The sequence below is a fragment of the Scomber japonicus genome, chromosome 7 (genome assembly GCF_027409825.1).
Source record: "Scomber japonicus isolate fScoJap1 chromosome 7, fScoJap1.pri, whole genome shotgun sequence".
In the NCBI taxonomy this organism is placed as follows: domain Eukaryota; kingdom Metazoa; phylum Chordata; class Actinopteri; order Scombriformes; family Scombridae; genus Scomber; species Scomber japonicus.
Window position 1 is genome coordinate 19,948,554 of NC_070584.1, and position 67,642 is coordinate 20,016,195.

Below are 67,642 nucleotides of genomic sequence, written 5' to 3' on the forward strand. Positions count from 1 at the left end.
GATGTAATTAAGAAGAATTTGCCGAGGAGGATGATACAGAGGAGTAAATACCACTAAATGCCAGAGTGCAGACATAATGTCTAACTAATCATTACTGAAATCTAATAAAATCTGGTATTGTATGTACACATATCTTCTTCTTTCTCTTCTGACAAATTCTTTTTGAGTTTTTCGTGTTTTGAATTTAAAGTGATTCAGTCAGACCACAAGATAGTCCAGAAGAGCAACCACTCCGCAATCAAGCCACAGAAAGCTCTTACAGGCTTGTTCCTAGCTGTTTAATTACCTAGCATCATCTTCCCCTCGGCTCTGTGGAGCTTGTCGACTCTGCTGACCTTTGACCCGGCATGCACTGTGGGTTTAGTCTGACGTATTCAAGGTGTTACCATCTGTGCACCCCCCAACAGACCCACAACTCCACCCCTTGTCTCCCTCTGGACAAGTCCTCTGTGTCCAGACCCACTGAGCTGGAAAAGTTGCTTACAGTGGACTGTTTGTTTGGCTTTGTAAATGTCTCAGCCCTGGAGAAAGGATGGATAGAGAAGTCGCAGGGCTCCTGGAGGTTTCCTCTCTCTCTCTTTTTGCGTCTTCAGGGCTCCAGAGGTCTGCGGTTCTCTGCACCTATGAGTTAACTTGTAACCCAGTGACCTCTGACTCTATGTGTATCTAAACAGAACAATAGCTGTTTCCAAACTTTAATTGTGTATTTGTGCATGAGCTTCTATGTGAACTGTTTAAAGCCGCAAGACCAGTGGCGGTTAGAAACTCAAATTCATTTTATTCATCAGTTGAAAATTAGTTGATTGAAGGTTGTTGATTTTTTTTTCATCATATTAACATAATCCATCTCAGCAAGAAGAAGTTTATGTTTCAGAGAAGAAAGTGACACACTTTATAATTTTATTTATTTATTTATTTTTACTTCTTTGGCTGTAGAATTTCCAAATTGCAAAATGTATTTGCACCACCAATAGGAGATAAAAAATAATTCCCTTGTTCTTTCAAATAACTATTTATTTTATATTATTTGAAATAACTGGGGTTATGTGTAGCCTATGATGAATTTTATATAGTATTTCCCTCAATCTAGAACAAATAATTATTCATTTGGAACTATTTTGATACAAGTTTAATCACGTAATTTGTGAAGCAAAAAACGTGCTTGCACCAAGTCCTGTTTTATTTGTCATAAATGGCAGAATATGAAATATCTTTGGAAACAAGCAACCTGAAAATATCACTTTGAAATTTTGGAAACTGTGATGTTGAGTACTTTTTCCACATGACCAACTGGATTAACTGAAAAAATATCTTCAGATTAATTGAAAAACTAAGTGGTTGTAAACTGCAGCCCTAATTTATACAAAAACTTTTTTCAATGCAAAAAAAAATAAATTATGTAATGAATACCTACAAATCTAAAACCACATATGTGCATGCTTTTGTCCTGTACTGTGTAATTCATGCAATAATGTTTAGATTTGAAACAGTTCATAAAGGTTTAGAGTGTGATTATAGGACCATGGGATCTATTTTAGCTGGTATAGCCAGTGATAAAATAAAACACAGAATGGAGATGATGAAAAACACCATGACAAATTAAATGCTAAAGCACATAAAACCGAGTATGGAAATGGTATAGAAGGGACAATTCAGATGAGAAGAAAACATCTGGTCTCATAAAAACATTAAGACAAACAAATTAAACAAATGAATAATGATGAAAATGTTGCACAAAACTCTTAAAATTAAGAACCAACAAAAATAATCCTGTTTTCAACTTGGCTGCATTTTTGAGGTAATCTAATGATCTTGAAAGCATTTCAATAACCCATAGGTCATAGAAATGTCTGAACCCACAAAAGACTGAAATCCTTTGACTGACATTTTGACTACAAACATTTTATTGGAATATCTTCTAACCAAGAAGTGACTAGAGGTTGCGTTATGGATACTTTTTTTGTTGTCGTAATGATTAGTTTCATGCTGTCTGTGCAATAAATGCCTAGCTTGTTAAAACAGTCCAACATTTTATTTAATGTGACTGAAGAGAAAGAAACAGGTGTAATCAGTGAGGGATCACAGATTTTATGGTGTCATAAGGTCAGGTCCATTTTAGGAAGGCAACTGGTGTTCCCACAGTTTTTTCAATGTGTGTGTGTGTGTGTGTGTGTGTGTGTGTGTGTGTGTGTGTGTGTGTGTGTGTGTGTGTGTGTGTGTGTGTGTGTGTGTGTGTGTGCCAGTAGAGGCTCACATACACACTGAGGTCTTTAAGCATTACAGTGCCTTTCAGAACCATGGGGTGAAACTGTATTTGTTTAGATGCATGGTGTTAAGTCCCTCTGATCTAATAAGATGTCAAAGGTTTAAGAATTTAGAGTAGTGCCACTGCCAGCAAATGTTCAAGTGTAAATCCACCACTCTCATTTATTTTTCAACCATATGCATGCCTAAACTTTACCCAAACAGCCACAGCACTCACTGTCATCCTGCTGGTGTGTGACTGACACTCTAGATAGGCCGTTAAATTGAGAAACATTGTTTCAAGGGACCTTCAGTGACGTCTGTGTGGTTTGAAGCCTTTCTGACAATCAGTGTACAAATCAACAGCTAAACCAGCTAAACCATGTCCCAAAGTCTTAACAGATGGTGCTGCGGTGTCCACACCGAGTAATGTGTCATCCTGTAGTAATGACACCACAAACAAGATGTGTTGGCCCAGACACTGAGCGCACATCCAATTTACCCATTCATCATTTCCTCTCGCAGAGGAATTTGCTTTGTTTCGACATGCTGATAGTGAACGAATATTTGGTTCCTCTCTGGCATTCATTGAGTCCTACAAAACATTGTGGTGTTGGTGAATTTCACAACACACAGTACATGATGCTGCTTGGGTGGCAGTGGCAGGAACTTGGCCAGGCTTTGCGCTGTGATTAAGGGGCGATAAGTATCATACTTAGGAAGACACTGCCACCTAGTGGGCAAAAGTCTGCACAAGCTCTTACTGCTGTAAAGTAACTAAGAAATGATCACCACAACTGTTGTACAATTCTGCCATCTAAAGGCTGTTCTTGAACTGCTTATGATGAAACAGGAGGAGCAGCTACTGTTTGACTGGAGAATATTTTATTCAAAGATCTACAAAGGTAGATGTTAATTGTAACTACATAGTTTTTATACACTAGTCTACTTTCTGGAAATCATGACTGTAAAAGAGTTTGTTTCAGAGTAGGTAGGTATTCCAGTTTCAGTGGATGTTGAGTTGACATTCAGTGAACGATGAAAAAAATATTACATCAGTTATCAAAAGGTGAACACACAGAATAGTGTGATATGGTTAGGGATAGTTCAGAGATACAGTAGCTCTGGAGAATTTTACAGTTTTTTCCACTTTGCTAGAGTGAGGGTCTTTTTTGTTTTGTTTGGTGTAGTCTGAAGTTATGTCAAATAGCCATATCAGGCGGGATCAAGCAACATAATCATGATCCTATATATAGGCATCATGGGGCATCATCTTTCAAGCTTTGTCTGTGAGGTAGCCCACAGTCTCAGACTTTGACACCCCCGTTCATAGGTTATTAAAGTGATTGCATAATTGATTGTTAAAAATGAATTTCCCAAATTACCAGCATTAGAAAAGTAACTGACCAAAACTGCAAACATTTCAAGTTAATCTGTACTTTTTACTGTGTAAACACACAACAAGAAAATAGATTTTTAGAGCCATTTTGAGAGAGATTGTTTTCTGTGGCAAACACACTAAACTCTACAATATGGTTTATGCACATCAGCAATGTAAAAGATGAAAATGTAAAATAATGACAAACAAACAAGTTAATTCTAGTAAAGTAGAGAACGATAGCGCTATATTAGGGGATGTGTGCATAGGTCAAGGGATGGTTAAGAGATGTTTGTCTCAGTAACTATGTCCTCTTTTACTATTCAATAATCAGCCATCTGTTTTTAAATCCGAGCCAACATGTCAACCACTTCATTAGTTTAAAAATATAGCAAATTTTATTGAAATCCAGATTAAATTAAAGCGTGTGGGCAATTTAGAGTTTCCAATTGATGCGCATGTCTTTGGAATGTGGGAGGAAACCGGAGCAGCCCGGGGAAAACCCACATCAACACGGGGAGAACATGCAAACTCACACAGAAAGGGTTGAGGCTGTAAGCCGAACTCCCAGCCTTTTTCCTGTGAGGCCTCATTGAGCCACCGTGCTACCCTAACTCTTAAAAATAACTGTTAAAAAGGATATGTTCTTTTCGACACAGCACTTATTTTCATTGTAAATTATTATAGGTGTTTTACGTCTGAAACCCTGTTAAATGTTAAATAAAGTTTAAATATATATATATATTTTTTTTAAATTGGGACTAATTGTTATATGCCTGGATCCCTGTGAATTGTGCTGCTGCCTGTCTTAACCAGGACACTCTGTTAAAAGAGATTTTTTTCCTGGTTAAGTGATAGTTTTAAAAAATAAAAATATCTTTTAAGGGCTAGTCATGTCCTAGTCATTCTATGATCCACCACTGGTGCAGGAGGTGTATGGCTTCCACAGAATCTTTGCCAAGGAGGAGAACATCCTGCTGATGGCATGACACTTCTTCTCTGGAGGCAGCATTGCTGATCCATCTTCCAGTTGGATGACTTCTGAGGCTGGAGTGACTTTGGCAGATCTTCTCCTGAAAAACGTCAGCACTTTCTTTCTAAAGCTGCTGGCTCTTTTTGTTGCCTCAATTGCTTGACTGGGAGAATCCTCTATGACATGAAATAATGGTGGGACTGAGTTTGATTTTGCAGACTCTGCAATGCACTCTACATTGTTGACCTCATCTGGACCGAAAAAATCAGGGAGGACTGAATTCTTAAGAGAGGAGCTGATTGGTGCTAAATCCTCTGCGCTGGGCTCCTCAACACTGATGACTCTGTCTGGACTAGAAAAATCAAAGTCGTCATCCAGGTCAATTTGCTTTGCTCTCCAAAAGCACCCATGCAGAATCTGAGCTGTATGGTAAACCATATCATTCAGAAGAGCTCGGCAGATGTCAAATTGTGGAGAGGGTGACTGTATATCTGCAGCCAGTGAGTGGTTCACCCTCCTTGTCACTTCTTTTGCAACCAACTCCAGCAGTTTATCTGAATACAGGGACCTCTTTTCCCAAACTTCCATCCACCCTGCAAGACACATTAGCAGAGAATCCCCAATGGTGTCTTGGATGGCTTCTTCTGTTACACGATAAGGTGTCTCTGTAGCATCGGTCCTGTTCCATAAAAAGAGAAACAGTCGCACTTTAGTCCACTGATCAAACAGTTCCCTCTTTTATGACATTTTTCATAACTCAGGGCTTGCTTTCTTTTAACAAATCACAAACTCTGGTAACTGATGATTTAGACCAGGATGTGTTGAAAAATGCTTTGAAAGGATCAGTAGCTGTATTTTTGTGGATTCTAATAATCCCAAAGTTAAATAATGCTACATACAATATGGATGTTGGAGAAGAAGGTGAATAATGAATGAATAATAGAGTTTTTGACTTACATTGTGTTGTTGTTCACGATGTAAAACATTGCAGCACGATACTGTTCCACAACATGGCTGGTGATCGCCTCCACTATGTCAAAGCACAAGCTGGACAGCAATATGATGGTATTGCTCTCAGTGCAGGCAGTTGCCATCAACAACCACTCCCTGGAGGAAAATAGGAGAAATGGTTAAGCAAAGCAAACATTTCACCAGCGTATACACAGTAAACAGTCATAATTTGTGCTACTTGATAATTCAAAGTAACTGAAATGTAAAGTCTGACTTACCCCCTTGTAATTTTATCAAGATATGCTTTGATCACTGGGTTGATGACCTCTGTTATGAAAATGCGTAGCTGGAACCCTCCAGCTTCATCCGGTAAAACCATAGACTGTATGGGTAAAACCTGGCAGGGAGAGAAACAAACAGATTTTAACAACCAGACATCTTTTACACAACAATCAGACAGTTCTCAGTATGTTCAACATTTGCCAAGCTGTCTGCATTCAGAATGAGCACATACATGCTGTGACTTGACACATGGCTCATGGAAGTAATAAATATGTTGTCAAATGTTGGCTAACAATTAACTGTCAGATAACTGATCTGAATTGAAGAACATATCTAAAGTGAGGCCATTTCACTCTCTGAGAAACACTTCAACAGAAGAATACAATAAATCAGCTACAATTAATTCAAATTTCTGCTGTACCAGTGCTGACTAAGACTTGTTTTAAGTGTTTACACTGGTCAGTTTATCCTCTTCTCTTAGTTTTAAATGATTTAAAATTGTTGTTTTTAAGGCTCTGCATGACCTTGCACCAGACAACCTCTCTCTCAGAAATGTTTTTGCTCTATGAACCAGGAGGGCCCCTCAGATCATCTGGTTCTTATGTTTTTGCGGTTCCATAAACCAGAACAAAACTATTAGGTGATGCTTCTTTCAGTCATTATGCTCCAAGCTGCTGGAAGAGCCAGAGGATCTGGGGGAGCTGAATATATTGATATTTTTCAGTGTTAACTAAAATTATTTTAAATAGAAAGTTTTTTCACATCTAAGTAGGCTGGGGTATTTCATCAAAATCAAATGTAAATGGATCACATTGGCTCACTGTCCAATCCCAACAGAGCCTGATTTTTTCTTACCTCCTTGTTGTCCATAACGGCTGGTAATTGGTTATCCATTACTAATTTCTTTGTGGTTTTCTCTACAGGTCTGTAGATGATCTGTGTAGAAATTATTACTGTGGTTTATTTGAGCTGATGTGACTCTTAAACTGAAAGGACCATCACGTCATAAAAGCACCACAATGACGAAAACATGACACATCGATAAAAAGTCACAATGACGTCAAACGTTCTATCCACACATGGCCTGCGGACGTAGCGTATAGCTACAGTGTAGGCCTACATCACGCACGAATCACGCGTCGGATGGAGGACCAACGAAAAGAGATACTACAAAAATATTCAATAACTTCACACTTGCATGTAGTGTCCTCAGAATCACACTTGTAATAAAGGCGATTTCACTTCCAAATACCTGTGTGTGTGTGTGTGTGTGTGTGTGTGTGTGTGTGTGTGTGTGTGGTGTGCTTGTTCTTTAGTTCTGTAATGTAATAGGCTGTAATAGGCTGCACACTTTTGTCTTCACAAAGTTTACAAAGTTTTGACTTATGTTATGTGTAACTAATTGTACTAGTTTTTGTATATGTATTCAATATTTTAACAATAATGGTAACATTGATCATGAAACTATAATTCTTCTGTATATTTCATTGAGGATTACATTTCAAACATATCAATGTGGTTATTATGCAATTTTTTTTTCTTATTTGTAACATTGACAAAATAAACGATGGTTGCACCCAAATGGCCAGCAGCCGCCCCCTGTAGGTCACACAAATCAAGCACTTACCTCCTTTGCTGTTTATTTGAATTGCCTAAAGACAATCCCAAGTGTGTACTTGGGTGATTTGTATATGATTACAAGTTCAAATATGTGAAGTACAGTGTAAATACACCAGCCATTTAGGTAAAGGCTGTTTATTGGTACTTGTTGACTAGGATAAGTCATCCTCCCTGGTGTTACTGTAACACTCCAGAGGGTGGCAGCAGGGTAAGGACACAAGACTTTCACTTGAAGAGAGAAAGAGGATAGAGTAGTTTGGACCGGACCGGCTTCAGCAGCAGCAGCAGGTGATAAAGGACGAGCTGAGACCCGGAGCTTCTCCCGCTGCTGTTAAACGGAGCTGGCTAGCTGGATGTGGTGGGAGTTATTCCTTTTTGCTTTATCTGTTTGCTGTTTCAAAGTGTCAGCACCGAAACGTTGTGGACAGCGACAGGGGAACGAGACCTAAAACATCTCTCTGGAAAAATGCAAACACTAAAGTAGCTGCAGCCATCAAGACAATAGCATGGAGCTAATTGTTTATAACACACTTAGCATTGCTGAGCTCTTTCTGCAGCTGGCCACATGTGGACCTCCTTTATGTAAATCTCCTCTATCTAAATAAGAAGTTAAATAAATTATGCTTAATCACAGTAGTGTATAGTGCTTAATGCGCCATCTATTGTCCTGTTTAGGTATTGCAACAACTAACAGATTGCAGTGAAATCAGGACTGAAGACACAATAACTAAATAAAATATATATGGTGGTGTCTCTTTTTAAGCATATTACTTTATTGGTAACTCTGATTTAACTACTGGTATCTTTAGGTGACGTGAGTGAAATAGGCATTTTATCATATCCAATTGTAACTTAGACATGATAACTGAGTACTGGGACCTCTTCTCCCAAACTCCCATCCATACTCCAAGACAGAGAATTAGAGAATCACCAATGCTGACTTGCATAGCGTCCTCTGTCATAAATTAATACTTCAGCATTGTCTCTGTAGCATTGGTCCTGTTCCATAAAAAGAAAAACAGTTACACTTTAGTCACTCTGGTAACTGATGATTTAGACCAGGATGTGGTGAAGAAATTCTACAAAATGCAGTATTGATCATAAACTGCATTTGTGTGGATCTTAATAATCCCAAAAAATGCTACATACAATATGGATGTTGGATAAGTGGTGAATGAATAATAGTTTGGAAGCTTTTGACTACTGATCCACAGCATGGCTTTTACTGGGGATCCCTCTTGTGGAAGAACTCTGTAACTACATGCTTCTGTAACAATTAAGCGAAATTTATTAATTCCTTGAAACATACTGTTATGGAGATTTCCTTAATCAATGGTGAGAGAGAAAATCATGAGTCCAGTAAACAAATTTAACTACAGCTATTAGACAGCTGTGTCACTTGAACCTTAACAAATGTCATTTCTGGGAATGTGCTTGAACTACTGATGCTGCCATTTTTCTTAGGAGGACATTTTCAATAATTTGCCTCTTGGCTGATCTTCAATATTTTGAAAGTAAGGAAGAACAACCCTAGTTTTATCTTGCTTTCATGACAGCATCTAACTTAGCCTTCATATTATGGAGTACATAGAGATAACTGAGGAGTTAGAGACAAAATGTTTTATTCTGTTTCCTTCCCACTACCTCACTGCACCCCCACTTCACAGTCATACACACAAATACATACACATATGCAAAGTTGATGTCATTTTTATCATATTTTCAAATGTGTCTAATGTTTAATTGTAAAGCAAGTGTAGACTACTTTAGTAGTGGCACAGGGATGCATTCTTCAGCCATCCTATTGAACTGTACCATCATTAATTGACTCCCACTACAAGCTAATTTATTTTCTCTTAAAATGTTTGAGATGATGCTTTTATATCTGAATTCTGGGAGATGAAACTAATGAATTTGAAAGGTTGTGAATTTCCAACATCTACAAAAAGTCAATACTCTTACTAAAACAAAGTTTTGCTTTGTATTCTGCACAGTCCATGAACAGAATATTATTTCATCCTTATTATGATCTTCTTGGTGGCATTAGTTAGTTGTGAATTCTTCCAAATATTTCATGGATGTAAGACTTTCACTATGACTAAAGTTAAAATGTGTCTTTTCCTCTCTGATTTTATTTTTCAGTAATTTTGACTTGTTTACCATATCTTGTCTTATCTTCGTTGATGTGTTGTTTGTTTGGTAGGTTTTCCTTCTTTTTGGGCGCCAACACCCGGCTGAAATGTAATACCTATTATTCCAGGTCTGGTCTATTGTGCATTGTATGAAAGTGGGGCATAGTACTGTTACTTACCAGTGAGTTAAACGTCAGCTTCTCCACTGCTGGATTTGCTTTTCTCACTGTGCTCACTATGACAAACAGGGAAGTTTATTTTAGAGTTCAGTGGTGTCAAACCTGCACAATTGTTGGGTTTGGTTGCTTGCTTTTCTTACTGCTTCTGCAGACTCCAATTGTTGGTAAGCATTTTATACTTTTAAAGGAAGAATTATCTGTGAAAACAAATGTTTGAACTAGTTTCCATAATGCTGTTTTTTCACACTTTAATGGTATTATAACATAAGTACAGTTATTGCTCTTGTAATGTAAAATTATACAAATATGATTTACATTTTTGTTCTCTGTGTTTGCTAAAAATGTTAAAGAGAGAACCCACCTAAAATGCTAAACAGACACTATAACATATATTTAATGAGAAAAAATGTGTTTTGAGCAAAGGAGCAGCATACTGGCAATTATCAATTGAACATCCTCCTCCGAAAGTCATTCAGGAAAGTGGAAACCGCACAGTCAGGGAAAGGGAAACAACACTATAGCAAACTAAAACATTTTGAATGTAATTAACATCACATCATGATATCAAGCAGTGTAAGTGTATTGTTGGGCTCATTTTGTTCTTTATTAAATCTGATTACTGTCAGCTAAATATACCTCCTCTGCTATTCCTCTTACCAGTGTGTTCCTTCTGAAGCTTAAAATTTCAAATCACCCATGTTTCAACAATGTCATCTCCAGTTTTCCATCAACAATGAGATTTCATACAATAACAGGATTAGACATACTGTTTTCTAGTGGTTTTCTGTAGGTTTGAAGTTCACCAAACAAAATGTCTCAGGTTCTCGAGAGGAATCTGGGTCACTGAGGGAAACTCCCCCCAGGCCATCGGAGGAGCAGCCACTCCTGCAGCATTCCTTCACTACAGGTCATCATTGTTTCTGTTTATTTGTCGCGGGGAGGGGGGGGGGGCTAGACCAGTTCATATAAGTACATTCACACAGCACATTCTGCATATACCTTTTCACAGTGTTGAAATCAAAATATCACAATTAAATATGTTATTTGCTTTGTGACCTGTCCACAGCGTCGCCAGTGCCACTACAGATTCCATCTGACAGCAAGATGACACAATTGAATGTCCGCAGAAAAAGAAGCTCAGCCTCTGCTGCCACTAAAGACACTGTTTTGCCATCAAATATTTTGACTACTTCCCATCTCTCTGCTCTCAGAGATCTGGTGTCAGAGAAGAAAATATCAGGTTTGCACAATATCAACCACACCACCTCACTCAACTCATTACATCATGATGCAATTAAAAAACATTATCTGTGAAGGGAAGTTGACCTGGACCAAGTGCTGTTTGCACATATGTCTTGTTGTTTGTGTCACTCAGGTTTCAGGTGGATACAATGCAAAATAATCAGCAGGCCTAATATAGTATTTAAAAAGGCCACTATAGGCTTTTGTTTTCCACATCCAACAAGTTAATTTACAGTCAGATCGATTTTAAGTTATCTAAACTCTCTGTGAGACGTGCTTAAGAAAACTAAAATTACATTTGGTGGGTAAAACAGTATAATGTATCAAATGTATTGTATTGTATACCTGCATTAACTGTAGAATAACAGGACAGTTTTTGAAAAAAATCCTTAGTGGAGTCAGATCACAACCTACTGGACACTATCTGAGGTTTCCAGATATAGTACATTATCCCTTCCTGATACTATCTAGCTGTTGGCTGATATGGGTTTTTGAAGTCTCATACACTCTGGTGCTGACACTGTATGCTCAAGCTGCTACACAGTATGATTTCACGCTGACATCCAGTATCATGGGAGAGCAACAACAAAAGCATTGTTACACTCCCTTACGTTGAAACACTGCAACAATAGCGCACTGCTGCCTAACTTGAGATAAGGACAGACCGTTCACCCTGGTAAAATCTTCAACCACAAGATGGCGGCAAAATAGAGCGTTTTTCAATTTATTTTATTTATATTTTATTTTAGAGTTTGTTTTTTATCCGTTTCTAACAGAGTGTTATTCATGTCTGGATGGAAACTAAATAGCATTCACTGTAAATAGTTTCAAGGAGGGAAGAGAGAAAGAAAGTTTCATGGAAGTGGAAAGCAGAGTAAAGTTTACCCAGCAATTTCTGGAGTTAGACTGAGACCATCATAGGACACTAAAATATTCTCTGAAACCAGTAAAATAACTTAAGAATTATTTTGTTTTAAAGGAAGTATTGTGTTACCAAAATGGGCTCATACTTGACTCTATAATGAGTCAAGAAAAAAAACATTAATTCACTGGTAAAATCAACTTTTAGATATATTGCTGAGTTAAAATATTGATTTATTTGCAACCAAATATCAGTAATACATTTGATAATTTACAGCTGTTTTAGGATGTTTAATAAATGACCAAAATCATTCCAGTTAAACCTAGCTTGCAACTTTGTCCTAGGTCTGTATAAAAGCTCTCAAGACAACTGTATGTGTCATTTTATTTACAGCAATGATGGAACTTGCACATTTCCATCAACTATTTCAGTTGATGTTACTGATAATAACGGCTAGCTTTTATATCATAATTGTGGTGCAATTCATGTGGACATTTTCCTTTTTTTCTGCAGTTTACTTAGGTTTGCGTGTCTCTCTCACTGGTCCAAAAGAGCTCCTTGACCCTCAGCTGCTCCTTTCTCTGAACAAAGAGGTCAGTAGATTAACTCCAGCACACCTGCACAACTTTGAAGGCACAGAGACAGGGGTATTGGGCATTTCAAATGGTTGAAACTATAAAAACACAATAGATAACTACTATGCTTCAGCTTTTTATGGCACTTGTTTGATCAAAGTTAAAAAATGGTGTTGGTAGTGATACAATCAAACTATAAGGTAATAATTGGTCAAATATATGCGTTTATTAATGTTTTATTTAGCATTTAGGTGATGTTAGACATTAAATAACCAAAGGTGTAGCTCCTCCTTCTGTTGACGTGCAATGACACAATGACATGATGAAAAAAGTTTGCAGAGCCAAACAACAAACACACCACCCAACTTATCAATGTTCAGTCAGTCTAAAGATCAAAGGCCAAAACCTCTGTATTGGTTTTGGTCAGAGTTTCCAGTTTATGATTCATTCACCAGTAAACAATGAGGCAATCCACATACAATCTCACACAGACTGGCATAGGTAAAGTTTATACAGTACAATTTAATTTGTATTTCAGTTCATAAACTCAGTTGTGTTTACACCTGACAGCACCTTTTAATTAAGGAACAGGCATGGGATTAACAGATTAACGTCACAGGAACTCAGTAGGCTGCTGATGTAGTGTAGAGTTTAAGGGGCGAAATACTTTTTTTTAAACTTAGAAAGAAGTCAAGCATTGCTTAAGCTATTTCAATCATTAAGTAGAAGGAGCAGGTGCAAGTGAGGCTCTTGTGTTGAAGTTGGTGCTTATGACTGTCAACTCTTTGTTTCCTTTTGTCTTTGAAAAGGCAGGGATATACAACATTGGAGGGAAGGCAGGACTTTTTTCCATGCGAATATTGGAAATCAAGAAAGTGACCTCTGCACCCTGAGATTTCATCATACCAGAGCAGAGCCTCTGATCATTTATGAGACTTCATGTAAACATATATGTACTCTTCTTGAAGCATATGATGTTGTTGTTACATAATTGTGATGAACTCTATTTTTATTTTCAAATGACTTTTTAAGCTTTCTATTAAAGATTAACTTCATTATCTTGTAACAAGCCTGTGTTGAGTAGGCTACAGTTTAAGCTCATAACAGTTGGTCCCGCCTATTAAACGGAACAGCCAATAGAAATATGAGCTGAGTTTTAATCCCCACCCTTCCTATTGGTGTTCCTGCTGGCTGTGTGGAGGTTTTTCTGCCTTTCGCCGGCCACGAAGGTAATAGTGAATGGCTTGACAGCCCATTATAGTGTGAGGGATCCGCGCAGCCGTAATTGCGCAACGATGGCAGACTCGGCGTCCCTGGAGGACACGCTGCCCGAGGAGGAGAGGGAGTTTCAGAAGGTTATTGCTTTGATCGGAGGTAAAGAGAGGATCTATTTGGTCAGTGATGCCTGTAAAAGTAAAGACGTGGCTGAGGATGACGCCGGAATACTGCAGGAGTTCCTACGTGACATGTTTCACATCAACAGCCTTCCCAACAGCAATGGACAACCCTGTTCGCCTCCTTCAAATAGCCACGACGACTCTCCAAGTGGAAACCACGCTTGCCCCAATACAGAGAGAGTTCAAATGAATGAAATACCACTAACGGTGAGGCCCGAGGATGTTGATTTGAAAGCCAGTCCTGTGGGAGAGGACACGGTGAAGGAGACACGGACGGCGCGCAACGGAAACCCTCAGAAAACAGCAACGAGGGGGGCAAACATTTACAGCCACAAACGAGCGATAGACTCTCATGTCATCATATTCATCTTCAGACAGTCATTCGTCAGCAAAATTTCCAATGAAGTGTACCTGAAAGAGATTTTGAAGGACGTAAAGGCGCGTACGAAACGTGCCAGAATTGCTCGACCAGCTCTAGTTGGATTAATACACACCAAATTAGAGAGCGCCGAGGCTCATCAGTGTGCGCAACTCTTGGAGCGTCTGATCCGCTCAGTCTTCCACAAACATTCACCAGAGACAATATGGGTTGGCTGTTTCATCCCGAAGACAGATGCCCAAACGCTCAGCATCAAGAAAAATACCTGCAAAGTTATATATTCATCTCAAACTGCAGGTGTAATAACATACAGAAATGGCTTTACACGTAATAGCACACAGCAAAGCGTATTTAATCCTTGCAATTATTAGTGTAGCCATTGTAGATGATTGTGAAACTTGTAAAACATGCAGATTTGTTTGTCAGCAGGGCAGATGCTTGTCAACATAAAGTGAACCCTGCTGTCTTTACCCAGGACAACATGCAGCTTTGAGAGTACATAAAATATTAGACAAAGAACATCAGAATATGTCATCAGTATGAGTATCAAATTATAATGGGTAATTATATTATATTGGAGATAAAAAAAAAACCCATTGCAGATCTCACTGCAAACTCCCTAATGAGTACTAACAAAGTAGAAATATTACACAAACACTATAATGATTTGTGTTGGTGCATCCCGCTAATGTAGGTCAATCCATGACATTCACAAGACCACTTTTCTCAACACATTTCATTCCCAGGCATGGCTGTAAAGGCCCAGGAACAAAAGGGGCATTCATGAAACAAGGAGACCCTTAGATAAGCTGCCAAATTGTTAAATGCTTGTTATTGCCTTTCAGATAATACCAGGAATAGAGGGGAGCCGCTTTTCTGGCCATTCCAATGTTTGTCCTGGCCTCAGAGAAGAGAAGATAGAGGTCAGGCCAACAGCTCTCCAGCCAGCAGGCAAAGAGGTAGCAGCACCATCCAAAAGTTCAGTCTGACCTAGCCGAATACAGGCATTTACATTCCCACAAGACCTTTTCTATTCTGCATTCATTTATACACTAGCTTTAGTCCTGTTCAGGGTCCTCTGAGGACTGGAGCCTATCCCAGGTTGCACTACATGGGCAAATGTACAGGCTGCCAGTTTATCACAAAAGCAACAAACAGATTCACACACTCACACTTTATTGGCTGCTCTTTGGATCACATTTACAGTATATATAGTATGTTTTTTTTGGGGAAAACAGTGGGTTAATTTTTTTTTTAGAACTTTAGAAATGATTTTGATCTGTCACTATCTGTCCACTGACAAGTTGTAATGTCATTTTGAAGAAAAAAATCCAGAAAGTTAAAACAACTATGTTATTGTATATGTGAAATTAATATTGGCACTATATTTTAAGGACTACAGCACTTAAGAGAGCAGAAACACAGCTGAATCCTGCTGCAGCCAAATTGAATCATTTTTATTAAACACAGTCAGTAACAGCATTTGAATTGTTTTTGCAGGTGACAGTGGAAGTGTAGAGGAAGGTATTCCTCTAAAAGTCAGTTCCTTTACTTCTGGACCTCATGTGGACAAAGAATCAGCTGGAAGAGACAGTTGATGTCATGGCACAGGACCTGTGGCTGCAGGCAAATCACTGTAGACAATACCGTTTTTACTGTGAAGAGAAGATTTGAGGAGCTCTACTCTACATGTGATGGGGTGTCCTCGTGGTGCTCAATATTCCCACTGCTGAGCCAATGTCATTCATGTCGTGAACTGAAGGAATATGTTGTTAAATACTGAAATCTCTGACCATTTTGCTGGTTTATACAATGTATTTTATTGTACAACAGGATTTATTATGTACATGTAAACTATTGACCAGTTAGTCATATGAGCTATATCACATCAAAACACTAAAATCACTCTTTATTTTATTTCGAAAGCTTTAGATAGAGACTTGTAATTTATTACAGGTTGAGAAAAGGCTTGGTTTGAGAGCTAATAGCACAAGTGCTTCTTTAACATGATGCATAGCCAAGCACAGGGCAGGATTATCAACTGAATGAAATGGGCCATGCTCAAGAACTCCAGAAGCCCCAAAAGCCCCATTTGTGCTAATTTAATTGAGGATTTGTATGATAACCACAATATCAACTGACATATAATGGGTCATTCTTTAATTGCTTAATAGGTGCCCAGCAGCTAATTTTTTGCTTCCAGACTATCCAGCAAGTTAATCCAGCCAATCGTGCAATGTGAATCTTTTATTTTTTCACTGTCACTTATTGATATTGTGTGCCTTAGATGTGCTGTCAACTGCTGCATTATGAGCATTAGGAATGGAACAGTGTCTTTTTCACTTTTTATGTATTTATGTGGGCCATTGAATTGTCCATTCAAATAAACATGTGATAACACATTAGACCTTGCGTGTGCAGCTCTGTTAAAAAAAATCCTGGACAATTACAGTTGTTGGAGTCTTCAGATCCTTTACATTAGTAGAAACGTAAGAAAACCAGAAATACTGTAGTCTAAAAATACTCCATTGCAAGTAAAAGCCCTGGATTAAAAATGTTAAGTAAAAGTAAGTAAGTAGGCCTATTATTAGCTAAACACATTCGGCTTCTTTGAACATTACTTCCAATTAAGAGTAGCCTATATAAAATGAGAAAATAAACATAGAAAGTACACATTTCTCTCTGATATGTGGTGGAGTAGTAGCACAAAGTGGAAATATTCAAATAAAGTTCGAGTACCACTGCACAATGCCTAGTATTTTCAGTTATGAAAAGATTCATTAGGTAAGGGGTAGCAAGTGGAGGCATACTATAATTAACGGTGTGTTGTCAAACTTTCATTGAGTCACATTGAGGCCCTGATTTCCATGAGTCTCATGCGGACAACAAACTGAAAAACCTGCCATGCGTGAAAAATAATTAAATGTTCACGACAGGCCAATCTTGTCAGAAATATTATTATTATATTTAGAGCACGGTCGGAACGCTTAGTATCTTTTAATTTTTGAGGATATGGTGGATAATACACTATTTCTGTAAATGTATATATTTTTCCATCAGGCGCCAAAAAGGCCAGCCTCGCCCCAGGTCATTCAGTGGGGGTCCTGCGGTTTTAACAAAAAGAAGTTAGCAGCCGCTACGTTTGGATTAATTGTGGTACAAACCTGTGACTTTCTTCATAAACGCCCCTGAAACTCGCGCGGAATCCCACCGTCGAAGCAGGATAATTGTGGGTTTGAGGAGGGAAAAGGAGCCAATCATGATAACATCTGCCGGTAAGTCGTAGAAAGTGTTTTTAAGGTTGCTAGCCGTGACTTAAACTAGCTGCCATTGATTTAGCTGAGTCACACGGCTAACTGCCCGCTAGCTGTTAGCCTGTGTATGTAACATGCTTTACAAACATATATCAGACGGTAATCTCAAATAAAACAACCTTTAAATGATATTTCTGGGAGGAAGTGTGCCTAATAGGCTGTCTTTTGTTATGTAAATATGAATTTAATTAGAGCAAGGCTGCTGAAATGTAGTTAACGCTAACAGTGTCATTGCTAACGTTATTCAGCTATTCTTGGATATTATGCTCGTTATTACAAGTAATGGTCATCTTGTTAAATTGTGAATAATTCATAGAAGAGACACCTAAAATGAAGAGACTTGAGGTTTTCTTGCCATATGCACAGCTACACAGAAGATGTGTCAATATGTAGGGCAGTGAAATTTGACTTTTACGAGCTCAAATCAATATTTTTTTTATGTAACATGAACACTTTTCATACACATTGGTAGTTCAAAAAAAAGTACACATAGACTTTTACACTAATAACAATATTAACAATAATAGTAAAATTACATAAGTTTAATCTACACACACACACTAAGAAATTGGCCAGTCATCAGCTTAAGAAAACAGGAAGGTTTCCTTGTAAACATGGATACAGTAGTGTCAGGTCTCCATTTCCGATTAGAGTATATTATAAAATATTTCCAGTTATTTATAAAAAATACAATTAATATTGTAGTATGTCTTTGCCATATATCCTTGAAAACCTCCTACTGTTAGCGTAACACTATTATCGCTGGACTGGTGCAGGTTTGATTATATTTGACTCTGGTCTGCCTCCTCTGACACCACATGTTTGTAATACCCTAATTTTACTTCATGTGTCCAACTTTCTTGATTTCTACATGGTAATGGGTTTTTATTAAATATGTTTGATGTCCCAGATCCAGTAATTAGATCATTTTATTTAAAAGTATCTTTCTACAATACAAACTTTGTAAATAATGCACATGGCATCTAATATTAGGTAATAAAGACATTATTCTGGACAAATACTTAATTTATTAACTTTAGATGAGATAAGACTTAAGTATTTCATACAACATGATTGATTTAATAAATTCATTAAGTTTTAAATTTCATTAAAGAATTATAGCTAAGGTGTTTTAGAGATTAAACTTTTAATGCTTATTGAACAAGACGCATTTCAAGCTGTCACACCTGTCTTATTATTGCAACACAATTGAGTATACAAAGTTGTTAACATGTCTCTTTGTTCTGCAGCTGGAATTATTTCACTCCTTGATGAGGAGGAACCACAGCTCAAGGTAAGACCTGACACAAGAATAAGAACAAAATGACACAAGTTATAGGATCTTAAATTTTGCATAAAGAGCAGGTTTGAGCTACTGTTTGTATGTAATATTGTAAGCAAGCTTTCTGCACATACAACTTTAGTCTCTTCAAGGGGTCGTTTGTAAACAGATTTCTTGAAGTATTGTATGTTAAATTGAGTGGCTTCTGGAGGTGTGTGTGACGGTCCCATGGACTCTCCAACTTTAATTTTCTATGCATGATGAGCCATTAAGGCTGAAACTAAGAGGCTGCCATCTCTGTCCGTGTCTCTGATTGGGTCATGGCAGCAAGCAAGCTTCAGATTTGCTAGTCATTGTTCCGGTCTGTTAAAACTCTATTCATGTAAGACTTATTATCATCATTATTATTATTATTATTTTTAATGTATTTATTTGCACTATACAACAAACAAATAGAATTAACAACATCTAGAATAAGCTGATTGTGCAGGTGAGATCAGAAATCCGAGTGGGGTTTATTGAATGGATCTCACCTCCTTACTTCAATAAAACATTAATAATAAAAAAAAATCCACAACATATAATAATAATAATAATATTAATAATAATAATAATAATAATAACAACAATAATAATAATCCACAAAATAACCAGTAACCCTATAATAATTTACAGCATAAAATCAATATACAGAAAAGATAAAAAATAAAATGTGTGTATATGTATGAGACAATGTAAACTTAAAGACCGTGTAAAGTGAATTCAAACATTTTCTTCTGAACACATTAAATAGGTCATAAATGTATTTCTAAAAAAGGTGTAAAAAGCATTTCAACCATTTAGATTTGAATTGTGGAGCTAGGCTTCACAAACTGTGTTTCAAGATTTCTGTGTTCAGGATTTAGTGGGCGGGTCTGAAAGCAGTGGTGATTGGCGTAAACACGCCCCTGCTGCTGTAGCGGTATAAACACATTCAGCACACACTACGACTACAACAGTTAGCTGAGCTAGCGGCAGAAAGCTCTCAGACCAGAGCCAGAGAGCGAACCAGAGCACTGTCTCAGACGTAGCATCCATGTTTCGGGTAGAGGTGGAGACTTTGATTGACAGGTGACACTTGGTAGGGGGCGAGGTTTCAGCGAACTCTGCGGGCTCGCCCACAGCGTTTGGGACCAGAGAAAGAGACTGAGTTTTACACAACTTTGAAGCCTAATTTCATATATTTGGCAATTTCTTTTTCAAATTTGGCAGGGTGGTTAACAACACACCTTTCTGTGGTATGTCAAACTCAGAACACATATTTATTCTTACTTAACACGGACTTTAAGCATAAGTACAGTATATCAAGTCAGGTTCATCAAGAATATCCTAAGCTTATGTTTAAAGTGATTTACAGAAGTATACTGGGATGAAATATGAATATAACTGTTCCATAGTTCTGTCCCTCTGTATCTTTAGAGAATCGACAGAGTTCAGTACGGAACTTGGGAGATTAGACTGTCTTGTATTTTGTGTACGAGTTTGTGTACGTCACTGTTTAACCGAAAAAATGCTTTACAGGGCAAAGAAAACTGATGAGGATGAAATATATTTTTGAAAATGAATACGCAAGTTAGACTTGTGTGATGACACCCAATTTGAATCTCAGTACTGACAGCATCCTGAACACAGCTTATGACAGATTTTACTCTTTCATCTAATGAAATGTTACTGTTAACACAAAATATATGTTTTAATGCAAGATATCTCTTTTACTTGCAGGAGTTTGCTCTGCAAAAGCTAGACTTCCTTGTGAATGACTTCTGGGCTGAAATTTCAGGATCTGTTGACAAAATGTAAGTACCACTGTTTGGGAAGTAAAATAATTTCATACTGAGCAGTAAACTGTTGCAGTGCTGAATGTTTATCTGACTCGCTTTTAAGTAAATCTGAGTCTCTTGGTGTTGGAGTTTGCTGCTCTGTGGCAGAAACTTCTGTGTTGTTCTTTAAAAATAAGCGCTTTGATTTGAACATTGATTTTACTTCCAAAAGTAATACGTATGCTTTTTATTGTATTTTTCATCCATATCTTTTATCCTCACAGTGAGGTCCTGTATGAAGATGAGACATTTCGGAGCAGAGAATTTGCTGCCCTGGTGGCCTCTAAGGTTTTCTACCATCTCGGAGCCTTTGAGGAGTCTCTGAACTATGCTCTTGGTGCTGGAGATCTCTTCAATGTCACAGACGACTCAGAATATGTGGAGACCATCATTGGTGAGTGGTAAAACACTTAATCAAATTTTTTTAACTCATTTACTTCTGTGGTTGTGATACTCTGTTGTTTAGATGCAGCTGTGTTCATGATACTCTTTAAGAATGTGAAGTAAATTACTTAAATGAAAAAATAAATGTCTTACTGTCAGTGTACAGACTGGCTTTTTAGTGGAGAAAGGCATGTGAAATAGATTTCTGCCTTGATGTGGCCCCAATATTAATCCTTTTTGTGTCTTCTTCTAGCCAAATGCATCGACCACTACACCAAATTACGGGTGGAGAATGCTGAGCTGCCGGAGGATGAGGAGAAGAAAAGCATCGACCCTCGTCTGGAGGGCATTGTCAACAAGATGTTCCTGCGTTGCCTTAATGATCACAAATACAAGCAGGCCATTGGCATCGCCCTGGAGACCAGGCGTCTTGACATGTTTGAGAAGACCATCTTAGAATCGGTAATTAGTTCTTATCATTCACAGCTGAGCTCAGATCAGTTTGGTTACATACTCAACAGAATAGCCCTAATTCTTATTAAAGAGTCTGTTATACTTAACATGGTTAATAATAATAATAAATGCTTTATTTTTGGATAGGGACAGTGCACATTAATGAACATCGAGATTTAAACATCTCTGTAAACATGCCGGATTACAGCAAAGCTACTAATTTGCAATAAATAAATAGAAAAAATACAAATAGAAGAGACAGCAAATAAATAGATAAAATACAAAATAGAAGAGACAACACACACAGCACAATACATTACACAATCAGAAGGACACCAAACCTAGACAGGATATAACAATGCAATAAAAACTAATGTTCAACTAGTCTCAAGAAGGGGAATTCCCCCCTTAAATGCTTCATAAAGGGGGGACTATAGGTCGCACCTTGTCCTATTCTTACCGCAGATTGTATTTTGGCACTTTCCTTCAATTTAAGGAACTATATTATATAGTAATTAGTTATTTAGTATACACTTTAGTAGTTTTATTCTCTGAACTACAGTCACCTGCAACTTCTTTTTTTTTTTTTTTTTTTTTTTTTTAAAGATTTTGTTGGCATAGACGCCTTTATTAATCAGTAGATCGACAGGAAACATGGGAGAGAGAGGGGGGTGACATGCAGCAAAGGACCTCCGACCGGGATTCGAACCGGGGTCGGCTGCGTATGTGGCATGCGCTCTAACCACTCGACCACCTGCGCGCCACCTGCAACTTCTTTAGGAACACATGCGCAATATAATTCAATCCAATACAACAGCTCTGCTATAAATTCTGCTTTTTTTGGAGTTTATATATTTTCAGTTTTTGTTGACATTGTTTATTACTGAGGTTATACTAAGTGGTGATGGTGTACCTGCTCATGTATGTGAATGGAGTGGACAAAATATTAGGAACACCTTTCAGTATAATTCACCCTAATACACCACAATCACTCAATAATGAACATAAAGCAGAATTTTCACCTTCTTGTCAAAAAATGTATAACTTTCATAAATGTAGAATTTATAGCAGAGCTGCTGTATAGGATTAAATTAGATGGAAGCCAGTGAGTGTATTTTATATAGTTAACTTACTCTCTGAACTATAGGCTATTTTATAGTAATTACAAGTTCTCTAGTATTATACAGTTAAGTAGTTATATTCAGCTTAAGTAGCATCTCGTTTTTGTTGAATTCCTCACTCTCTCTCTTCAGTTCTGCTCAATGAGAAACATCTGAGTGACTTAAAATTGACGTTTTGTAACATCAGCTGATAAAACGCGCAGCACCGCAGCATTTTACACATTGCGCTGCTAATATCATCTGTTTAGTTGGAGCCGTTCATTTACTCTGAGCCGGTTAGCCTGAAGCTTGTAACTATAGTAACGTCACAGTTACCTGTCTGAGGATTAACGTTGTTAATGTTGACATCACATGGCGCTGTTTTCATTAGTTTTTCAGGCTCTGCTGCTTTTCTTCTGAGCAGGTTCTGCCTCAGATGATGTAGGTGTATGTTTTAACCAGCGGTCTGTGTTTGTTTCCTTAAACTGAATATGACTGTTAGTGTGTCTGTGTTATGCTAGTGGGAGGTACAGAGGGTTACAGGTGTGTTCAGGGTCGAAGTCGCACAGTCAGACACAGCGGTTCCGGCCAGTCGTCCCGGCCAGTCGTCCTGCAGTAAGCACCGCTGCAGACGTTGGTTGAACATTAATATACATCGCTGTAAGTGTGTACGGGAATTTCTCGCATTATAAGTGTTGGATTTGTGGGAATCAATTAAATTGTGCACAATACCCGCAATCCCGCGCTGAAATTCAGGCCCTGGAATCTCACAGTCTCCTCTATCATAAGCCCTGATGCTCATACCTCCCAGAGTCCTTTTCCTTATGAATTCATTCAGTGGCGGTGGAGCAAGACCATGGAGACTTTTATACACAAAACAGGCACATCTAAAAGTTCTGTCCTTTTTCTAGAATCAAAGCTTTTGAAAATCACTTTATTCAAAAACAGTAATTGGCCAAGAATTTGTTTGGCTGACTGACAAATTAGTTTCCCAGTACATAACTGGTATGAGCATAATTGTCAGAGAGGAGTCAAGATTTTGAACACTACTCTTGATTGTTCAGTGTTATATGTCCTTTGTGTTGAAACACTGTGATAATGTCCTTTTCTTGTCCCTCTATGTTCATGCAGAATGATGTCAGCGGCCTCCTTGCCTACAGCCTGAAGGTGTGCATGTCCCTGATGCAGAACAAGAAGTTCCGTAACGAGGTGCTGCGGGTTCTGGTCAAGCTCTACATGAACTTGGAAAAGCCTGATTTCATCAATGTCTGTCAGGTAACCATCTGATCGTCCCCCTCACTAACCTGAAAGACATGTATTTCTTGAGATCGATTGTTTCCAGTCATTTGTTGCCACTAATTAGGTTTAGATTGTAAAAAAAATCTATAACATTAAGCTTAATTATAGCACAAAATGCAGTGTTTTAAAAAAATCTATATTTTTAAGGATAGACTAATCTTTCACTTTTTCATCATAAAAAGTTGTCTCTTGTCCACAACCCAAAGATTTTCAGTTTACTGTCAGTTTGCAGAAGATTAAAGAAACAGAAAAATATTCACATTTTAAAAAATGACTCAAACTGATTAATTGTCAAAATAGTTGGTGATTAATTTAATAGTTGGCAGCTAATTAGTTAATTGAGTAATCATTGAAACTCATTTGATATTTTGTACTAGGAATTCAAAAGTGTGTGTGTGGGTGAGATTGTGTAACTTACTAACTTACTTGCCCTGAACCATAACAGCTATTCAGGTACCTCATGCATTAATAACAGTAGACATAGCTTTATACTGAATATGTGTGCTGCTCTACTTTCACAGTACTTTCCAAAACTGTGTTACAATATAACATCCTGTTTTTTTTTGTTTTTTTTAACATAACTGTTTTTTTTTCTCTTCCCCACTCTAGTGCCTGATATTCCTGGATGACCCGCAGGCTGTCAGTGACATCTTGGAAAAGCTGGTGAAGGAGGACAACCTGCTGATGGCCTACCAGATCTGCTTTGACCTGTATGAGAGTGCCAGCCAGCAGTTCCTCTCTTCCGTCATCCAGAACCTGAGAACTGTTGGAACACCAATCCCCGCAGTTCCTGGCTCTACAAACACAGGCACTGTGCCCACACCAGACAAAGACAGGTGAGCAGGGGACGAGAGACACCTCAGAGTCTTTGTTCATGCCCACAAGAGTTTAAGGCTGTCCCAATGCAGCCAGTAATTATATTATGTTTCTGTACTAAGTCTGCTAAACTACATGGTGTTCAGAGGTGCTTGTGCATGATTGTTAACAAGCTAAACAAAGTTTTGGCAGGAACAAAAGCATACGTTTAGGATCATCTTGCTTAATATGTTTTGATACAGCTACTTTAACTTGTATCATGTAAATGAGAACAGTTAATCTCGGCTTACACCTTAGACAAAAAAGTGGCTTTTCTTTGTTTTCTCATGTAAATCCTCAAGCACTAGACTGAACGTGCACTGCATATTCTGCAGATATTCAGAATCTGAATATTTAAGATTTCCTAGAAATTGGGTTCTTTGCTGTTTGAAAGCCGTTGTTAATGCATCCTTAAATGAACCATGCTAAAAGAGGTAAACAATTTGAGTTTGGATTAATGTACGTGGCCAAATTTAGGCTGAGAGCTACTAATCAAAACTGAGTTTACTTAAGATTTAACAGTTAGTATATCACATTACTTATGAAGTTGTGTAACTGTGATTATGTGACTGAACATTGAAGAATGTTGTTTCTTGCTTTTTGTTACAGTGACGCAATGGAGACAGATGACAAGGCTGGCAGCTCCCCTGCTGGAAAGCCGGCAGACACTGTAAGCTCTTTGGATTGTTTTTGTGTTACCAGTTGCTTGTCACTTTTCTGTGTCTCAGAGCAACCTCTATTTGATTCTCAAACTATCATATTGCTTCTTTTTATTTTTATAGAAAGATGAGCCCAAAGACCAGAATGCCAAGATGATCAAAATCCTCAGTGGGGAGATGGCCATTGAGCTGCATCTGCAGTTCCTTATCCGAAATAACAACACAGACCTAATGATCCTCAAAAACACAAAGGTAATGCAGACTAATGGGCTTTATGGCTTAGACAAAATAAATGAATTACACTACTGTTTAACTACAGACAGATGAGTAACATATGTTGCATCAATGAATAGGAAAAGTAACGGAATTTGCTGAAACAGCTTCTGCTTTCTCCTGTATATTTTTTTTCTCCTTCACTTTAGGATGCAGTACGAAATTCAGTGTGCCACACAGCCACGGTCATAGCCAATTCCTTCATGCACACAGGAACCACCAGTGACCAGTTCCTCAGGTAATTGTGCGGTAACAGAAAACGTCACAACAGAAAACTATAAGCTATTGCATAGTTAACCCTGTTTTTGTTTGTCCTTGTAGAGAAAACTTGGAATGGCTTGCAAGAGCTACCAACTGGGCAAAATTCACAGCCACAGCAAGTCTGGGTGTGATCCACAAGGTAGACTTGTCACTATGATTGTATTATAATGTGAAAAAACATAAAGTGGATTTTATTTTAGGCTTCGTTTAATTTTAAATTAATTATGCTGTGTGGTTTTTTTAAGGGTCATGAGAAGGAGGCACTACAGTTAATGGCCACCTACCTGCCCAAAGACACCTCTCCTGGCTCAGCCTACCAGGAAGGAGGAGGCCTGTATGCTCTGGGACTTATCCACGCCAATCATGGCGGGGACATCATCGACTACCTACTCAGTCAGCTCAAGAATGCCAGCAATGATGTGAGTTTGCTTTAAAAGCTGGTTCATTGTCAAAGATATGTTATATGTGAATGTGACTCACAAAATTGCTGAGTTGCAAACTTTGCTGATATCAGTGATCAAGAAAGTAATTTGTTTTCAATAAACAATTCTGTGTTTAATCCTAAGTAATACATTAAAACAATTTATGCCTATAAAAAGTATAACATCTTCAAATGAAGATCCTCACCTTTTTAAATTTTTTAGAAACCAGCAGCTAGTTCATTTCACTGTGTCATGGTTTTCTTCTTCTGTTTCACAGATCGTCCGTCATGGTGGTGCTCTTGGTCTTGGTTTGGCTGCTTTGGGCACAGCTAGACAGGATGTTTATGACCTCCTCAAGTCCAACCTGTACCAGGATGATGCTGTCACTGGTGCGTAAGCCCTGGTCACATTCAAAAGTTTTGAAACAGTCCTAAACAGAAAGGGTTTGAGGAAATTTTCATGAAAATGACCTAAAAGCCACTGTTGGTATTTGCACTTCCTGCATGTCCTAATATGATGTAATAAATGTAGGTAATGTTTTTTGCTATATATAAATCATGCTGACTAAATCATGTGACCTCTCAGGTGAGGCTGCGGGTCTGGCCCTGGGTCTGGTCATGCTGGGCTCCAAGTCAGCTCAGGCTATCGAGGACATGGTAGGCTATGCTCAGGAGACTCAACACGAGAAGATCCTGCGTGGCCTGGCTGTGGGAATCGCTTTGGTCATGTATGGACGCATGGAGGAGGCTGATGCTCTCATTGAGAGCCTGTGCAGAGACAAGGTAAGGCTGTAATGTTGAAAGGGGCCAAATCATTTACAAAATGAGGTCAGGGTTGTCTTATTTTCTAAGAGCAAAAGCTTATTTTGTGGCTTTGGTGTAGTTCATGCATATTATTAACACAATGCAAGTTGGCAGATTTGAGCTTGTCTAATCCAGAGGATGTTAAGTATGGATGGAATTCCAGAGAAATCCTAGGTCGTTGCACTCAATAAACTTTGCAGTTGCAGTGTGTAGTTTCAGTGTTTGATGTATTGAGTCCTGCATGTACTCATACAACTCCTGGTTGTGTGTGTTTATTTCATGTCTGCCTCTGAACTCCTTGCCAGGAATCCATAAAGAGCTAAATGTGGGAAATGACTCAAACTATGTTGATTGTAGTTGTGCATCCAGACACAAAGTCTCAAACCTCTGCTTCCCTTCACTGTCGACCATAGGACCCCATCCTGCGGCGCTCTGGAATGTACACTGTGGGTATGGCTTACTGCGGCTCAGGGAACAACAAGGCCATCCGACGCCTGCTACATGTCGCTGTGAGTGTTTCCTGTTCAGCCCTCTTTACAACAACACATCATTCCACTGAAATGAAGACAGGTTTATCATGCTGGTAGTGAAGCAGATGCCAAGTCTTTGGGCTGCACAATTGCAGCTGGCATCATAATTCTAATTACCTTGTTTAATACTATGATGATGATTGTTGAAATAAATTAGTATGATTTGATTTTTTTCGTCTGAGTTTGAAGCTGTGGTAGAGATTTTAAATCCATTTAGTCCAGATATATTTCGTTAGTCAGTGCCAATGACCGCCTGACTTTGCAGCACTTCATTTTAACGTGGAAAAAGTGTGAGAAAACCTACAATTACAGGTTACATATTTATATACATGCCTTTGATTGTGCTTTTTGTGGCTACATTTACAAATGCAGCATACTTCAGAGGTGTGAACAACTTGTTGTCCTGTAGGTGGCACCTTATACCCACCAAGTTATTAGAGTCTGTGAATAGTCCTCATACTGTAAGCCTCACCACATGGGAGGTACATCATAAATGTTAATTGCAGGATTTGATGACTCTCAGTATCAGCTTTGGTTATATGACTGCTCTGCCTATCTTCAGGTGAGTGATGTGAATGATGACGTCAGAAGGGCTGCTGTTGAGTCCATTGGCTTCATCTTGTTCAGGTAAGCACCAGACTAAATTATTTGAACTATGAACACCACACCTCTACACCCACCAGTTGCTCCTCTGTTGAGATTATTAAGGTAATCATTGCCAAAAATCCTTTTGATTTATCTGCCTTTAAACAAACACATGCCATTTTGTGTGAAGACAAAATTTTAACACTGATGCATTTGAAAAGATGGGTCGTTTCATTAGAGAGAAAATCAAAGCTTAGGAATTGCAGTGTATTGAAAAAGTTAAAAAGATATCCAGCCCTTGAGAAAACTGTTATTAGACATATACTTCTGAAATAGGCTTCATTGTACCTTACCATGTCATCTTCTAGGCTGTCTATGTTTATTACAGAAATAACACAAAAATTTGGCAAAATATTTTTACCTTTCCCTGCTAGTCATGCAAAACGGAAGAGCTTATTGGTCTTTGTTAGAGAAGGACCAATAAAACACATCAGTAAATTAAAAAAACAATAGCATTGTTCTTATGCAAACTGTAGACACAGCTCTTATTTCTGGAACTAATCAATCCCCCTTGGTATTATAAAAATCTTCAGTATTTTCTTCATTTCCTTTTTGCTTCTGTTTTCCTGGTTGTGTCCTTGGATCAGTTTTATTTCTGGATTTGTACTGCTAACAAGATATACTTTTTGTCATTGATACTTTCATTTAGTTTTGAGTGGAGAATTTAGATGCACTGTCTCGAATTTGCAATGATTTCCAGGTCTTCATGGAAGGTATTCCTCTTGTCAGAGGAAGCTGGACGTTCTTGTCATTGTCACTCACACGTTTTCTTCCCTGGCTATTTATAGGGATTTGTTGCTCTTACACCGACATGAATTTACCAATCAAAGAACAGAGAAGTTTTAAACAAAGCGTCTAGCCAGTGCACAAATATCAGGGTGTACATTTTTAAGCCCAAAAAAGGCTATGCAATATTGTGTGATCAATTGAGCTCCAGATAAACCTTGTATAAATCTTTCCTGTGTTTAGAAAGACTTCTGAACCAGAACAATGCAATTGCTTTCTTCATTTTCAACTTCATCCATGCTCCCAATATGCACACTTCTCTCTTTTCTTATTATTAAATCAACTTAGTTACTGGTCATTACAAAGAAATGTGGTTGTTCTAAGCAAATAAATTGTTTATACACACACACACACACACACACACACACACACACACACACCCACCCCAAACTCGCATACCAAGCTTGCGGTGTCCTATCCACATCTCACATTTGGTGTGCAATCTAGATTATATTATATACACTGGTTTTAATTTAGGTCATTTTACATATTTGAAATGTAGTCCAACATTTCTTCCCATTGCTTTGTGTATTTTAATAACCTCTAATAGTGTTTATAGTTAAGAAGTCTTCAGTTGTGTTGAGTCACTTCTAAGTAACGGTATTTGCTGATCTTCCAATGCTGTGATGTACAATGTGTTTATTGAGCTGTCCCGTTGTGCTTTGTTCAACATTGGTTCATAAAAAAGGCATTTATATTGCAGATTCAATTTTTAGCAGCATAACAAAAAGAAAAGGGGCGGTCAACCTAGATTCAACTTTCTTTCAGTCTAGCAATACAAATATTTTATTGAACACATGTAGATTTCCATTTGATCTTAATTTTGTTTCTGAATATTCAAAAGATTTGGCTGTAATGCACATACAAAAACACTTCCAAAAGGTCCAGCAAATACAATATGTATCATTTCAGTGTACAGTGCATTTCATGTGTTTGTTGTGGAAGAGATTTGAAAGGTGTGGCTGTTGTAACAACACATAACCATTTAGTCTGAGATGGTTTATAGCACATTCAGATAACCGAAGTTGAAAGAATCAGCATAGGTACTCTGCATATTGATTACGGCATTCACAGAGTTTCCAGGTTGTTATAGTGTCTCATTCCTTAAATTTGGTTGACCTTCACAGAGGATAACCTCCTGTGTTTGACCTGGTACAGGTTATCGCAAAATTACTGTTTTACACAGCTTGAAAACTCAAACTTTCTTTTACTACACGATCAACTGTCTTGGTGTCTTTGACAATTCACATTGTTAATGTGGCCTGTTTCAGAGGCCAGTTGAGTAAAATATTGACTATATATATTCACATATGTAACAGAGGAGTTTGGTGGATTTTGTCGAGTAGCATTGTGTGTTACTGAAATGATCATAATTGATACTATAGCCCTGTTTTGCTTCTGCTAAAAAACCCAACTTGGAACATTATCAGCATCAGATAGCAACCAGTTAGATTTAGTTTTTGTGAAATGTACCTTGAAATTGGTCAGTTAGACACAAAGTAAATTCCAATCCCTCGTTTGAATTTTTGTGTTGGGACAAACATTTTGTTTTAAGGATATAAAACACTTCCATGTGCTCTCTTTTTAATTGGATAATTCTTACTAGTAGTTCTATACACAACTTACATGTTCTTCCTGTTTGCTGTGTTCATTTTCAGTCAGGAGCATTGTGTCTAACACAACACCATTGGATGACTGTGCAGGTGCCTGTTGGCCCCTCAGTGGACTTTGGTAGCTCACTGCTCCAATGCCATTCTTCATTCCCCGCTTCATGAACAGTTTAGAGTTTTCTGCCACAGAACAACTGAATGAAATTTTCGCAAGGGTCCGATCTGCATTTGATACCCTTGGTTGCCTCACTGGCTTGTGACCAGCAGTGTCCTTGTAATTGCAGGTCATGTAACGTGTGAATGCCTGTCTGAAAGTTTTGTTGAATAGGGTATAGACCAATGGGTTGATTCCCGATGACACATAACCCACCCAAACAAAGATCTCCATGAGGCGGGCTATTACATTAAAATCACAGCTGGTGCATAGCACAGAGGTGATATTAGTAATGAAGAAGGGGCACCACATGACTACAAACAAGAGAAAGACAATGCCTAGCACCTTTGAGGCACGCTGCTCATTGCTCAGAGTTTGTATTGACTTCTTGCCCATAGTGGACATTCTCCGAAATGGCATGTCATCTCTTGTACGAGAGTTTGCTGTTCCTACATTAGTTTTTTCTTGAATCCTGGGAAGTCCCTTGTCCAGCATATTCAGTTGCTCAGCTTGAAGTGAGGTCACATCCTGTTCCTTTTGAAAAACTGTGGTGATTGTTGGGCTAAAACGATGAGTCACCTTTGCCTTGAGCAAATAAACCTTTTTGCGCAACACCTGGACAGTAAGAAGGTAGATGACCATCATGATGGTCAAAGGGATGAAGAATGCCGCCATGGAGCCAAACATGATAAAGTCCCAGAAGGTGTCCGTTTTCAGCAGGCATGTGTGGTTGCTGTTGAAGGTGATGTTGTTGTGAGAAGGGTAGTTCTGAAGCCCCCTGATTGGAATCGGGATAGCTATGCCTGGAAAATGAAAGAAATGAAGAAACTTTGTTAGTATTGGCAAACATTAGCCACATATGTCCTTTTTTTTAGCACTGATTGACCTGAACTGATTAACTATAGTTGGAGTAGTAGTAATCGATAACAGAGCAGTGTGTCTTGAAGCAATTTTTTCAGGAATAATAAGGAGATGTCTGATTGTAGGATTTCCTTTTTTGTTTTTAAAGTTACGTAAACTAACCATCCATGACCTGCCATGATCCCTCTTAAACTGAGCAACAGTATACAGTCAGCAGTGTTAAGTGCCTCTGCCTCCATTCCAGCTGATCTCCTGGTTTTGCTCATGAAATGAAGTTCAAATGAAACCAAACCTGACAGCTAAACTAACTGTGCTTTTAGTGGTCTCAGTATTGGCAATGAGCACTAGGTAATAATGCCTCAGTGAATTAGGCCAAACTTTTACCCTATGTTAAAATTAATGGCCAGAAGCTACTTTTTAATCTCTTATTGGAACATTAAAATGTTTGGCAAATCTTAAGCAATGGACCTCAGCACTCGCATTAGAGCTGTGTGAGATAAATTAAAACAGACAAGTATGATTCTTTCATCATGAAGACAAATGAGAAGAATACCTACCCTTCTCTGAAGGCTTTATCTAATTTTTTAAAACCTGTCTTTATTAAAACCATAAAGTACTTTTCATCTAGCGACCATTTTATTATATGTGCAGTCTTGTAGCTTTCTCAACAGTTAGGAGTATTTCTTTTGACACCCTTTTCACAATGGACATTTTGACTGGTCAAAGCAGGAAAAGCCCTAATGTAAATGACCATCATTGATGATGGCTCGACTCAATTAATTGGCTCATTATGTGTTGGTGGTCTCTTTTATGTCATTAGCCAAAAAAATAGTGCAGCTGGGTTGGATATATATATATATATGCCATAGTGGCCTTTGAATAAACTCCAACTCATGAAATCTGACCAGATTGTCTCTTTAGCATATTTTAATATTATAAAGATATCTCTGAGAAGCACTTTGACCGATGCAAGTGTGATATTACTGTCCCATCCCCTCATCCACCCCATCTTGTACCTATATACAATGTAGTGGACAGTATAGCTGTTTATATATAGCTGGTTTTGTTGGATCTAGCTTGTATTTCTTAAGCTATGAACCAGATCTGCCATGGATCTTATGTCAAGAAATCTATCTAAAGACAATCCTTCCTGAGATTAACTTTATTGATGTTCAGTGAAATGTGTTTAGTTGAAAGGAAATCTGAATGAATGTGCTTACAAATGGATATAAGCCACACCAGTGCTATCTTGACCATCGCCTTGGCCCTGGATTTGTACTGGCTATGTTGAATTGGCTTCTTGATGGCGATGTAGCGGTCCAGTGAAATGGCGCATAGATGCATGATGGATGCAGTGGAAAACAGCACATCCAGGAAGAGCCAAATAGGGCAGAGGAAGTCCGGAAGAGGCCAGCCGGAGTCTAAAGTGAACATAAGAAGAAATTAATCCACTGGGACTAGAAACTGTTGTCCTGTAGTAGTTGGATTTTTAAATATCATTTGTAGATAAGTTATCTGTTGTGGTCCAACAAGATTACTACAAGTAGTAATACCTTTTTAATGCATTTTTAATATACCCCACTTCCTTTTTGCAAAGAACTTGGTATTACTAGTTATGGAAGATGTACCACAATGGAAAGGGATTAAAGTAGCACTCATGCAAAAAGATTGGTGTTTGTTTATCTATGCGAGGAATGACTTTACTGGAAAAAGAAGGGTTCACTGACTGTTTATGGAGCTAAAAGCTCTTTATGTAGATGTGCCGGAGACTATGCTCAACAGTAGTGTTTATTTTCAGTTCCAGGCATAAATTTGGCAAGTAATTGTTCTGGCTTTTGTCCCGTGACCGTCACCCGTTTAAAAAAAATCACTGTTGGAAATGTTCTTTACATAATTTCTTTTGTTCTGCCACCCTCCCCTTCTTCGCTCATACTGCTGTCTTGTCACACTTGGGAGAATATTTGAGTCATTGTTTTGATTAAATTTCATCTGGAAAGCTTATTCATTGACAAATACTGCACTTGTTCTCAAAGTAGACCCTCAGTACCTGTCCTGTGAAGTGTTGAATCCCAAGCCAAATTAAATAAACACTGGAGCTAACAAGGTCCAAGTAGCTATAGAAAGGTACATATGTTTATTCTGTTTAGCGAATTAGTCAACTTTGGTGCACCTTCTGCAATCGTCATTGTGCCTATTTCACATTCAAATATCACTTTCTCTGCATTGGAGCAAGTGACTTTGTATTAGTCTTATAGTCCTGTGTTAAATGGATAATGTTGCCAAAACTTCTTTCTGTCCATCTCCATTGTTCTTTTTAAAAACATTGTGTTGTAAATGCCAGCCTATAAATTGTCCACTGAGGGTAATCCAAAAGCATTTTCTGCTCACACAAGGATTTAGACAAAATTACCTTTACCAAACACAGGAGTTCCTCTTATTGCGTTGTGTTTGTTACATTTAGTGTTGTGTAAGAATTACAAGTCACCATTGCACCTTTTTTATTACTAAAGCATTTTTAAAATGATTTTTTTTAGTCACTTAGCACAGGCGAAATTCATTGATGTTGCCTTTTTTTAATATGGCAAGTAAAGACATGACACTTTGACTAATTTGTCATTGTTATGAGGTGATGCCTTGCAGGTGTGACACTTCAGAAGTGACATTAACTCATCTATCACCGTCCTTGATCTTTTTTTTTCACCCATGAATATGATTTCAAGTTTCTAATTAGTGACAGTGTCTGTTCACATAGGCTCACATTTTAAACTGTCTCCCACATTGCACTTTGAATTCATTTGCAGAGCAGATGTGGAAAAGGTCTGGCGGTGCATACAGCTGTAACTGTAGGTATCAGTGACAGTGGGATCGGATACCATTATTTTCATAAATAACAATCAGTAGATTTAGATCTATGCACTTATATTACATTTTGTTTTTCAAAGTTAGGAAAGCATTAAAGTCCAGGCTGATTTCTGCCTTACACACAAAGGAATGATCCCAGTCTCTTCCATACAGAAAGGCCTACAGCATATTAATAAAACACTGGTATGAGATCAGTACTTGGTATTGACCGATATCAAACGCCCAGGTATCGGTTTAAAACTGAAAACGCCCTTAACCACCTTTTCAAGGTGAAGATTGAAGCATTTTATCTTTAACTGTGTGTGTGTCCTCACATGTTTATTGAATGCTTTGTGACCTTGCAAGTTTGGTTGATATTTGAGCCCATGTTTATATTTGCTGCTTTTGAGCAGTGATTTATGCTAGTAATAATGTTGCCTGTCTAACCTGCACTGTATAACTGTGTGCACCTCCTGTCCTCCAGCTAAGGTTCAGTTGAAGGAACTAATCCTCCATCTGACAGTTTGACTGTCCACTCGGCTGATGGCCCTGTTATACTTCACACAGCCCTTCACACAAACACTTGATATTTATGTCCCCACGACCTCCCTTCCCAGCTTGGTGCTCTGAGGTAGCTGCCTGGGTTTAAAAATGACAAATGAAGTTTATTTCTAAAATGGAATTAGAAAGACAGCAAACACACTTATGAATGTAATGTGCTGTATTTTTTATTTAACATGTAAGAAAATAGTCACCTTAAAACGTTTCACTTGATTAACAATTTGTACCATCTCACTCTGACAGCAAAAATTAAATTGTTCTATTTCTATCATTTGTTGGACTTATACCATATGTACATTTATAGCCTACTACATTGGTTTGCACAGCAGGACTTTTTATTAGGATTTGAGATAAATTAGTTTGCAAGGTCCTACATTTCAGTGACAGCTTAAAAATCATACATTTTATTATTTTTATATATTTCTTGGAAGCTCTCTGCTTCTTTTGATGATAAACTGCTTACCTTTTAGTCTCTCAGCCTTGAAGCTTGAAACTTGTGGCCTATGTGGAAGTGTGAGTGAGCACTGCTTTGTAATAAGTGGTCAGTATGAAACAGAACGGTTGAGATAACCCTTATCTGTTGTTTAAATTAAGCATATTTACTACATAATGTCAAAGCCCTGTCAGCTGTGATCCTTTTTTCTTCAACACTTGGATCTGAACATGTAGATAGACAAATATTACAAAAACACATGTAATGGTAGATTAAATACACAGCCTTTACCTATAGCCTTTGCATTAAGATGTGGTCAACAAAAGCAGCAGGCCCTTCTAGTCTAAGACATCCACGTCTAATGCAAAACCTGTGATTCTTATGGGAGCTAGGACAGGTGGATAGCTCTATGACAAACTATTTTCCATCCCTGCGTGTGTGTGCATGTGAGAGAGACATGATTAAGATCTGGCTCATTATCGTCCAATTGAATTAATGGATAATAATAGCTTGGCCATAGCTTGGTAATAGGAGAATGTGGGTCTACATCAGTTAATATGCAGCTGTATTTAGACAGCACTATCACTGGAATTAAAATAAAAATGATGGTTTGCATTCTTGTCTTTGGGTAATGATCCCACAGACCATTACTTCAGTCCGAGTTGTGCAACTTCTGCCCTACTTTGCTAGAGAAAGTAGCATGTTTATTATCTGCTATCTGTTGTGATATTTCAGCTAGTAATTTGTTAAGGGATACTGGAGATTGTATGTTGTGTTGCTACCTGTATGCTGGTCTGTTTTTCTCTGTAGATTAGTCAGACTTATACAATGTCTTCCTATGAAACGGGAAACTTTATTTATAGAATATCGTAATACACACACTTGATCCTTAATAGGTCTTTTACTCAAGATTGTTTAAAAAATGGTCAGCCTATGTTAACAGTTCAAACCCAGCTAGATAGGAAGGTATTTTGAATCAGTTGGGTTCACATTTAATCAGAAATGTGGGATGGAATTGATCAGGGCATTGAGCAAGGACATGTTTCTGCTTGTAGAGTCAGATATTATATGTAAATGTATAATTATTTATTTGTTTTGCACAAGTTAGGGTTTTGATCACAAGGCCCCATGCTAAACTTACTGTAGAGAACAGTGACGAGGGCGATGGGCATCACCAGGAGTCCCACCAGTAGATCAGCCACAGCAAGCGACATCAGGAAATAGTTGGTAGCGTTCTGCAGCTTTCTCTCAAGTGACACAGCAAGAATAACCAAAATGTTCCCTCCAATAGTCGGGATGATAACCATGACAATAAGCAGGGCGGCCCATTTCAGCTGAACCCCAGACTCTTCTGATCGTGAGCTGTTAGCCTCAAGTGGAGCCGTGAATGGCTGGGACATGGTGCTGCACAGGTTCCAACGGGCCTTAGAGTCGGTCTGGGCTCTGATCTTTGTGGTGTTTGAGGCTCGGTCAGCATGGTCACTGGGTCCCAAGGGAAGGGCAAAGGGTAGGGTGAGACAGCTCGGGGTCAGTGCACAGGCTGCTACATCCCCTTGTGCGGTATATAAACCAAACAGAGTAGCGTACAAACAGTAGACGATCCTCTGCTTGGAGGGGTGAAAAGAAAAAGAATAAACGGGTCCAACGCTACAAACTCCAATGCTGGCAATAATCCCAACACGATTAGTATTTCCACAGTGACACGCGAGCAGGGGTCCTCACTTTCCCAGGCAGTTGATAGTCTTGACATCCATTGTATCCACTTAAAAGAACAACCAGGTCTGTTAGAGGAAAAGCGACAACATGTTACCCCTTTGCTCTATTTTTCTGAATGATGGCATAATAATGAGACGTTTATGGTAACAAATGAAGAGGGTTTTTCCTGTCTGACGACTATTATTGTCTCCACGTTAAGAAATTAACTAAGGTGGAAAATATGTGGAAGAATAGCTTACAAGCTTTTTCAGGTTCTTTTGTGTTGTTCTGTATTTTAGAAAAAGGTTTATGAAATTCATTCATAGGAATAATTTGCACAAAGGTTTAATTGGTCTTCCTATAACAATTACTAATACATAGATGATTCAGTTAAAAACACAATCATTGTTTTAAAAACTTAGTATATGTATGAAGCTTTAAAATGATATATTCTTCTAACCCATTAAATTAACTCAAAGCCCTCTTCAGTGAGGTTTTCAGTGAAATAAACACAATCATCTTAACTTATTGTTCAAGTCTACTAAATGTATGCATCTATGCACATTAAATGGATTATAATAAGTCAGTGTAAATTTGTCATAGTTTCTTACCTGCCTCTGAAGAAAACGTCAGTTACATTTTAAAGTTGCTCTTTGATGTTTCAAATCTTGAAGAATTTTTCCAAACGGCTGCATCTTAACTTTCATTAACACAAAAGCAATAGTCTGTGCAGGAGGAACAGTGCAGTTTAAAACACAATGTGCTTCTATCTTTGCACACCTCTTTATATTTTTTAACATCCCCTATCTCATCTTTATATTTCCACCCTCCTGAAGTAAGAACATAACAAAAAAAGCCCTCCCTCAGAGGCAAAACCTAAATCTTTCTAAGTCCATGATGTGGAATTTGTTTTGCCTCCACATGTTGGAGGAACCCCCAGTCTTGCTTCGCATCACCTACCGCGATCACAGGTTTAAAACTTTCAGATGTTGTGGCTCCTCTGCATTTCTCCCATTCTCACTCGCTGCCTCTCGTTCACAGCCACTAAACTGCTCGCACTCACCCCGTCTCACTGGCTCTCTCACTCTCCCCACCCTCCGTTTTGCCCGTGAGTCAGACTGCACAAAACAGATGAATGTCTTCGTGCTGGCAACATGCCAGTGGTTCTGGGAGGTAATTTCCTTCAACACAGCCGTCCCACTGTTTATATTTGTCACTTTCTGTTCTCTCCTCCATTTGAAGCTAGCAGTGGTGGGGGGAGGTAGTAGTGGTCTATGGGGAGAAGCGGTCTGTGTGGTAAGGTGCTCAAAAAATGGACTTGAATCGTAGAACTTTTCCACTTCATCTTCCTTGAGCTCACATTTTCAGGACGAGAGTCATTTGAAACGTAATTATTTTCTTGGAGTTTGAAATTTAGACCACATTTGTGGTGCTGTTTTTTTCCTCTGATCTTCTTGTCTCAACAAGTCAAAATGTGTTTTCTCTCAGTGTGGATATGTTGTTTTGCTTTTAGAAGCAGGTGCAAGACATTAACACACGTAGAAATAAACGTTCCCTAGAGTTTACAGTAACCAGATGATGATGAGTGATCTGTGTTTTCACGAGAAAATACAAAAGAAAAAAAAGTACAGTCAGTAAGTCTTCCTGCACAGCATATATTTTAGCTGAAACATTGTCAGTACAGTAAAACACAGTCTGTCGTCTTTGGTCACCTGTTTCATATTGGTTAGGTTTCATATCTTCAGTCCACTGGAGAGTTGCCTGTTAGAAGAAAGTCTGTGTATTTCTAATCCGTGACAGCTGCTGTTAACAAACAGACATGAAGATGACCCACACAGATTACAGGAAAAATCTGAAGTCATCCATCCAACCTCCACTGCTTCCTTCACATTTCTCCTCAAAAGACTGTTGATTTTTTTTATGATGCAAGGAACAGCTGACGGTCTGCTAGTAGCAGTATGCTGATTTCTGCTCACATCAAATTAAATAGATGCCATACAGGCACTTTTTTCAGACTTCATTCAATCTTGCTGGTTGCAACCTTGTTTGTCAGATCTGCATATTTTGCAAACTATTTGCTTCTTTTGTGCTTGTGAAAATATTATCAGTTCAATGTTGTATTCTGGAAACTCTCATAATTTGGAAAACTTTTTGTTTGTTTTGACAAATTTGTACCAAAGTATGTATATTTTTCAATTGTCCTAGCACCATATTTAGTAATATTGTATCCCATAGTGACCAGGATGCATCATGCATGCTATGTACATATCCTACCAGATTATCATATAATATAGCCCTTTTCTATTGGCACATTTCTTACTACTTGCAGCTTTTCTCATGAGGTTAAACAGTGGTTGAGGTTCATTTTTAAATCAAATTCAATGGAAGTGTTACCTGTAAAAGCCACACAGCGTCTTGGCCTTTTTAATACAACATAGTCCAGGTGCATTCAAGATGTATTTGTATGACTGGTTGTAACAGACAGGAAACAAGCTAAACAGATCTGCTCTCTTTCAGTGCCAGTGCATTAGTTACTGCCTCAATTACACTTCATGGTGCAAAATTCACCTATAATTTCTTTATCTCGGCTGTGTTCCTGCTGCCTCTTTCGCTAACCTTTCAATGTATGTGTTGCTGCTACCCAGGCTACCACCTGGCATCTGTAGGCTGGGGGAATTATTCAATTTCAGCTGTATCAGCCTCTGTCACTCACACCATGATAAATCTGAGGCATGCACATATGGTTGTACAGTACATTAACCTGTAGAGTAAACGCATTGTGCATTTTAAGCGTTAGAGCATGTGTTCAAGCTTTACATGTATGACTAACATGTTTCTCACACCTCTACATATGATAAAGGCATTAGTACAGGAGCATTACTGCTTAAGAGTTGACTCTGATTGGGGGTATTCTGGTTGTTGTTTTTTGATGTTATGCTGGAAACAGTAAAGAAGAGATATCAGCTTATTCTGAGTTTCATAAGTTCACCACACATTAAGAGAATATTAAAGTCTGCTTGAATACAGATGTCATTGCTCCATTGCTTTTCATCCAAAACAAATGGTGGATATCAGTTTCCATCCGAGTACTTCCACTTTTCCTGTGGTTGATTTGAATTAGTTCAGATATGTTTTCAAAAAGGTTGAAAAGACATTAAAAATCTTCTCAAGCTACTGTTGTGCTACAAGCTACTGCAGTCCCTAATCGATTACAACACTTCTCATAAATCAGGTGTCAGTGTCTAGCCATTACAAAAGCACTTGTGCTTATGATGGCCTGGTTCATATTTTTTCCACCCCTGCTGGATAGACAGTATCCTGTGTTCTTGCAGATACTGGAGAATTGACAACCTTGAGCATGTGGCTTAAATGAAGTCAGATTTATTTAATGTAAAATTACAAATTTGTCTCAGGAAGACTTAACAGTAGGTTGTAGGATATCGTCAGACCACTAGAATAGAATCGGTTCATCCTTGTAGGTGAAACTGAAAGGCGAGCTAGATCTCCCAGTGATGGTCATCTGTGATCTAGTCAAATCCTCCTATAGGGTTGAGCTGAGCTTCTAATACCAAACCAGCGGAGATTATGCACTGAGAACATGCCAGCTATCATACACACATTTTCATTTTCTGTTTTTATTGTTATTGTTTATTAACTCAATTATTGGGGAAATGCACAAACTAAAAGAGATGGTTTAAAAGATGAGCTCCTAATACAGGTAATTTAGCATCTTATTATTTCCACGTTCAATTCAATACATTCTTACGGTTATGAAAGAAACAAAGGCAGCCCATTCAGTGTGAGTAAACTGTTGTGTTCTGTTGTTGAGGTTGTTGCAAAACAAACCAGAGAGATCTGTGTAGCTGATTATGGTGCTCTCATGATGATTGGACCTACGAGACTCTAGATGGGGAATTCTTTCTTTTTTATAATAAAAAACAGACCAGCCCTGTCTGAAATTCAAAGGCACCGAATGATCCCAACAATCAGTTAATCTGTCAAGCCCAGGCAGCATTGGGGTTATCAACACCCACCTTACCTTTCACAAGAAAATTGTCAGATAATCTTCTTGGAATCAAGCAGATTACTTCAACCTCATACCTGTTTTTCTCTACTTTGGTTTTCACATGAAATATCTCTGTGGGACTCACTCACTACAACCCATTGCAGTTATGTTTCTAGCTGTTGTACAGTTATTGTGCTTTGACGTCACCTGCTGATGTGTAAACCTAATGCGACAGAGCTCAACATTAGTGTCACTGAGGCTGTGCTAGTATCTAGCATATACTGACTGAAGTGTGTCTCATTGTGACTGGGGAGCAAATAAATTGGCAGTTTAAAAGAGTCCCCCCTCCTCTCATAAAGACCCCATTAAGTTATCTTGAAGTGCCTCATTATAGTCTTGTTCTCATCCTGTCATCCGTTTGACACATAATTGACTACTACTACTATTCTACAATACTTGATGTACTCGGTTTCAGTTACCTTTTAAGATGCTGGATCGCATATACTCTTCTAGTTTTTTTTTTTTTTTTTTATAGCTATAATAATTTTTTTTTTTTTTTTTGTGGTGTTCCTTAATGTTCTCTCTGTTGGCAAAGAAACAGTTTATACCAAAGACTGTAAAATAATCACACAGAGCCATGGCAGTTTAAATGTGTATCTTTAGCCAAAGCTTGGCTTAAATGGTTTGCCTTAGTGATTTTCTATTCTTTATATTCCAAAACCGTACCAGTGGGGGAAAGAGACAGAGACAGAAATCAAATTTGTTTATTTCATGCCCACCGTTTATCTCTCCATCTTCACTCAACATTGTCTCTGAAAATGTTTACCTCAAAAACAATCTAAACGGTTTCATCAATATGTAGATGCTCTCTATGGCACTTTATGTTTACCGGCCAGGGTTACTGCACCTGTAGCATTAATGCAATGTAGCAATGATAACGGATTTCAGTCCTGAAACAAATCAGCCTGAACAGGCCTTCCCATCATCGTCGGCTCAAGATAGATGTGATGATTTGGTTCATGTTGCCCTTTTGTTCAAGACTTGGAAGCGTTTGACCTTATTAAGACATACATCACCTTTCTGGCCCGATAATTAATTTTGGCCTTAAAATTACATATTTTGTCATTTGTATAAGGCTTGTGTACCAGAGCAAAACAGAAGTTGAGATTTATCAAAAATTCTTCCACCCAAAACCAGTTGGTGACATTTATCCTCTAAACCATAATTTTTCACGAGAGAAGAACACGTTGTCATCATGAACCAATGTTTTAGTGCTTGGTTACTCTTATTCTGTGTAATGATCATAATAAGATCATGTTCATGCTCGTGTGTCCTCAGCTCTGCAGTGTTTCACGGTTATCTTTAGAGCCCCTTCTTGGCTCAACCTAATTTTCCCTCTGTCTGTCTTTTGTTTAGGACCCCTGAGCAGTGTCCAAGTGTCGTGTCTCTTTTGTCAGAGAGCTACAATCCTCATGTGCGTTGTGGGGCTGCCATGGCTCTGGGCATCTGCTGTGCTGGGACAGGCAACAAGGTGAGTTTTCCTCTTAGCCTAGAGAGAGAGAGAGACTCTCTGAGTGTTTAGCTTCTGTTAATAGAATTTAACACAGTGTCTCACAGTCACACACAGTCTGGGAAGAATTGTAAGCTTTGCCCACTGAATGGATGGTATGATTTTAATGTCAAGTTTTATTATCAGCAGTTTCACATTGACATCAAATATTAAAACAGTGAAGAAGCTGTAATAAGAGCCTGTCTCAAATAGTGGTGAACCACACCTTACATCGTTACCACAAAAGTTTTGGCTTGTAAAGATGTAAATGAGTTCTTATTTTAATGAGGCACAGCGCTTATTCTTTTTTAAATCAGTGCTCATAACTAGAATTTATATTCCTTGTAAGACTGTGCACAAGAAAAGATTATATGGCACTTTTTTTCAACCACAAAAAGCAGCGCTGGCACTGCTGTCCTCATTTATCCTGTGTGCTTTTTTTTTCTTACTGCACGTGTGCGTCACTGATGCCAAGATTACTTGCACAAAGGGTTTTCCTTAAAATATTCATGGGATGGGTAATCTGTAAAGCCTATCTGAGGCGGGCAAAATCACTTACGGTATGCAAGGTGTTTGATGCCATCTAAGCAAGCAATACTCTGCTAAACAGTGACTTTGCAAGCTGTAATAATCCCACGATGATGCTACATGACTCCACTTCTTTTGATCATCACCTGCTTCAAGGCGAGGTTCTTTCCCTGTTTGGTTGAAGTTTCCTCTTCATCCATGATTAAAGTATTAGGTTTCTCCCTTACTTTTTTTTACATTTGCTTTCTCATAATCTCAAAATTGTGGAAAGAAGTTTGGAGATTTGCTTTTATAAAGTGGTCCAAACTGGCACACAGTCACCAGGCTGTACCCTGTCATCTCGTTTGGGATCATCAAAGTCTGAAGAGGAGTGAAGAAGACAGAAGTTGGGGGTACTGCTAGTTCCTGAGTCATCTAACTATGTGAGCTGATCAGTCTCAGGTGGCATAGCCCAAATTGAGTTATGGCTCATGCTCATTACACCCTGAGCCTTGAAGCACCAAGGTGAATGTTTTGCACCCAGTCAGGCCAAGCCATAGTACTGATTTGATCGTGTCTTCTGCTTGGTTTTCTAGAATAAAACTTTGCGCAGATTAGGCCCTTAGTGAGAGTAATAATGTTGTCGCAAGAGAAGTGGGTCACCTATTTAAAGGTAGCACAGGCCTTTGCCATCATTTTACACCTCAGGCTTTATATAGTTTTACTGTACTGGTCTTCCTGGTATATTGTACACATAAAAGAAAAAAAAACTGCATAGGAAAGCTGTTTGGACCCCTTTTCTGTTGTTTGTGTATGCTGATTTTATGCCGTAATAAATTACTATTGAACAAAAGTTTACAGTATCCGAACGCTGTCATATGATGGAGTGTCATTAATATGAATGAAAAGGGAGAAAGTATTGTGGTAAAATGTGTTCTGCCTCGTTTAATTTATTTACACAAGCTTGTAGCCAGTTTTTAGCAACATTGAATGTAAAGTTGAACTCAACTCGTGGAGCAAGCCTGTACACGGATTAAGAGATTCTTAAGCAACCACATTATGTGTGGACCTGCTCTGCTGATTGGGTCTGACAGTAAATACCCTCAATTAAATCCCCCGACGACCTATCAGGAACAGGATGTGGTCGACTGGTGTTGGCTTTACACTCCGACTTATCATCACAGTACATGGCTGTCTCAGCCAGCTGAGCCGAGAGCACTGATGAAACATGGTTTATTTTACCTCCACTGTCATCATCCTAGTTTGTTTCTCTTTGCTCGGTGGAGCTGACGCCTCCCTCTGAGCCTGGTGGTGTGAGTTACAGCCATTACTGCTCGGTGAGAACAGAGGAGACAGCAGAAATAGAGAAGAGAGAAGAATAGGAGGTGGCCCTCCCTCACTCCTTCACTCACAGTGATCATAGGAGGAAACTGAAGAAGGTGGACCTTGGCATAACTGTTATTCAGTTGTCCTGGGAAACCAGATAAGGATGACACTAATGTCATTAATTTGTGTGGTCTGGTTGCCTCTCTTAATAACCCTTCAGAGCATGTGTTCTGTTGGAAATGGCAAAATATAGAATGTATAGGGAGTGGAAAGCATCAAATGATCAGTTTCATCTTAACTTCAAGCTGACACAAGAGAGAAATTACAGATTTTACCACTACGATAGAATTAAGAAGTCATACTGAAAAAAACCCTCTAAAATGTGATCCTTTAACCGCTTGTCCTCTTTCATGTGTTTGTGAGACTGAAACAAATAAACCCTTATTTAATATTGCCCTTTCACCATTAAAGTATCAGGATATAATAACAGGACACTTTTCACTCCAGTTTATAACATAAGAATGTAACATCAACATTGGCGATTTAAATAATATTTTTCAGCTTAGCAACCACTTATGAAACTTATTGTTGAGCTGCGGAGGGCTCAGCCATGAAAGATGATTCTGCACTACAAACTAAACGAGAGAAGACAGCCACTGAGTGCTGCCATTTCCTACACTCTTAGATCTCAATCAGGAAACCATTCAGTCTTCTAAAAAAGTTTTTCCAGTGTGTCTGTTAGCTCTCAAGTGGGCTTTTAGACAGTAGGTTTCTAGGGCAGCATATTTAACAAAGATCTAGAGTAAATAATGTCTAACTCAAATTTGAAGTCATTTACAACCCATTGTGTCTAATCAAAAACTGTCCTGCTTTCCTTATAAATCTAAAAGAATGTGCCATGTGGGTCGCTCTCCTTGTAGTTGGAATATTTTAAGTCTGATCTTTGCTAAACAGCAAAGATGTTCACTAAACACTGCAGAGTGCTATTAGCAGCCCTCTAGGATCAGTGTCTTTGTCCTCTTGACCATCAACGAGCTGGTTGAACACATTGAAAAAGAATGTAATCACATTTTTAGCCCTTTCTGAGAGCAACGTTTCCCACTCAAAATTATTTTAATAGGATCAACCATTCAGTGATACTTTGGCAGTACATATGTCAGTAGATGGTTATTCACAATGCACACATGCAGCTTCTAATTTACTGTAAATACTCTGTATTTAAGCAACATTACCAACTTCGTTTCTTTGCCCCACCATCTGCAGGAGGCCATCAACCTGCTGGAGCCCATGACCAATGACCCAGTAAATTATGTGAGACAGGGCGCCCTCATTGCTTCTGCCCTCATCATGATCCAGCAGACTGAAGTCACCTGTCCCAAGGTATGTGCAAAATATTTATTCTTTCTTTCTTTCTTTTTTTTTTTTTTTTTTGTTTTGTTAAGGATGCATTTTCAGGATTTGAATGTTGAATGTCGTTTATCATTAAGGAGATTGGATATATAGCCAGCTAATGGCCTTAAAGACCGGTTTGGTGTGAAAAAGACCTTTTGAAAACCGCAAAAGCATTTCTATTTGAGTGTAAACCAGTTTGTGAAAAGATACAGAGTTAGAAAGCCTGCTTTTTGTCTCGGTGGCCTGTGAAATATAATCTCAGTGACTCTTAAAATGATGCCTAATGCCACTGAGACCACAGCCTTTGCTGGGTAAAAAGTGAGAAGGGTTAAAAAGGGGAAGACTTGACTGAAAACAGAAACGTCAGGTTTGTGAAGACGTAAGGAAAGAAATCTGTCATGGAAGACTGAAGAGTGACTAGTCCAGGCATAACTGCACGCACTCACCCTTGGTGCACCTCATACTTTTTCATAGACGGTTAAGAAATGCCAGACACATTTTCAAAGACTCCTCATCTGCACAGCAATAGTCCTTTTTAAAGCTTAAGGCGGTATGCAGGATTGTGCAAGAGGCAGTCGAGAGTCAGGAGGTATTACATCCATGACTGTTTATTTCAAAGTCCCAGTCTTTGTCATTTCCAGATTTGCTTCACAGTTATAGTCTTAGGCCTCTAGTCTGAGGGTGGTAAATTGGCCAAATTAGCCAATAACTACCTAACATGGTGTTTACTCAGTTTCATGCTGGCTTTTCAGATATACTGTTGGTGATGGGACTCCCACAGGTACTACACCATAACAGAGGTGTGGCAGCACTGATGTTGCTGTATTATGAAGTTTGCTGACAGGGTTTGACAAATGCATTACAGCTGTGACAGCCTCATTTAAGTGTCAAACATGTACTGTACCCTCCTCTTTGACTGAGGTGGCAAAATAAAATGCACACACACCCTCTCTGCAGTATTTCAAAGTTTGAGGTGATTCTTAGTCATTCATTACATTCAAAGTCTCACTGAAGTTCATTATCAAAGGAACGATACCACAAAGTTGAGGCTGAAATACACGATTACAAGTTTTATAATGGTGTATTGTGGATATTTTAATGTTTACGTTCACATTTTGACAATTTCATTGGATTCTAAATTTCACATTAGATCAATGGCATGAGAGAGATACAAGAGAAATGATTCCAGTCTTTACATGTCTCTAACCAAAACATGCATAAAATCTCGTGGTTTTGCAGTAGTGTTGCACAATAACGGCTTGTTTAATGAACACATTTCAACCTTTGTTTTCTGTTTTAGGTGAACCAGTTCAGACAGCTTTATGCAAAGGTGATCAACGACAAGCATGATGATGTTATGGCCAAATTTGGGGCCATCCTAGCCCAGGGAATCCTCGACGCAGGTGAGTGTTCAAAGAGAGGGGTCAAAGGATCATTTACAATTTGGAAGAAACTGGTATTTGGAGAGATCAGACTTGTATATAGTCATGTCTGCCTCTGTGCTTTCATCCTTCAGGGGATTTGAAAAGACCTAAATTCTTAATTACTGTAAAACAAGTGAACTGCTCTAATTGTTTGGTGGGTGTGTGTGTCTGTTTCTGTGTCTTAATTTGAGTTCCTTTACGCTCAAGCAAACACAGAGTAGCCCTCTACAGCTGACCACCCGTGCACTGTGTCTCTGGAACAGATCATGCCACGGTGCATTAGCGCCTGTCGATCTTAGTTGGACTCAGCTCTGCTCTCAGCCATATGGCCTGTCGGTGTCCCCCCTGGTGATTACTGTTTGTCTGATAGTCTCTGTGTTTGTGTGTCTGTGCGGGTGTTTGTAGACACAAGCATACAGCGTGTGTTTGTGTGTGTGAGGTCCTAGAGAGCTGCACAACATCACATGGGGAGCTACACACACTCACGTACACGCTGAGCACACCCATATTCACATGTATACACAAACGCTCGATGCAGGCAGGAGCAGAAACCCGTTTTCTAGCACTAACATAAAATCCTGTGTGCTAAGCCAGAAAGAAACCAGCTATGTTTACACACTGCTGTCTAAATACACTATCAGGTGTTGCAACTTACACAAAGTGAAGCCAATTTTAAGAATTTGCACTATTACTTGAAGGGCTGAGTGTTGTAACTCTCAACGGTTTTTCATCAAACACATAATTGCCTCTTGATTAATCGCACCCCTCCTGCGGCAAACTGTGTTTTGAACAGATAAGCCATCTTAATGACATGAAGGACCTTAAATCATATATCAAATCAGACACATAAACCGCAATAAACTCTGCCAACATGCCGAGATGACCCTGCGTGAGACCAACCAGACAAACCCTGACCGCCAGTTTCATTTTTCAGACTGTAGACAGACACTCCTTCCTCTCCCTGCCCCTCCTGCTCCCCTCCAAACTCCAGCCCTCAGAGCTTACCCATGCTTCAGGACAGCACCAGTGTGGGGCTTATAATTCAAACACATTCAGGCAGGAAACACACCAATCCTGTTTGAATGTCAGACATGCTCAAGCTCGTGTGGTCAGAATGTTTTAGTATTCTGGTTCTTGTAGTGGGTTAGGTTTTTGAGGTGCAGGGGTAATTGTATTTAATTTGACAGGCGGAGGCGATTAGAGCTCAGTTTCATGATCACTGGTCCTCATTACCCAGGAAATGTAAGTCTCCTTCCCTCTCCATCTCACCTCTCCATGTTTAGCTCCCATTTACAGGCTCACTAATTGACACAATCCATTAATTAGCTTTAATCAGTGGTTTCTGTCTGTCTATATAATGAAACACACCATGCTCTCATTGTTTCACAGGAATCTTTTGTTGCATCTATTTCATAGGGACACAACAAGCAGGCTGGTTGTTGATGTAGTCACATAACACCTTTAAGGAATCACTGCTTTTCCCGCGCCTCCCTCACGAGCTCCTTGGTATGAAAATTGGCCCACCGAACTACGAGTCGGCGAAAACAGCGGGTGAGGGGAGAAGCCGCCAGTCAAGTGCTCTCAACCTCTTCCCAAGTTTTTGAGAGACTCTTAAGCTCCTAGATGTGGTGCTGCGAGCAGACCGCATGACTCATTCTGGCCAACACTCAATCTGTGGGACTGGAAAGGTTTCAACACTGGTTCAGATGTCAAGATACAGTCTCCCTAATATATTATTTCAGTGACCTCAGAAAAGAGTGTGAGTAAAGCGAGATAACAGAGGACTAGTATCTGGTATTGTCTAGCCTGATTTTATTTTTAGCCATAGAGGCAACTCCCTAGTAACCGACAATTCCAACCCCTTTTCTTTTTAACCCTAAAAAAAAAGACAGATTAATCTCAGTAACCTCTTATCATCTCTTCCTCCCTGACTCCCGCTGCCTTCTCTACTGTTTGTCTTGGAAAAAGGGCAAACGTTACACTTTTGTACTGTTTCAATTTACTCCTTAGTCAGCTCCAACAATGCACATAAAATGACCCACATTGCTTATCTGGTCGGACACAGTGCGGCTCAAACCTCAATCCCCAGTGATTACCTGTCCAGTTGTACAGAAATTCCCTCACACACACAGAGAGACTTACTCTTCATTACAAGAAAATTGCTTCACTTTTTCAAATTAGCGTTGCAATATCATTATGCCATTTTACTTGTGTGGTCGAATTATTTACCAGATCCTAATCTAACAACATCTGTAGCCTGATACAATGGGCTTTATTGAAGAACCGCTCATATGAACAGATTAGTTGTTAAAAGGCACGTATGAGTGAGTTAAGAATGTGTAGCATTCAGCAATTTTCTCGTACTTTAAAATTTTATTAGGGCCTCAAAATAGGTCTGGTTGGTGGTCCGGTCTTGCGGTTAGAGTCATAATGTCTTAATCTGAATGAATTTTCACTACTAAACAATAACTAAAACAAACTACTAAACTTGATATTTTGCTCACCATATCATCAGCAGCATCATGACAGCTTGTGATGCTTGTTAGATGTGATGATGATTATCAGCGCATTTTGACACAACAAACTTAGCCTCAAGGGTTTTCTGCAGATGTCTGTCCAGTATCATCTTCTGCTTACCTCACTGTGTAACGTCACCAGCTGTAGGCTAATATATACTCTCATCTAATATCACTGGCTGTCACATCCTTTGACTGCCTCCCATCACCTTTGCTTTAGGAAGATGTTTTCTATTTAGTGCTGCTCTGACGACTGCTCGCCTGCTTTTCTAAAAATCTTTCTTCACTTAATGTTACACAAAATATGGTGAGTCAAATCAGCAGAGATGTCTGTTGTTAGACTGCGCTGAAAATTACCCCTCTGCTGCAGTAACATCATCTTTATGGATGAGTACATAAAGTCATTAAAACACCTGTTAATACCTTTTTTTTAAATTAACTTTTGGTGCAATAAAACTTTAAACAAAGATTTATTTTATAATCTATACCTACCTCAACACTACTGGAAAAGACATCTGTTATTTTTGGGACAGCTGACACACCTCTTGTGATGAAGATCAATTATTTAATCTCCTGTTCAGCTCATATTTTGTGATCAGAGGGTTTTTTTCTATTAAATTGTAGGATGTTGTAGACAATGCATTCCTTGATTTAATTGGCTTGCCAGCTTGTCCGTGTCATTAAAATCCTGCCCCAAAGATCAACAGATCCCACTGGTTGAAGCCAAAAGACAACCCTGTCAGGGTGGTGGCCATCCTGGTCCGTGCCCCCATTAACCTCCAGCTCCCTCATCCTCCATTTCTTGCCAAGTTGAAATGGGTTTGGTTCACAATCAGCAATGATGGTGTCACATAAGATAAAAGCTTCGTTAACAATTGAACGTCCTCTTATTGTTCATAAAAATTGCACTTTAAGCATTTTGTGTTATCTCAGGTCAGCCTGAGAACTATGAGGTTCATCATGGATGTCGACTACTACAGAGGCTTATCATGAAACACACAGCAGTGGTTTCACAGTTCTCATGTGACCATATACAAAACCTAAACTAATATATTTTTCTACCTTTACTGAAATTGGCTTCTACTGAGCAGTATGTATTTTTCACCTTTTTATACATCAGGGAAATGTAAAGATTGCTGAAGGTCTGCTGAGGTTTGCAGAGTGTGGTCCTGCTCAGCATTTCCTTTGTTTGCTGAGTGTGCGCACACACCTTTTCAAGCCTGTCTTGATTCATGTTAGCACAAAATCTCGCTTTGAAGTCAAAACTCATCTCACCAGTAGTTAGTACATAATGCAGCAGCATGTCAAAGACATAACAGACCCCTACAGCCTCTCTAAACATTTACAGCAAATGTGATTGTATAGCAATTAAATGAAAAGGTGCATGTGGACAGTCCATTGTGTCATGTACATTGAGACAATCTGTGCGATTTGAAAATGTCTCAGGAAAAATCACCATTTGTATGATACTAATTGTGTCAAACAGACCACAAAGTAAAGTGAAAGTAAGCTACACGTCCAGTATGAAGTTACATACTTTTTCTTGATTTAGCAGCTACAGTAGTTTATAATCTATTTGCCTATGGACAGTCAAGTCTGGGAAAAATGTGAAAATATGAAACTTAACAACATTTTAGAATAACATGGTGTGTCATCTGGAGATTAAACGACATTGTTTTAACCCACTCTGACTCTTCTGCCCTCTGTTGTTTAGGTGGACGTAACGTGACCATCTCTCTGCAGTCCAGGACGGGTCATACTCACATGCCGTCAGTGGTGGGCCTGCTAGTCTTCACCCAGTTCTGGTTCTGGTTCCCCCTCTCACACTTCCTGTCACTGGCCTTCACACCCACTGCTATAATCTGCCTCAACAAGGACCTCAAGGTACTAAAGTGACAGATTTATTTGTGACTGGTGTATCAGAACATTATTAGGTTTTAATTATTCATAAAGAAGATCACCTGTCAGATCTTCAACATGCAAAAAGTGGCTCAAAATGTTCTAACTTGTGGTGAATAGATTTTCATGCATGACAGGGATTGATAGCAGTGATTAAAACCGAATATTTCTATTTATATTACACATTTTGTTGTGTAAACATAACACCAGACTTTTCTTGAAGAATGGCAGCTAAATTTGTCTGGTGAGTTTGCATTTGGCTCTGCATTTGGTGTAGAAAATATTTAGTTTCTCACCTTGGAAACAAGTGTCACCAGCAGCCGATCCATAATGTGACCCTCCTGATCTTGAGCCTGTTCTGGCCCCCTGCCATTCGCATACTGGTGCCAACATATCAGTGTGACATATCGGAGGGTCTTAAAAAAACATTACATAAGCATTATCTCTTCAGTGCTACCTGAATCAGCAGGGCACAAGGGACACTTAGACACTTATGTGTATTGTGTATCCAAAGCTTTATAAGGTACTGGAGAATATATTGGGTGTAAAGCCCCAAATAATACACAAGGGATAGAGTGCAGAAGGCGGGTGGAGAACATCAGTTTGATAGACTTGGTGCTGCACCATGCCAATGCTTCCCAGCACCTGTTTAACTACACAGCACAAACTCATACAGACTCTGTTTATCACCACAGGACAGTTCTTCTGCAGCACAAGAGAAAGCACTGTTACTAAAGCAGGCATGAAGCCACTCCACTGCCTCACTGCTCGTCCTGCCTCCATATTGCCTCCATGCTGCAGGGAAACAGCTGAATTATGAGCAGTGTTGGGCATGTTACTTTTAAAAAGTAACTAATTATAGTTACTCTTTGGTTATGCCCCTAACTGCAGCCACTTTTTGGCAGAGAGAGAGAGAGAGAGTGAGGCGCCTGTTCGGGCGAAAACTGCTTCAGTGAGGTCTGAAGAAGTAACACTGCAATTTTATTTTTATTTTATTTTGGGGGGGGGGGGGGGGGGAGTAATTAATTTGATTACTCGTTGCTGAAAAAAGTTTTTTTATAACGCCGCTATTCCCATCACTGATTATGAGATGATATAAATGATGACGTCCTCTCCGGTCACATCATTGTGCTGCTCTATTGGACTGTAGAAACAGTTCAGTTATTAAGTTAAGCACACTAAACAGAAGGCACCTGGTGCTGCTGTGGCTGGAGATTTTCTTTTATGTTTGTCTGGGTAAAGTTGACAGGGAGGACACTTTTTCATTTATACATACAATTAAGGGAGCAGGTATTATAAGAAGGCATCTCCCTCTTGTTATTTTAACAGTTAAATGTGCATTTAACTTTAAAACCAATTGATCAAACAAAGCAAAAAGAAAGTTCTTTCATGTTCAACCAAAATGAAACTGTGTAAATCAGCAAATCAGTGTTGGAATTCTGGCATTTAAGAAGCTGCCAAATTTTGGAGCCGGTTTCGATGTGACATTTTCTCCTGCAAAAACAGAAGAAATGTTGTGTATCCAGCGTCTGATTTGTGATCGTCCTGAATTTACACCCAACTTCAATCCCACCATTCAGTCTATATCTCTTTTTGAAATAGTTTATGTTCCACTTAGCATCCAAACTGACCCCTGATCCACCAGTGTCTGTTTGTTGCCGTCTGTTTCTCACAGACACTCTCACAGTCTTTCTGAAGAAGAAAAAAAGTGTTTACAACTATATTGGCTGGTTTATATTTTCACGTCATTATTTTAACTAAGAAAAATACACAACTTGAAGATGCCTGTGGGACTAAATTTAGCCAGAAGAGATGGTGAGAGTTAAGCTCTCAGTTGATTTCAGAATTAAATAAATGATAAGATCTATGTTGATTTTTTTTTTTTTTTTAGTATATTTTTGGGGCTTTTTGCCTTTTATTGTACAGGTTAATAGAGAGAGAGACAGGAAATGGGAGGCAGAGAGGGGGGCAATGACACGCAGGATAGGACCGCTTGGTCCAGGATTTGAACCGGGGTCGGGTTAGGGTTTATATATCTAAAAAATCTTAGATATATAAAACATATCTGTTTCCATCAAATGTTGAATTGATTTTAATTTAAAGATTAGGAACTATCTTCTTAGTTTAACTCATTAGCATGCTAACACTGGCTAATTAACTTCCAATGGAAAGTATAGCTGAAGCTGCTCTCATCCCGACCATTATCTGAAAGGCAGATCATGAAGTTGAAGTTTCTAAACATCTGTAGAAGTTAAGTGACCTTTTTTTTTAATCATCTTCTTCAGATGCCCAAGGTGCAGTACCGCTCCAACTGTAAGCCCTCCACCTTCGCCTACCCACCAGCTCTGGAGGTTCCCAAGGAGAAAGAGAAGGAGAAGGTGAGAGTGCAGGCGCCACACAACACATCAGCTTGTTTTGCTTTCCCTTTTCTGAAATAATTAGGTTAGGGAAGCTGACCTCGCTTCATATTGATTTGTGAAGAATTTTTAACCCTCCTTGTCAAACTCATCATTTTCTTGCCCGTTCTGTTTATTGTTTTAGCATCTCTGGCCTATTTTTCTCAGATGCTTCGCCTCACAGGCTTCGATGCTTTTGTAATTGAAGAACAAGCAGCGGTTATTTTGTGGTTGACTAGTTTTTTGTACATTTCAAGCCATGTTTGTAGAAGGTCTGAGTGTCTACAGTATTGTCTTACACTTGTGGAAATGTCTCTGCGCTCTCTCTCTCTCTCTCTGCATGTTAGGTATCCACCGCTGTTCTTTCCATCACAGCCAAAGCCAAGAAGAAGGAGAAGGAAAAGAAAGAAAAGGAGGAGGAGAAGATGGAAGTGGTGAGTGGAAATGCCCAGAAACACTTTCTTATTCTCTACCAATAATCATGTTTTATTTGACATGGTTCAAAAGTCAAAATATATATATACGTCACAAAGAAATCAATTTAATTGAGTTATTTGTTTGAGGGGTAAGTAGTTGCCACAGAATAATTCTTGACATGCAGATAAAATCACAACTACGTGGCCACTCAAAGGTAGATTAATGCAACCGGTTATATGGTTCCTATTCTGCTCTTTTATATAAGCAATAACGGTAGGTGTGTGTCAAAGTCTTCCACAGTGTTTTCACCTTCCTACCCCCAGTGTCCAGAGCCAGTGTAACGTTCATTGGGATTTTCTCTGGGCGTTAGCAGCACGATGTTTGATCCACTCTGCTACGCTACATCTCAGCTCGGGTGCTGAGAGACGAGTCTGGAAACGTCCAGCCTGCTCACATCTCAGGCCTTTTGATTTATTTGGCTTATTGTGAAAGCGGTTTTGGGGGGGGCAGGGGGGGTCCGATCTCACTGGGGTCAGGCAGTTCATAATTGACTGGTTGTCATTTTCTGGACAGTTTTATAGACTTTGGTTTTTGGCAGGGTTTTTTTTTTTTTTTTAACAATTAGATCATCTATTATGCCTTTAAAGCTAGCTTGTGGTATCTTTTATGTCTTAATGAAATATACCAACATTACAATATGTTTAGGTAGAATGGCTGAGATGGAAATGATGATTGACAGGCTCTGACAAATAGATGCTTAAATATATATATAAAAAAATGTGTATTCATCATGAAATTGACAGTAAACAGGACTCTGTTACTGTTTCAGTGTTTCATCTGCACAAGATGATGTGCTGTAGTTTGGTCACAAAATACAAAGCTTGTTTTTTACTGCCAGCTCCCTCGTTACCCTTTGTTCTTCTGTGTCTTATTTTATGGGTTTCCAGTGTCTGCCTGATAGTCCAATAAATCAACTCCCAACAAGGTCGCCAGAGCAGGATCGCACTGAATCATGACAGAAAGAAGGAAAAGCAGAATTTATTAATCATAACTTCTACATACTGTCAAATAATGTTAGATGGACACAAGAAAATAATATAATAGATGGATGATTGTGGCGGATTAAAACTTTTTTTTTGTTGAAAAAAATGTGAACAGAATTTATTACAAGTTTATTTTTTACTTGAAATAAAAAATATTATAAAAAGAGAGGAGGGTGCATTAGAAGGATGAGACAACAGCAGAATAAATGGGAAAAACTTAAAAGAAAAGTAATAACGGAAAATGCTATTTCTCTGTGTGGTGTGTCAGGAGGTCCAGGAGGGTGAGAAGGAGAAGAAAGACGAGGAGAAGGAGAAAGAGAAGAAGAAGGAGGCAGAGCCTAACTTCCAGCTCCTGGAGAACCCGGCCAGAGTGATGCCAGCTCAGCTCAAAGTCCTCACCATGCCCGAGACGTGCCGCTACCAGCCCTTCAAACCGGTAACTAACACAATGCCAAACAATATACTATATACAGAATATGTTGTCACATTTTTATAATTATTTATAGCATCACTACATTTACACACAGTAATGTCAGCTCGACTTCAATGATATTTAAGAGTGTAAAAGTATCTCAGTAATGACCTCAGTAAAAGTATCTCAGTGAGGAGTTTTCCTTTTAAAAAATCAGGATCCAGCCTCTTGGTTGATTTTGGCCTCTGTTGAATATCTACAACTGCAGAAACTGAGCAGTCTTCAGGCCTATAAACCAGATGACCGCGGTCCTGCTGTAAATGTTGACAGTTTTCCGCAGTAAACTTCAGGGCGACGTGAAGTCACCCAATGAGCGCTCAGCCCAGTCCTGTAAAGAGGAAGTTCTGTTTGATTTTGTGTCCAGTGAGCTAAGCTCAGAGTATCACATTGTACAATTTATTGTATCAAATGCCAAAATGGGGTCTTTGCTTGTCCAACATTTTTTTTACCACTATCCTTTTTAAGGGTTTGTTTTTCTTTTCAAAGGCAGGTTCAGGAAGTGAAGAGGTTTTACCGACGTATCTTGAAATCTGGTCAATGTCAGGCGGCTTTTTGAAATTTTATTATGTGTTTAGCTTGAATTCAAATGAAGTTTCCTGTCTTTGTCGTCATTGAACATCTGATTATTTAAAAAAAATTTATTTAACTTATTTTAAACTCTATATACATTTTTGAAAGACACAGTGAAGCACAGTGTTAACAGCAGCATTCAGAGGTCATAATATCAACCAGCTTGTTATATAAGTTCTATACCTGTGAATACATGTGGGAGTAGTAAACCCACAAAAAGAAGGAAAAGAAAGACTGAAGTTAAAAATGTAAATAAATTAACTTTTTTTATGAGAATTTAAATGTTTTTGTCCACATGGTTCACTTTCTTTTTTCAACACTTGATCTATAGTAAGTTTACTACTGAGTAAAATATTTTTATGGAGGCTCCATTTAGTGTGACACATTTGGTGTTTGTGGAGCAATTTGTCCAGAATTCAGAATAAATATCTGTGGATGCAAACGAGGTCGAATCACCCAGCAGGTAAAGGGGGCAAATGCTTCAGGGAGGGTCTTCAGGCTCCAAGTTCACCATGTGGGGTTTTCAGTAGTTTGGTTAATTGTGAATTTCTTTGGTAATATTTGTGTACATCACTAAAAGCACAGCCTACATCTTACAGGGCCCCAAAGTCAAATTCGTTTTGAAAGCCTTTATTATTTTAGTGCATCTTGTGCTTACATGGTGCATATTTGTAAATAAATGTGACCTTAATCAAAGTACTAACTAACATATAATATATACAGGAAGTGTGAGAATTTGTGGATTTGATTGAGGGCCAAAGCTCATTTTTGCTTTCTGGTCCCCTGGAGAGTTTATCTGACCCTGGAGGTGGACAATGTTTGTTGGTTCCAGCATGAGATCTTTTTTTTTTTCCTGTGCTACATCTGCTGCTTTCTGCTGTGTCATTGTAGTTTAGTCAGGGCTTAGGAATATGTAAAAGATTTGTTCAGCTATTACATAACAAGTCTGTCAACAGTGAAAAATGACATTTAAACAGATGAAAGTTCAGCTTGTCCCATTAACCTTGACATTCATAAATAAGTTAAACACAAATATCAGTATAATGGTCCTCCTCCATCCTCATTCCCTCACACCATCTGTGGTTTTCTTCCCTCTGTATCGTTAGCTCCACACGGGTGGGATCATCATCATGAAAGACACCAGCGAAGAGGAGGAGGAGCTGGTGGAGCCTGTGTCTGCTCATGGCCCCAAAATTGAGGAAGAGGAGCAGGAGCCAGAGCCCCCCGAGCCCTTCGAGTACATCGACGAGTAGAGATGCTCTCACTGCAACAGTATGTTCACACAAATCATTCCTGAGCCGTGTTACTCATTCATAACTTGAGCAATCTGATGTGTCTGCTGACGTTCACCACATTGGTCCAGTTTCCCGAAACCTGCAGCCAAACTGTTTGTCCCACTTCATATTTTTAAACTCCTTAAGTGTCTTAAACACAACATTTTAAATCAGTTATTTTTCCCTCTGAAGTTAGATACCAGCAGATTGAAGGTCATCCATTTATGATTTCCTTCCAGCAGGTCTTTAAAGCAGACAGCGAGGCTGCAGCAGGATTCATTTCACAGCTAGAAAATCAAACTACTGTGCAGACGTACGGTAGCAAGGCTGCTCACAGTGTCAGAGAACACTCAAGTTTACACATAACGCTGTGTACCTTTCTCACTTTAAAACACACATAGCTGTCAGGCCGTCTTCATTGGAAGTAATGTTATGTGATAACGCACAATGCAGGTCTGTACTGTTGTTCCCAAGCCTAACCTAGCTTCACCCGTCACTAACCGTGGAATGTAAACATCTCTGCCATCTCTACACGCCAGCTGAGGGTAAACCTCCTCACTGTACTCGCCAATGAAGCTGGATGCTTAATGACTCCTGGCTGGTGGTTGTTTGTGTTGGATTGGCTGCAGCCCGCCTCCCATGTAGGAGCTCGCTGTTGCATGCATTGAGACCGATGAGTTGTCAATGACCAAATTAGGGCCTCTGTGCGCACTATGTCATCTCTTTATGAGGTTCGGGAGCTCCGTGGCAGATTAAACACCACAGAGGCTGACACCGAGGGTGAGGTGTTCACGCCAGAGGCAGCGTTAATGACGTTAATGAAAGATCACAGGACTGACGTCTTTAACAGAACCATGTCAAGTCACTGCGTCCTTTTTTAAATCTATTTTTACTCACATACGTGTCCTGGTTGTTAAACATAGTCCTGGTCCACCCACACAGGTGTTTTCACAGGACTTTCTTTGTGTTTACAGACTGTTGACTGACGCGTTAGTTTCACTGCACCTGTCAGGGCGATACGACTTGCGTCTCTATCATTCTGCAAATTGTAGTTTGGTATCAAGAAACTTTCAGCACAGTATCACCAAACTTCCACCCTTATCAGATATGTAGTCAGACAGAGTAACTGAGAACACCTGCATGTGTCTGTCTGAAAACAACACTCCAGTGATTACGTCTACATGGAAACATTTTTTTGGTTACTGTAAATGTTCCTCCTCCTCATTTGGCCTTTTTTTAAAGTGAATTTGATTTAAGAGATGAGGCATAAGATCCACAGCGTTGTTTAAAAATGACTTCAGCAATCTGCGTTAGACAAATGAAGTTATCTTCTCCAGTTGGTCTTCTTTCTTTCTGTCTTTCTTTTTGTCTGTCTTTCTTTCTCTCTACAGAAGTTTATTTGAGATGAAATACTATTGTTGCAGGCTGTGTGTGTGAAAGTAAAGCAGTTATTATTCATCAACAATCATCAAGCTTAATACAAAACAAGTAATTATTCTGTGCAGTGGCAGCTTTTCCTTTACTCTAATATATTTACTGTTTGTTCCCTACATGTGACATGTTGTTATAATACCGCGTTCATCTAAATACACATGGATGCCTCAAGTCAGCCAAAATCAATCATTTGAGCTAATTAGACCCATTCACAAAATTCTGCTAATGACTCAAATTCACAACAAAGAATGTCAGTTTTTAAAGCTTTTGTTCGATAATCAGACTTTTCTGTTACATATTTCATGGTAAACAGAATTCATTCCCTCTAATTGGTTTGTTTTTCTCTCCTCAGGCTTCAGAAGACAAGAGATCCCAGCATGTTGGTCCAGTGTTCACCCCCCCTGTGACTCCATCTACCCATTCACCTCCCTGCTCTGCTTCCTCTTTTACACGTTGCTTTCCTGTTCTGGCTCCTCATTTATTTTACATTCTCAAATTGTATAATTTTCTGTCCGTACAATAAAAATGATATATATTAAAGGCTGGAGAGCGTGTTGTTATTTTTAATGGATATTTCAGCAGATGTGCATTGAGGAATCTCTCTTATCTCATACGTTTATATTAGTTTACATTTTCAGTACTTAGCAGCAGCTGCTACAGTCTGTCCCTGTACACTGAGCTCAGTCTACTGCATAAATACTAAACCATGCTGGGTGGCAGGGGGGAGAGTGTCTGCTCAAATATAACTGATGTCTTACAGGTCAAAAGTCAAGAAAACCATTAGTTTATCAAATCTGCTCATGAGTGTTTCTCAGAAGTGTACGATCCACTGAGACGGGACAAAAACACAAACTTGAACCCAGTTTTTTTCACTTTAGTTTTAATTCAGTGACAGTTATCCACTTTCTATCTGCCAAAATAAACATTACTAGATGCAGTTCTCATTTGAAGAACAAAATGTTAATTGTGTGTTTTTGTCTTTTCTGAGCACAGTTCACTTAAGGTTAACTCTCATAACTTTTAATTAAGCTGAACTGGCTGTGTACTTCTTTTTTTATCAGTTTTTGTTTGTTTTTCATTTGAAGAACTGCAGGCTACAAAGAGTAATTTGGGGTTCCGAAGAAATTTGGTCACTGACACAGAAGACATCGACTTCTGACAGCTGTGAAGTCTTCGCACTTAAAAAAACATCTTCATGCAGGAAGCAGACGTGCCAAACCGGAGTTGACTTGCATGTAAAATAAATACACAAGTAAACCGTGACATCCAACTGATGATTATCACAAGGAAAATATACACAACAATCATACCACGTCACCCTAAATATTGACTCATAGGTTTTGATGTTATAATTGAAAAAAAAAAAATGTTTACAGAAAATAAGTTGAAATTTTTTAGTATCTCCTTCTAGCTAGGTTTGAAGTTTAAAGGCTTTACTATGTAAGAAGCAGTCCAACAATAATCTGTTTGGATATTATTAGCTCAGTTTCATGGTTTCTTTAATAAAATGCTCCTAATATTAGTTTATATAAAGCTCTTAACCTCCTATTAAAATGTAGAAATCCTAATATATAATTCAATACAATCTAAAACCATGAGTCATTTAAATAGTATATCATCATATGGAGGGAATAGATGTGTTTTATTGTCACTGCCACCATCTGGATCTTTTTAGTTTACCAAACCATCCATCAGGAAATATATTTCATATTTAAATAATATATGAGCAACTGTAAAAGTCAAAGGTATGCACCAGAGAAGTCCCCTGAAAATTGTTATTTTTTGGCATTAACCCCGAAAATTGTTTAAAGTATGCACCAAACAAAGTTGTATAACCCTATTTTTTTTTATCAGATATCCAATAGGAAGAAGCATAAGACAGACATTTAATGATCTGCAAACTAATTTTAACCATCAGATGTAAAGCTCAAATCATAAATCTGCTCAGTTTGACAGATTACCTGAAACACAAACTGTCCAGGAGTTTAAATTTAAATTGTGGATGTCTTCATTAGACTGACTTTCCCAGCTGGAATCATCACAGAATGATGATTCTCATATTTTTTTCTTTTCTAAAGTGAGTATTTCATGCTTATCTTTAGTGGTGTGGTCTTGTCATGCAGGCAACTCTTCTGTAATCCACTTTTTATCAGAGCATCAATTTTATATTTGATCTAAAAAAAAAAATCCCTTTGATTTCAATCCTAACATCCACCTTGTAAATAGACTCAAGACTGCAGAAGAATTAATTTTATGATCTTGCGGTTTTTGGGCTTTAACCTTGAGATCAAGTTTATTATCGAGAGGCCAGTTTTCCTGACCTAAGTATGATTATATTTGGTAAATGAAGCGTCATTTGGAAAAGCGGTTTGGGAAACGTTCAGGAGACGATAACAAAGACGGTGATTTTCTGCATGAAAAGTGATGGAATGCTATACGTATGTGCGTAAGACTAGTGGAGAAAAAAAAACCCGTCTGGTGTGAAGTTTGGAGTTGTCAGAGATTTGCAGCTCGTCCACTCCCATCAGTGAGCCAGCACGTGTACATTTTGGCCAGACACTTAGTCTAATCCAGTTAAATCCCATAGAGGGGTCTGGGGATCCTTAGCAGTCCCTGAGGGGGTTCCAGCAGACCCCCAGCAAAAAGGGAAATAATTCATTTTCACTATAACTCCATCCATAAGTAACACAATGACAGTATTTGAGGTCCTTGACATGGAAAAGTTTGAGTCACATTCCCAGATACACGGTCATGGAGGACTATGTGACAACTTTATCACCACCACAAACTTTATTAAAAGGTGGGTGCAGGACACACACACAGAGGAACATACTGTGCTGAGTGAAGTCGGACTACCTGAGCGAGTGCATCCGTCTTCATTATCACTCAGCATGTGATCCAGCGAGGTGGAAGAAGAAGTCTCTGCTGTCTGACTGATGTGGAGCTTCAGTGTGATTGGATGCATCCTAAATATAGTGGCTGTTGAGTCCACAGCTGAGGGATGAACTCTCTATTACGGGATCACATTCCTGAAGATGCAGTAACACCATGTAGACTACTCCCCACAGTAGGGAATGTTTAGTCCCACTGAACCCCCCCCCCCCCCTCTTCATCCTCCTCCCATCCCTCCCCCACATCCTCCTCCTCTCTGCTCCACATCTCCCTGTTTCCATCCTCTTTTCCAGGGCAGATGAGATGAGGTCTGATCCACCCTCCACTTCCCGCTTGTCCTGGTGAAGCCCGGGTGGGATTGGGAGATTTAGATCTTTCAGTCTGTGTTTGGAAAATCTGCCTCTGCTCGTAGCCACGTCGCATACTTCATACTCACACATTTTTCTGTGACGGAGTGGGCTTCCTACTCATACTTCTGTTTCTCTGCTAGGAAAATGTACGTGTGATACAGATCAGCTATTTATGAAACCACCTTCAGATTTTTTATCATTTTCAAACTTTTTTTTTTTTTTTTTTTTTTTTTTACATCAAAGCATAGTTATAAAGCTTTATTTCTATATTTAAAATGCCAAAAATTGTTTACATGAACAGCCATGAGCTCAGTGGTGGTCCTTTACATGCTCAAGGACAGTTTTTATGGATGAAAAGTTTTAAGCTATTTGAAATATTTATGTCACTATTTCAGTCCAGACATTTGCAATGAAAATTTTGCAGAGACGTTCATGGTCTCCAGAGGATGAATCCTATTGACTGTGCTGATCCCCAAACCTTTTTTCTCCAGCACCACCATGAGGCTGACATATGTGGATATGAGTTAAAGGATTAAACAACAGGACTAAAGGACTAAAGAAACCAGGAAATATTCACACTGAAGACAATGGAACCAGATCATTTTTTTGATTTTTTTCTTAAAAAATGACCCAAATGACAGTAATCATTTATCTGCTGACAGTCCCTATTTTCACCATAACCACAGATATATAGACAACAGTTGATGGATTATTTACAAAACAGAGAAAACTTTATAATATTTATGTCAATTTAGGATCTGAAGTTATAAAAACAGTATTTTGCTGCCTGTTAAGCTGATTTATAGTTGTTTATCCAAACACACACATTGGTACGCAATGAAATTTCCTCTTTTCAAAATACTGCAGTATAAGCCACATCACTCAGTAAGTAATTAAGTTTGGCCATCAGTGCACAGATACTTAGATTTAGCATTTAGCTGATCATCTCATCCAGATAGATTTACAATTAGTACTTAGTGTTTTGGTCAGTGTTTTGTAGTTTGAATCTTTGACCTCCCACACAGAAAACCATAACTCTAACCTCCAGACTTGGATTTGTGCTTTTTAGGAAGTGTGTAAAAAGGTTGTGGCTCCAAATTCAGTACAACAGTGAAGCACCATACAAGGCAAAGGGAGCCATAGACTGTGTCAAGGAGCTGGAGGCAGGAAGCTGACCAGCAGGGACTAATGTCTGTCAGTAAACTGACACAACAGCCGTCAGAAGAGGAGGAGGAAGAGGAGAAGGGCGATGCTTTATAAGAGCAGACTGAACATTTAGTCACCGTCTGTGGATTCGGTGATGGTGACTGTGTCGATGAAAGCATGGAGGGTGAAAGCAAACAAGCAGACCCGCCAGAGAGCTTATTGGTCTGGTCGGCGAGTGTGTGGCCTGTGGACGATCGAGGTCCCAGATAGTTTTTGGCTGGACTTGAGGGCCAGCGAGTGATGTGCCAGTGGTCCATGATAGAGTTCTGGACTGGGATGATTGTTATGTCGACTTGGGACAGAGGTTCACACCAAACAATCTCAAGATGTTTTTGAATTTTGGACCGAGCAGCCTGCAGATCATAAATTTGCTTTTATCTCTGACAGTGAAAAGATAGAGACCCCCTACAGTACAAGGAAGCAGCATGGAGGAGAAGCTGATATAAACATCCTGTGATTATAGTGGCTGAATTTTATACACCCATTGTTTTTTGTGCTGTGCTTACTTTTTAGTCAGTGTTCATATGCCACATATTCAATTTTCTGAACACTCACACTGCGTCCTCTTGTCCAAAAAGCTGCAGATCATCACTGAGCTGCAGTATTAAACACTGTCCCTCCAAGTTGCTTCTCCTACACAGAGCACTGAAGTAGTGCTGAAACTATTAGACTGTTGTTAGTCAATACAAAAAAAAAGAAACCACAATTTTGATAATCAAATAATCATTTTAACTCATCGATTTAGCAAATGCTAATTGGAGCTCAACTAAAGTTCAACTGAAGCAGAAGTTTAAAATGTATAATCATATCAGCCAATATTATTTTTTAATACAAGCATTGTCAATGAGCTTCTTACCTTAAGTGACAGCCTGTTTCTGTTTTCTCTCACAGTTATGGTTATAATCAGGGTTTAGCAATATTTGAATCAAATATAATTTGTGGTTATTTCCAACACTATCAATCCACTCTGACAAAACCACACACACACAGTCCTGATGAAGATTTTTTAAAGTGTTAAATTACACAGTTTACAGTTTCTCTGTAAAAAAAGAAAGAAAAGAAAGAAAACTAAACCTCAAACATATCTTTGGCTTTCCCTATAGTGTAATTTAAGTCCAAAACAAAACTTTGTAAATTTCCAGTGACACAAAACAGAAAACTGAGGATATTTGGCATTTTTGGCAGATCGAAAATCAATTAATGACTCATTTAATTTTTAAATGTAACCTTTTACGGGGTTTTGGCCTGTTGGTTGGACAAAAAGCAAAGTTAAATCATCAACTTGGGCTCTGGGCAACTGTGATGCATGGCTAATTCACTGTTTTCTGACATTCTGAATTCACTAAATTTACTCATAAAAAACTGTAGAATTCAAAATGAAAATGATTGCGTGTTGCAAAAAAAAGTAAAAATAAAATATATTTACAGCAATCAGTGAAATGTTGCACCAATATTGATCATATGATTGCAGCGGTGAGATTCAGTTCCTTTAGTGATGCTCCCACAGACGCCGTTCAGACTCTTTTAATGAACGGCTTCAGGAAGTATAAGTGCCATGTACGTTCCTGTTTACCTAAACTCTGTGCTGCCCCAGTGACTAAAGTTTAGTGTGTTGACATTCATTTGGCCCCTCTGAACCCAGATAGGGCGTCTGATGTCAAAACAGTCTGAAGAGTTATATCATGCTCTCCATCGCTGCTGGCATCCATCAGCAGCAGCTAGGCAGGACAAGTGGCAGGTCTAAGCACTACATTTAATCCCTGAACAACACTTCATTGATTAATTACCTTCTCGAACCCTCTGAGCTCTGTGCTTGGATTCCACAGCTGAATAAGAGTTTCATCTGCGAGGACACAACTCTTTCTGGTATTCTTGACACATTGTTTGAGAAGCTATGCTGAGATGAATGACTAAAAGATGGGAACCCCCCACCAGCAACAAATACTGTAGAGATGTTAGGAATGCTGTCACAGACAAACTGAAACTTAAAGGACCAGTGTGTAGGACTTAGTGGCATCTAGTGGTGAGTGCAAAGGAGAACTTACGGGGGCCAGGAAACTCCCTCTCTTAAGCTGGTGTTTGGTTTGTCCATTGCCAAACACCAGATGCCAACTAAAGTCTACACACTGCACCTTTAAGAGTCCATTTAAGATCAGAATTTAATTTAAGTAAACAGTTTAAAACTTAAGTACTCATTAATCATATGGTAAATAAAACTCTTCTCCAGGCCACTATGCTTTACTCGTTAACGTTTTCTGCTATCTTACCTGGATTGGGGTAAACTAGCTAAAAATATATATTATTGAATAAAGCGCAGTGTCCTCGTATTTGTCTTTGTTGCACCTCATATTTTAATTATGTTGGATGTGGGCTGCAACTTGCTATGTGTGCATTTTGAAACCAGAAAACTGACAAGTATATTCAGTGTGAACATGTTAGCATTTAGCTCAAACCACCGCTAACATGTTTTAGTCTAGTTGGAGTAAAACCACCAATTAAATTCACAAGTTGTAGCTTCTAAGTGTGAATATTTGCTACTTTACTTTTATGACTGTAAGCCACAAGTGTTTGGGTATTGTACCAAAGTTCTACTAAAGTACAACCACAGTCTTGTACTCTTAATCGCTGGATCATTTGCTGGGGTTAAAGTGCTCAAAGCTGCCACAACAGCACTAGTTGTTTACAATGCAAGTAACACAACTGCATTGGGGATTTTAATTAGCACTTTTCAGGCAACAGGGGTCATTTTCTGACTTTTGTGCTCCCATCATGCAATATTCTCAGGTTAATGGGAGCACAGCCTGAATGCTACCTCAGTCTGAGCTCCCTGCAGCTGGCTGTGAGGAGGTTTCCATCCTGGAGGAGTTAGAACAGAACAGCTGCACACCAGACCTGGTTTGTGGAGCAGCAGCTGGGGAGACCTGTTGGAAAGGCTGATGGCTGCTGGCGTGGAGCGCTGCTCTCTGGGGAGGCTTCACTCAGAACAAGAATCTCCACAAAATGGAAGAAAAGAAGGGAAAAAAAGAGTGGAGGCAGCCAGGTCTTCCTGTTCTGGGCACGCAGGCTGGAGACATAAACTAAACAAGCACTAGTTCTGGAGAATAAGGAGTAGATCTGCAGGCTGGTCAAGGTGGTGCATGGTACATCGTGTTACTGCACCTCAGCCACCACCACCTTTTCCCCTCCTTGTCAGTGTGAGTGTGTTGGAGGATATTGTGGTATGAAAGTGTGCTTATAACGCTGCACCTATTCATGCCATCTGTTCATTCATCATCAGCATTTAGAGAAAACAGGCAGGCCTGTTTGGATTCTCTGCACAAGGCTGCTCCAAAATATGAAACCTGAACCTTTCTGAACATGGCTGGAGTAAACATTAGCTCTTGTGGCAGCTGAGGATTTGAATTTTAGTATAAATGCTTGAACACAGCAGTCTTTCTGTCAGGTCTTGGGTTTTTCTTTTTTAACAGAGGGGAGTCTGAGAAACAAAAACTTTGAGGTAATGCTTGAACTTATGTCATTCTGACCAACGACAATGCCTGTCTTTCAGGTTGATGTGTTCATCTCGCGTGCATTGCACAACTATGAAATAAGGTTCGCATACCCACGCAAATCATACTGCAGTGGAAATATTGTCTTTTGCTGAGCTATGGCTGTTTCATAAACAACAGATTTCCC

The 67,642-nt window shown here is 38.9% G+C and overlaps 3 protein-coding genes across 4 annotated transcripts; 2 read left to right on the plus strand and 1 right to left on the minus strand.

Annotated features, from left to right (window-relative positions):
* The first annotated feature begins 13,644 nt into the window (after nt 1–13,644).
* On the plus strand, nt 13,645–16,619 carry LOC128361806 (uncharacterized). Its single transcript, XM_053322364.1, has 3 exons — nt 13,645–14,511; nt 15,060–15,173; nt 15,715–16,619. Exons 1-3 carry the CDS (start codon nt 13,734–13,736, stop codon nt 15,810–15,812), a joined length of 990 nt encoding a protein of 329 aa, XP_053178339.1. The 5' UTR covers nt 13,645–13,733; the 3' UTR covers nt 15,813–16,619.
* Nucleotides 16,620–17,315: 696 nt separating this feature from the next.
* Nucleotides 17,316–60,053, plus strand: psmd1 (proteasome 26S subunit, non-ATPase 1). The gene is made up of 25 exons (XM_053321887.1): nt 17,316–17,489; nt 18,779–18,822; nt 20,572–20,645; nt 20,894–21,063; nt 21,307–21,515; nt 23,738–23,881; nt 24,515–24,741; nt 25,370–25,430; nt 25,543–25,671; nt 25,842–25,930; nt 26,014–26,092; nt 26,199–26,372; nt 26,653–26,764; nt 26,961–27,157; nt 27,592–27,687; nt 28,271–28,335; nt 42,717–42,831; nt 45,946–46,062; nt 47,375–47,477; nt 51,729–51,898; nt 54,199–54,291; nt 54,657–54,743; nt 56,038–56,205; nt 57,918–58,083; nt 59,872–60,053. The coding sequence occupies exons 1-24, from the start codon at nt 17,474–17,476 to the stop codon at nt 58,062–58,064; spliced, it is 2,886 nt and encodes a 961-aa protein (XP_053177862.1). The 5' UTR covers nt 17,316–17,473; the 3' UTR covers nt 58,065–58,083; nt 59,872–60,053.
* htr2b (5-hydroxytryptamine (serotonin) receptor 2B, G protein-coupled) lies at nt 30,668–37,270 on the minus strand. Of its 2 annotated transcripts, XM_053321890.1 has the most exons (3): nt 36,741–37,270; nt 32,985–33,185; nt 30,668–31,706 (listed from the first exon to the last, which is right to left on the minus strand). In XM_053321890.1, exons 1-3 carry the CDS (start codon nt 36,997–36,999, stop codon nt 30,751–30,753), a joined length of 1,416 nt encoding a protein of 471 aa, XP_053177865.1. In that variant the 5' UTR covers nt 37,000–37,270; the 3' UTR covers nt 30,668–30,750. The 2 variants fall into 2 exon arrangements, with proteins under 2 accessions (XP_053177865.1, XP_053177864.1); XM_053321889.1 differs by lacking the exon at nt 32,985–33,185 and having other exon boundaries at nt 36,741–37,137.
* Nucleotides 60,054–67,642: the final 7,589 nt, after the last annotated feature.

What these genes read in the sequence shown, in the direction of transcription:
- LOC128361806 (XM_053322364.1), top strand. Translation starts at nt 13,734, where the DNA reads ATGGCAGACTCGGCGTCCCTGGAGGACACGCTGCCCGAGGAGGAGAGG. An exon ending in ATATTCATCTCAAACTGCAG is followed by an intron (nt 14,512 to 15,059) that starts GTGTAATAACAT and finishes ATTGCCTTTCAG; the next exon opens with ATAATACCAGGAATAGAGGG. An exon ending in TCCAGCCAGCAGGCAAAGAG is followed by an intron (nt 15,174 to 15,714) that starts GTAGCAGCACCA and finishes TTGTTTTTGCAG; the next exon opens with GTGACAGTGGAAGTGTAGAG.
- htr2b (XM_053321890.1), bottom strand. Translation starts at nt 36,999, where the DNA reads ATGTCCCAGCCATTCACGGCTCCACTTGAGGCTAACAGCTCACGATCA. An exon ending in CCTCGTCACTGTTCTCTACA is followed by an intron (nt 33,186 to 36,740) that starts GTAAGTTTAGCA and finishes TGTTCACTTTAG; the next exon opens with ACTCCGGCTGGCCTCTTCCG. An exon ending in GGTGTGGCTTATATCCATTT is followed by an intron (nt 31,707 to 32,984) that starts GTAAGCACATTC and finishes TTCATTTTCCAG; the next exon opens with GCATAGCTATCCCGATTCCA.
- psmd1 (XM_053321887.1), top strand. An exon ending in TGATCCTCAAAAACACAAAG is followed by an intron (nt 25,672 to 25,841) that starts GTAATGCAGACT and finishes CCTTCACTTTAG; the next exon opens with GATGCAGTACGAAATTCAGT. An exon ending in AGGAGAAAGAGAAGGAGAAG is followed by an intron (nt 54,292 to 54,656) that starts GTGAGAGTGCAG and finishes TCTGCATGTTAG; the next exon opens with GTATCCACCGCTGTTCTTTC.